The following is a 72,089-nucleotide window of genomic DNA, read 5'->3' as shown; positions in this document are numbered from 1 at the left end:
CAGCCAGCTTCTCAGGCTTAGAACTCTCAAGCAGCCAGCTCCTCAGGCTTGGAGCTCTCAAGCATCCAGCTCTGCAGTGAGTCTACATTAAACGTGTGTTCTAAGCATCGCAGCATGGAAAGCCACAGTTCAGCAGGGAGAGATGCTGAAACAAGTGATTTAACCAATCCAGGACCTCCAATCCTGCCTCAAGAGAACCAAGGGAGTTCAAGGCCCCAAAGAGAAGTCAGGCTGACACAACGGGCCCTGGAAAGCTATGATGCTGAGAAGGGGCATGGTGTTGGATCTATACCCCCTTTTTTAATATTAAGAATTATTCTGCCAACATATATAATACATTTTTTTAATAGACACGCTTACAGTCTCAGTCAAGACTTCTGGGCTCAGGAACAACTCGCGCGGAAAACCAGTTTCCCCACTTACACAGATGCGCGCATTAACCTCACTTCAAATGCCAGAAGGCAGGAAAGAGATAGCAATAAATGTCATAAAAACTCCCCTAATTTCACACAAGAGGAAAAAGGGAAGGGGGAATTGCAAGCGGGAGTTAGGATAACACCCATCCTTTAAAAAGCCCTTTACAATACAAAAAAACCAGGCGCCACGAAGGAATATATAATTATATTCTTACCAAAAAAATAGCATTGACAACAAGAAAGCACAGACGGGTTTTGAACCAAGTTAGATAAACAAAGTTACCAACTTAGCCATGAAGATTAAGCAAACATTATCTATCCTCGCTCCAATTGGAAACCAGACACAGTCTGCACCAGGGTCGCGATTCATCATTTGCTAATTAAATACTGACATTATTTACCTTTAAATAATTTCTACGCGGCCGGGCCGAAGCATCAAAGAATAATTATGGCAGTCAGGGTCGCTCCAATAAAAAAAAACATAAAAACATATTCCCTAGTCCGGGATATCAGATTAAATAATAACAAGAAGTCAAATAATAAGTACGAAATTAAAGTGGATCTCCTAGGAGAGTTAAGGGCGGAGAAGTCTATCATAATTAACCAACACGCAACACTCCAGGGGAAGCGAGCAGCTCACAGCCATCTTTGTCTTCCCGAGAGGAACGACCACGGAGCACACGCACAAAGCCAGGAAATGACCCTCATAAAGTTTGGGGCGAGCGACGGCTCGAGAAAGGAAATTAACAAATAAAACACACGCGCAGTGTGCTCACACGACGGAGCACAGCCGTCTTTGTCTCCCCGCAGCACGGACAGCAAGATTTGCGCACGTGAGCAAATAACATTTCCCCATAGGGAGATCAAACCACGATGAAATACCGTGAACACGGCTACGGCATACCTGGAGTCGCTTGCAATCAAATCACAATGATACTAAGCAGCCAAATGAGTCATTTTAACTTCCAAACCAAAAACAACTTCAGCTGTGTGAGACAAAGGATATAACGCCCAGAGCGAGGGAGGGGATCATTAAGCTCGCTTAACGCGTAGGTTTTCGCGACAAATATTATTCATAATCAAAAACGTGGATTATGATTTTTGTAACCTCGGTACGAACGCGAATCGTCGGTCGGGTTTAATGAATGACTCGTGTGGCGCCGCTCGCGAGGAAGCCCCCACCCCTCCTTCCAGAATGATTACACAGCTGTGTCTTTAAAGCTAATAAACACACACGCGACACACACGGACGAAACGCACACGAACAAAGGAACAAGTTATATGACCCGGCCTTTGAACAACTCGGGAAAACCGAGTGGATTTTCTCAATATAAGCCGAGGCAAAATCCATTTAAATCATCTCGTCTCCGGGGCTGCGGCCCCCACCAGAGATCTCCAGGGTTTCGGCCCCACCACAGATCTCCAAGGGGCTTCAGCCTCCATCTCCTCTCGTCGCCGCCAACGAAGAAGCTCTTTCGTCATCCAGAAGGACAATGTTCGCGGGGTAGCGACGTGCATCGACAAGCCAAGGTGCTCGCCTGCCGCGCACAAGTGAACGAGCTTCAACCCCTTTGTCGTGCCGCCAAGCCGAGGTGCTCGCCGGCCGCACACGAGTGAACGAGCTTCAACCCCTTTGTCGTGCCGCCACGCCGAGGTGCTCGCCTGCCGCGCACGAGTGAACGAGCTTCAACCCTTTTGTCGTGCCGCCAAGTCGAGGTGCTCGCCTGCCGCGCACGAGTGAACAAGCCTCACCCCCTTCATCTTGCCGCCAAGCCGAGGTGCCCGCCTGGCCGCGCCGTCAGTCACCGTACGGGGTCAGCCGACAGAGGAGTCGGAAAGCGAGCCGCTCACCGCAGCCCGCTCAAGCAAGAGGGTCCTTCTCCGAAAGTCGTTCGTACCCACAACTTCCCCCACTCACAGACCCACACACGCACGCATCGACGTCCCGAACTTACCTATGAGACTATCTATCTCACCCATACCATCGTATCAACCCTAGTCAATTATCAGAAGACTAATTATCAAATTACATGAACCATCAGCTGGCCATGAGGAATCGTGGCCCATCGAGTGATTAAGAGTCCGTCGGTTATATGAGTGAGGTTATTTTCCTTGCCTTTTTCGTTTGTTCCGCTCATCGCATAGGCGACCAAGAGATTCGTCGAGGCAAACTCAAACTCTCGAAATCCTCATTACGAATCGACACGTTTACAGAGAGAAAATATCTTGTCAAACCGGTTTCTTTGTCATAGAATTTCGCCGAAGAATTAATCAAAGCAGAGCCGATACTCTCTCTCACAACACACATCCACCCACCCTTGTCTCAAACATTTCGTTAAAAGGATTTTATACTTGCCGATGAATCTATTGACGTATACTTTCGCCTCTGGGGTATAATAAGTTGCTTGTATTGCCTTCATATGAATATCGTCGCATGCCTGTTTTAAAACTCCGCCAGTCGCCGGTTGTGCTCGATACATGGGGGAACTACTGAGATGTCTGGTGGGAAAGTAGAATTACGGTTGTTAGAAGAGTGTTAGCCTTCAGTTTCGTTAATTGCATAATCTCGCCAGTGAATAAGAGTTTAGTCATTCATTTTTGTTAATTGCATAATCTCGCCAATGAATAAGAGTTTTAGTCATTCATTTTCGTTAATTGCATAATCTCGCCAATGAATAAGAGTTTTAGTCATTCATTTTCGTTAATTGCATAATCTCGCCAATGAATAAGAGTTTAGTCATTCATTTTTGTTAATTGCATAATCTCGCCAATGAATAAGAGTTTTAGTCATTCATTTTCGTTAATTGCATAATCTCGCCGATGAATAAGAGTTTTAGTCATTCATTTTCGTTAATTGCATAATCTCGCCAATGAATAAAAGTTTAGTCATTCATTTTTGTTAATTGCATAATCTCGCCAATGAATAAGAGTTTTAGTTATTCATTGTTGTATATTGAATAATCTCGCCAATGAATAAGAGTTTTAGTTATTCATTTTCGTTAATTGCATAATCGCGCCAATGAATAAGAGTTTTAGTCATTCAATTTCGTTAATTGCACATAATCGCAAGCATTTGCATAAATTACTACGATTATCTCCGTGATTATCATAATTTAAGCATATAATTACATACATTAACATAAATTATGCGATTGCATAATATCGCCAATGAATAAGAGGTTAGTCATTCATTTTTGTTAATTGCATAATCTCGCCAATGAATAAGAGTTTTAGTCATTCAATTTCGTTAAAGGCATAATCTTGCTCATGAATTTATTGACGTATGTTGTTGCCTTAGCATGTTAGAATGTCACATGTTTGTTAGAATTAAATTGGTAACACAGAAGTATCTCGAGTGTTTCTTTCCAAATCCATGCAAAACTGTCTTATTCCTAAGAACTGTATCCTGTGATGAGATATGAAAGTGGAGACCTAATATAACATAACACACACTAAGATAATCAGTAAATGTTTAATCAATGATAATCGTGTTATCTTGATTGATACAACTCTGGATAAACGAAACTAAACCTAATTATCATAACGGCTCACATTAACATAATCGCAAGCATTTGCATAAATTACTACGATTATCTCCGTGATTATCATAATTTAAGCATATAATTACATACATTAACATAAATTATGCGATTGCATAATATCGCCAATGAATGAGAGTTTAGTCATTCATTTTTGTTAATTGCATAATCTCGCCAATGAATAAGAGTTTTAGTCATTCAATTTCGTTAAAGGCATAATCTTGCTCATGAATTTATTGACGTATGTTGTTGCCTTAGCATGTTAGAATGTCACATGTTTGTTAGAATTAAATTGGTAACACAGAAGTATCTCGAGTGTTTCTTTCCAAATCCATGCAAAACTGTCTTATTCCTAAGAACTGTATCCTGTGATGAGATATGAAAGTGGAGACCTAATATAACATAACACACACTAAGATAATCAGTAAATGTTTAATCAATGATAATCGTGTTATCTTGATTGATACAACTCTGGATAAACGAAACTAAACCTAATTATCATAACGGCTCACATTAACATAATCGCAAGCATTTGCATAAATTACTACGATTATCTCCGTGATTATCATAATTTAAGCATATAATTACATACATTAACATAAATTATGCGATTGGCGCATTTTTCGGAATTTCATTATTTTTTATTATTTTTTATCAAAATTTAATAATTACAACATATACAACAATGGGACCAGGTTGAAGCAGGTATAACTGAAGTTCACAACGCCTCAGACACAGTGGCCTCAATTCAGCAGGCCATACATCGAATGAAGGTCGGCAGTTCAAGCTACAAGCTGCTGGCAAATAAATACATCTCCCACCTGAAGAAGGTGAAGACAGACGAGGGCATCGAGGGAGTGCGCATTCAAGAGCACTTCTTTGAACTGCTCGATGATAATGTGAAGGCAGTGATACAAGACACAATGGACCGTGTGGAGGGCTTAAGAGAGACACGATCTCAGCACTCCGTCTTATTCAAATCCATCACAAGATCTAAAGGCTCAGCGCACTCACAGTTATCTGCCAGGATGGCAGCAGCTCAGGCATGTGCAGCAGCAGAAGCAGCAAACGGACCGTATCTCCTACATGGCTGAAGAGGAAGCCATGATAATTGAAAAGGCCCGCATTCATGAAAAAGCAAGCGTAACTAAGAGTACATTGGTGGCTACTGCCACACGGAAGAAAGCAGAGCTGGATGCTAGTTAAGCACCCTACAACTCAAAAAAATTAACCCGTAAAAACAAAGTTTTTCACTATAAAGCCTTTATATGCGTGTTCAATGGGCCACAACCCAGCCCACATTGGTCTTTGACACGGGCGGCTAGAGTCCTCTCGTCCTCTGGCTTGAGATGGCTGCCACCTATGGGTCAGATGATTGCCTGCCACCATTAAGCAAATGGTAATTAAATATAAAGCTAATTTACCTAATAAGTGTAAAATTTTGGAAAAAAAATTCACGAAAAGAAATTGTCATGCACAACGAGTCTGTGTGCAAAATTTCAGCTCGATTGGATCACGGGAAGTGGGTTAAAAAACGACCGAAAGATTTGCACGGTCGTAAGCGCGCAAGCAAGCAAGTGAACTTAATATAAAGGATTAAAAAAAGAACAGCTGCTGCAAAGGCCCAGGCAGACGTGCTCGAATCAGCAGCCAATCTGGATAAGGAAGAGAATTGGAGGGAGTTTGGCACTCAGATAGCTGTCAAGGACCGTGATCAACTTACCAGAAAAAATATTTTGGAATGGTCTGAACAACCCACCAATGCTCTACCACCAACCAATACTTAGCAAAAGGCGGATGTTGAGGCATCACCACCTCCATGCCGAGTGAACATGAATGATGTCCACGGGAATGGTGAAAATGCATACCCTGCCCTGGCAGTTAATCACCAACTCAGCATCTTACACGTGGGGTCAGACAAGGATGCATTAAGTCAGACCCACATTACATACAGTCACATAAAGAGATCAAACCAACGTGATCAAAACCTTTTGGACCCATAATCCAATGCCATCGCGAATGATGGCATGCAAGGCAATACAGCCAATAATAGCACCTCACAAGCGCCAGTATGGACACACCCTGGATTAGCAGGCATAGGGGACTTTGCTAGGTACTTGGCTCACCGCGAACTAATCAACACAGGACTCGTAAAGTTCGATGACCACTCTGATAACTATCGAGCCTGGAGATCTACCTTCAGGAACGCAATCAGGAATGCAGATATCTCAGCAAGTGAAGGACTCAACCTGTTGGTGAAATGGTGAAGAAACAAATCTGCAGAGTATGAAAAAAGGATCTGGTCGGCAAACATGGACGACCCTGCCTCAAGCCTGCATGCCGTGTGGGAGAGGCTTGAGGAGTGCTATGGTAGCCCAGAAACCATTAAGAAGGCTCTCTTCAGGAAGTTGCAGAACTTTTCAAAAATCTCTGGTCGAGACAATAAAAGGTTACATTAGCTTAAATATCTTCTGATGGAACTTCAATCAGCCTAGGCTGACACCTACTTACCAGGTCTCATGTTCCTGAATACCTACCATTGAGTGAACCCCATCGTAGAAAAATTGGCATTCGACGTGCAGGAGAAATGGAGAACAAAGGGTTCCAGATACAAGTCAGAGCATCAGGTTGCATTCCCCCCATTCTCGTTTTTCTCAAGGTTTATCCACAACCTGGGTCGGACCAGAAATGAGCCGAGTTTCATGTGAAGCACCACGGGGATCTCCAGTCCAGATCTCCCAAAAATTGAAAGAGCAACGGCTAAACGAGGAACAGCGAGAGTGCCAATCTCTGTACACAAGACTGAGGTCTCTCCTACAATGTTCGCAAATACCGTCCAGGCAACCATCACAAAGAAAAAGATAGAAGAACCAGAAAGGCAATGCCCATTGCATGATGAACCTCACTCTCTCCAGAAATGCCGTGAGTTCAGGAGGAAGCCATTGGAAGAGCATAAGAATATGGGGGAAATCCCGTTAGGGTGTTGGTGGATACAGAAGCATCAGTCACCATAATTTCTGCGCTCATGTTCTATATGTTACAAGTGGATAAACGTCGCCTAGAACCCGTTTCTATAAAATTTGTCACAAACGGCGGTAGCCTGGGATTTGTTGGGAAAGTAAAGATGTAAATCCACATAGGGGAAATGTGTTTATCGGGCCCCATATTTGTCTCTTTGGCCCTAGCAGTACCATGCTGGTTGGAAACTGATTATTTAAGTTGGCTACCCATTAAAATACTAATGGATCAGGGCTGTATTGACACGCTGTCAGGAAGACATATATATATTTTTGCAGCCTGACACAGAGACAGGGAAGGCCGCTAGAGGCACGCCCTGGTGGGAAAGTTGATGTCAATTCTGCTCCTAGTACAGGTGTTGGTTCCCTTGCAACATCGATCGCCACTAATTACCTCGGGTACGGAATACCAATTACAATGTCACCATTGGGACCAAAGATCAGTCGACATTCACTAACGGCAGCGAACACCATTTTTAAATGAAACCAGTGATTATATATGCAAGTTTTGAACACATCAGAGCAAGTGCTAACAGTAATTGCACAGATTTACCTCGCAAGTGAAAAAAAAAAAGATGAAGTAGTGACAGGGATACAGGAAGTTATGGATGGGGTAGGGTTTCCCTGGGCAGGGGAAATCGTTAATCGGAACCCTGAGTTGACTCAAGGTCAAAGAGACCGGCTTAAAAGTCTCCTTCCCGAAATCAATAATATTTTCAGTAAGGGCCCGTATGATTTGGGCTGCACTGACTTGATGCAGCACCACATTGAAACGGGAAATGCTCAACCCGTGAGACAGAACTCATATAGAGTGGGTCCGGCAGAAGAGGAGCAGATCCATCGGGTTATAGACGAGATGTTAAAAGCATGAATCATTTCTCCATCGACCAGCCCTTGGGGAGCACCAGTAGGACTGGTGATAAAAACAGATGGCTCCATGCGGGTTTGCATGGATTTTCGACAACTAAATAAAGAAACGATAGCCGGCAACCTTCCACTGCCACGTGAAGCTTGTACTGTCGGGCCTCCAATGAGAGATATGTTTGATTTGTTTATACAACATCATTGTTTGAGTAGGTCGTTTGAGGAACACCTGGTGAGGTTACGTCAAGTTAACTTGAAAGTGAGAGGTGTTAGACCCTGAGAAAACGTTTGCTGTAAAAAAATGCCCGACACCTACTTCGGTACAGGAAGTGTGACAATTCCTAGAATTTGTTTCCTAATATTGTAGATTTGTACCCCGGTTCACTAACATACACACACCCTTGTTCCGAACTCCATGTTCCGCTATCTTTCTCACTCTATACTCCGATATCTTTCTCACTCTATACTCCAATATCTCTCTCACTCTATACTCCGCCAACCTCCACTCTGTACTCCACTATGCTCTCACTCTATACTCCGCTAACCTCTCACTCCATACTCTACTAACCTGTCCTGCTTCCCTCACACCTCCATCCTTATCTCTTCCCCCAGCAGGGGATCAGCCAACACTGCTGGGAAGGCCGAGGTGAGGAGGGCGAGGTCCCAGGCGTCTTTTCCCCGACTCTTGTGTTCTTCATCCCTTGACATCAAGCCAACAACCACTCGGTGTTGCTCCGCACACTCCCTTATATATCCTTCCTCATTAGGGGTCCTCAATTACCCCACATTAAGCTGGCACCTCTACAGCGCCTCCAGCACACACTTTCTCTCTTATCACCTCCATATCCCGCCTCGCCGGCATCTACCCCGTGTTCCAACGCTTGCACCTGCCTGTCCCCAAATGCACCCGCTTAATTAATGCTTCTCTCCCTAATTGCTGCCGCCTCTCCAGCGCCTAAGCCATGTCTCGATGCTTGCACCTGTTCATCCCCAAATGCACCTGCTCAAATCATTGCTTCTACCCGCTTAGCGCTGCGCGACCTCAGTTGCACCCGCTCCTTGCTATCTCCGCGTGTTATGCCACTACAAATTGATTGATGTCGCCGGTCAGTTTCCACTGTGCCGCTCCCATTGTACACACGCATGTGTCTTTGCACGGTAACCTTGATAATGGGTACTCTTCCTGTGTGTGACATCAATCCACCTCGCCAACTGTCCCAAAGGTTGATCCATTTTGAGCGAGAATTGCAATGCCACATGATTGGTCCGCACGGTAACCAAAACGTGCCAAAATTTTCCACTGCCAGAAGTTATCTATGAGTCACAAAATAGCGCTGTTCAGTGGTGGAAAGCACGTGACTCCCGTACACAATTATCACTTCTGTTTTCCCTTATTTTTGTAACAACACAGAACCTATACCGACATCACTAGCATCTGTATCCAGAATGAATCGTATTGAGAAATCTGGATATGCTAGTGGGGGAGCATCAGTCAACCTCGAGTGAAGCGCTTGGAATGACACCTCTTCTTCCTCCCCCTACTGGAATCACGTCCCTTTTGGTGTGAGAGTTTGCAAGGGTTTCGCTACTATAGTGAACCGGGGTATAAATCTACGATAGTAGGAAACAAATTCTAGGAATCGTCACACTTCCTGTACTGAAGTAGGTGTCGGGCAATTTTTTACGGCAAACGTTTTCTCAGGGTCTGTTGATATCCCCTTCCCGCTGAGGGTTTCAGTTTGAGTCTAGCAGCACTCACTTTCAAGATAACTTGACGTAACCTCACCAAGTGTTCCTCAAACGACCTACTCAAAACAATGACGTTGTAGAAACAAATCAAACATATCTCTCATTGTAGGCCCGACAGTACAAGCTTTATGTGGCATTGGAAGGTTGCAAAACCGCATGGAGCCATCTGGGTTTGTCACCAGTCCTATTGGTTCTCCCGAAGGGCTGGTCGATGGAGAAATGATTCATGCTTTTAACATCTCGTCTATAGCTCGATGGATCTGCTACTTCTCTGTCGGACCCACTCTATATGAGTTCTGTCTCACGGGTTGATCATTCTCCGTTTCAATGTGCTGCTGCATCAAGTCAGTGCAGCCCAAATCATATGGGCACTTACTGAAAATATAATTGATTTCGGGAAGAAGACTTTCAAGCCGGTCTCTTTGACCTTGAGTCAACACAGGGTTCCGATGAACGATTTCTCCTGGCCAGGGAGACCCTACCGCATCCATCACTTCCGGTATCCCCGCCACTACTTCATCTTCTTTTATTTCACTTGTGAGGTAAATCTGTGCAATTACTGTTAGCGCTTGCTGTAATGTGTTCAAAACTTGCATATATAATCGCTGGTTCCATTTAAAAATGGTGTTCGCTGCCATTAGTGAATGTCGACTGATCTTTGGTCCCAATGGTAACACTATAATTGGCATTCCGCACCCGAGGTAATAATTGACGATCGATGTTGCAAGGGAACCAACACCTGTGCTAGGAGTTGAATTGACATCAACTTTCTCACCAGGGCGTGACTCTAGCGGCCTTCCCTATCTCTGTGTCATGCTGCAAAAATATATATCTGTTTTCCTGACAGCGTGTCAATACAGCCCTTATCCATTAGTATTTTAATGGGTAGCCAACTTAAATAATCAGTTTCCAACAAGCATGGTACTGCTAGGGCCAAAGAGACCAATATGGGGCCCGATAAACACATTTCCCATATGTGGATTTCCGTTTTTACTTTCCCAACAATTTTCAAGCTACCGCCGTTTGTGACAAATTGAATAGAAACGGGTTCTAGCCAACGTTGATCCACTGCTAACATATCGAAGTCGAGCGCAGAAATGATGGTGATTGATGCTTCCATGTCCACCAACATACTAACGGGATTTCCCCCTATCGCTCCTGCTCGCATCAATGTCCCCGTAGTTGCTGCTACAACCCATCTCACAAGTTGTTTTCCATTTAGTTTTGGTTGTTGGACAAATTTACCCTGCTGTGCCGCCCTGGGTCGCCGCGATTGAGTGGTATGCCGGTGATAATGGTGACGAGGCGTTTGATAATGGGGTGTGTGTGTGGCCTGGCTGGGTGTCGCGACTAGCCTGTTTCGTTCTTGGGAAATCCTGCCATGTTGTCCAGAGCTGGCTTGCTTGTCTCGGGTCGATTTCCCTCAACATCCTCTTGCGATATGAGCCAGCCTCCCACATCGGTAGCAGTAGATCTCTACATGGTTCCGGGTTCCTCTGCAGTTCTGCCATGGTCGCTGCTGTTGTTATTCGTGCCTTGGGTGGTTGAATTACTACTGCTATCTTCTCTACAGTCGCCTGAAGAGCACCCTCAATGCTAGGCCCAGTGGCGGCCGCCGTTTTCGCTGCTCCCATTGGCTTCGCTTCTTCTCTCGCTCCTCTCCTCTCCGTTGCCCTTGACACCTATTGCTTCTTCAGGTGCATGGAGGCACTTTGCGAACCACATTGAAATTTGATTGCTCTATGATACAATTGATAATGAGGCCTCTCTGATGGATGAGGGCTTGCAGTCGAACCGCCACCAGCGCATCCTGAGCTGCCTCGTCCATCCGTGGTAACTCCACAATTGCGAGCGCCAACAAGGTGCTATGGTATGGCATTGGCAGCTCATTCTCTCCTCTCTGCTGGGCTGAAAATCGCTGCCTTGCGCTAGACGGAGCGCAGAAAAGCTCTGCTATTCCCTCACAAGCCTGTCTTAGCATGGCGTGTTGATTTTCCAGAATTGTGTAGAAGGCCATCAGCACTCCGTCATCCAGCACTGTGGGCAGCACTCAAATCTTCTGACAAACGCCACCCAGCCACCTCCAGAGACCGTAAACGCTTACATAGTATAGTGTAATAATTCAAAGACACGAGTAGGGGGCACTTTCTCTTTTATTATAACCTTCATAGCCATAGGGAATAACTAAATACCGGGTCAGGACAGCCAACATGCTTCCAGACCCACAGCGTCGAGGAGAAGAAGACCACGATGACGGCAGCATGACGAGTTCCACTCCAGATGGCAGCAGTCCCGACTGTGAGTTGAAGTTCGCCTTTTATCCTTCCCAGCGTTTCCAGGCTCCGCCCTTGACCAAGCACCCTTCTGGATCCCCCAGAAGGCCCTGGGCTTTGCCCACGTGTACAACTGGTAGAACGGGCGCTACCCCCACTCCCATTCTCTACCAGTCCCCAGCTCTACGTGCTCCAGTGACTCATTCTATATCACTACACCACCGACCCCCTGTGAAAAAAGAAACAGCCGTCCCAGCTGACCTTCATAGGTCGTGTTGCGGGATGATTAACGCCACAATACCAACGTAACATTTGAAACACAGGCAACAATCCAGCCCCAAAATATATAGAAACCGACCGACGAGTAGGTGCGGTCAATCGAACCGAACCGTCTTGGAATGAGTCCTTGTCGCCGGCCCCTCATATGGGCCCGGAACGAGTCGTTCGTGGACCCCGGGGGTTACTCGATGATGGCCCCGGGACGAAGATGGAGAAAAGGAAGAAGCAGGTGGCAGTCATACCATCCAGCCCCATCCGGCTGTGGGTGGTGCTGCCGGCGGTTCCATGGCCGTCAGGCCTTCGGATCCTGTAGATGGAGGAACAGAGCCTCGCTGAGGCGCAACCAGGATAATGGGAGATCCCCAAGGACTAGTTGACGGGGAGATTATATTGGCGGCCAACATCTCATCGACCGCCTGACGAACATGGTCCTTCTCCTTCGGACTTAACCGAAATGAGTTCTGACGAATGGGAGCGGCGCTGGCTGTATCAATATGGTGATACATCAGGGACGTACGGCCAACATCGAATTTACCTTTACTAAATACGTCGAAAAATTCCCGAAGCAATTCCTGCAACTCGCCCCTCTGCTCCCACGACAAATCTGGATTACCTGCACACGGATCCATCCATGAATCATCCAACACCGCTTCCCGTTCCACCGTGGCCACGACCCGAGCGGTTACATAATCAGTCTCTCCACAACATGCAGCCGTCGCGTGGGCCAACACAGTACACACCTGTATGACCGCGGTACCTGGCCCAGCATTTAACACTTGCAGGAAGGGCTCCTTATCCCCCCTCACTATCGTCTGGGCCCCAATCAAGGCGAGACCACAAACTGCCCTATTTGAAGGGGTCAAAAGAACCCCTCCCCCAGTAATTTTCCAGTCGATCCACTTCCGCAAGCTCAAGGGTACGAGCGTCTTTGCACCCGGGGGAACACTAACAGTTTCACGCACCAGGGCCCGAACCACAGCGTTAGCCATACACAACCCATAGGGTACTCCAAAAATCTCAACCGATGCCCCGACGTTAATTCAACCAAAGTCCTGAGGGGCATCCTCTTCAAAAAATCAGTCCCCAATAAACAAGGCACCACCAATGAACTCGAAAATAACACCGGGCCCGTTCTTTCAATATCTCCAATCTGTATCGATACCACAATTTCGCCTACAATACCTAAACTCCCACCATTGCTGGCCATACAAGTGTAATGCGAGTGTAAATGGGGTTGTTGCTGGCCTCTGGTCCAATCACGCGGCCCGAGGCAGTGGGGGGCGGAGCCTGGTCTGCGGGGCGTGCGGGAGGGGCCACCGTTCACCTCGGCTCCAATGGGAGGCGAGGTGAATGGGGGCGGAGCCAGCGGGGTAGTATTGGAAGGCCGGATCTGATGATCTGGGAGGCGGGAGTCAGGGTCATGTGGGGAATGAATATAAGTGGGAGCCCAGAAGAGATTGGGGCAATCGGGGAAGTTAAGAGGCTGAGCCACGTTGGGTGGTAAGGAAAGATCCGCGCCATCGGCCACGTGGCCGAAGGACCTCAGCACGCCGACGGCCAGTGGTGTGCGGAGTGCGGGAATAGAGGAGCTAACGGAGGAGCGTGCGTAGCACGCGAGAGAGAGAGCGTGCGTGGCACGCAAGAGGGAGCGTGCGCGGGGCACGCGCGAGACTACACTGGTCCGAGAGGATGCTAGTGGGGGTGCGGAGAAGAACCTGAATAAAAGACAAACGGAGACCAGCATCGCCTGACGGAGTCTTTTATTACACTGGTTTCAGAAGTGGAACGAGATGTCAAAACATCTCAAGAAAAAGAATATACCTGCACCATCTTCAGAAGACGAAGAAGACCTTCCTCTGGCGGTGGCGGTCCCGACCATGGAAGGCGTGGGCGAAGTGGCGGCGAGCGACACGACAGGAGTACAATATGTCGTCGGGGCGGCCGGGCCATCTGCGTCGACGGGCGCCGAGGACGGCTGGCGTCACGTGGCAGTCCAGCTTGATTCGGTGCGGGCCATTCTGCTGGATTTAGTCACCCTGGTCGCGCCAGCGATGATGCCAGATCGGCCACGCGGCGGGCTTTCAAGCGGGGAGCCTTCGGGTGGGGCCGAGCCGTCCGCCATTGGGGCCTCTGCGACGCTTCCCGCCCTCTCCGACACGCGGCAGGACGCCGTCATCTTGGGTGTGGTCGCGGACGAACGGCGGGAAGTCGCCATCTTGTCGCCGCCGAGGCGGGAAGCCACCATCTTATCGCTGCCCCGGCGGGAAGACGCCATCTTGTCGCCGCCGCAGGGGACGCCTGCATCGGAAGACAGCAGCTCGGGGACTCGCAGCCATCGCCTGACGACGATTAAAGAATTCTCAATTGGAGGAGATTGGAGCGCATCTGCGTTGCGTTTGAGTCGGCCGTCCAATCCGCCAAGTGGACGGATGCGGAGGCCTTAGAAGTTCTGCCGACGCTCCTGGACGACAAGTCTTTGAAATTCTTCCGCTCCATCAAGGCCACAAAGAAGGCGACGCTGAAAGGGGCGTTCGACGAAATGGCGGAAGCGTACGAGCCTCCGGACGACGCACACCGCAGATTCTTCCAGAGGCAACGGGCACCCGAGGAATCGCCTGTGGCTTTCCGGGACGCTGTGCTTGAGCTGGCCATGGCTGCGTATCCAGAGACGGAGCCCGACTTGTTGGAGCCCTTGATACTGGGTAAGATGTTGGAGCTGTCCAAGGACTTGGGCATTCAGATGCCGATATGCGGCCATGAGCAGCTGACCTCCCGGATGGCAGCCAAGTGCCTCGATGCGCAGTTCAACTTGTGCCGTTGGGCACAGGTGACTGCCTGCATGGGGAGCCCGACTGTGGAGGGAGGCGCTGCCGGGTGGACTCCGTCAAAGGCCGTCTTCGTGCCGAACGAGAGGGCGCTTGCCGATCTCTCTGCAGTGGCGGCCCAGTGGGTTCCTCGAGGGGGAGCAGAGTCGCGCTCCGGCCCACCTCTGAGGGATCGTCGAGACGGGGGCGGGGGGGAGCCGGGTGGCGGGCCGACTCGTCGTGTTACCGCTTCGGGCGTCTTGGACACTTCGCGCGGGACTGTCAGAGTCGCCCTCGCCCGCCTCTTCAGCCGGAGTCCCCGGCCAAGGACGCGACGTCAACGCCGGAGATTCAACCGTTTTCAGGCAAGTCGGTACGCATCAGACACCCGGCAAGGCCTGTCATCTCATGCATCACCGTCGGTATGCGTTCCGGGGGCCTGTTCTAACGGAGGGACTTTAAGGGATCTCCGTCGCTCGCTGACACCGTGGCGGAAATTAGCGTGGAGGGTGGTCGCAGCCGCTACTGGGTCGTCGACCGTACCGGGTTCGATACAGGGGGTCGACGTGCGGATTTTGGTAGATTCGGGCACGTCCGCAACTATCATCTCGGACGTGATATTCCATCTCCTGTCCATTCTGCCGTCACGGGTACGACCGGTTTACGATTCATGTGTTGCGGCGAACGGAGGGAGTATGGGCATAGTTGGTCAGGTGGAGGCGCGTATTTCAGTTGGGGGTGTGTCGGCTTCGGGGACAGTGTTAATCTCTAGGTCCCTCGCTGTGCCGTGTTTGTTGGGGACGAATTTCCTGGCAAAGATGTCCATTCAGATAAGGGTTGATCAGAATTGTATTGAGTTACCGGCGGGCCAGAAGATTTTCTTTTTGCCGTCGCCATGGGGACATTCCGCTCCGGACCGTCAGATGCAGGCGCTATCCGATGTTTCGGTCGACATTCCACCTGGCTCGCAGATGCTTATCCCACTGCGTTATTGGAAGCACATGCCTGGGGTCGAGGGGGCAGCGGGGGTGTTGTTCTCGCCGTCCAACGCGGTTACGGATGGCCTAGCGCTGGTCGCGGCACGAATGATTGCTCGACCGGGTCAGCCTCCGTTTTTGCAAGTGTTGAATGGAGGCGCGGACAATGTCGTCGTGCCGACCGGAACGGTTTTGGCACATGCTACGACCGCCTTTATGGCCCATGACGATCCAACCCACCGGGGCCTCGTAGGGGGGGTTTCGGCCTCGACGGCGCAGGACGATCGATGGATCGCCGGGTTGTGCCAAGAAAATGCATCCTTGACTACGGACCAGCGGTCTGCGCTTCGCGCGCTGTTGGAGAAATATTCTGATGTCTTTAGTGAAGACGATTTCGATCTCGGACGCACCTCGTTGCTCTCCCACCATATTGATACCGGGGATGCTGCTCCCATTCGGATGAATCCACATCGGTTGAGCCCGGCGGAGAGGGATCATGTATGCGGTGCGGTGGATGATATGCTAGCTGCTGACATCATCTCTCCGTCTAACAGCCCGTGGGGCGCTCCGGTGGTCCTGATAAAGAAAAAGGATGGTAATTTACGGTTTTGTGTCGATTTTCAGAAGTTAAACAAGGTGTCGGTTGCGGACGCTTACCCCCTGCCGCGTATGGATGATTCCCTCGACGTCTTGTCTGGGGCGAATTTTTTTTCACTCTTGACCTCTTTTCGGGGTTCTGGCAGCTCCCCCTGGACGAGTCCTCGAGGTAAAAGACGGCTTTCCATACGCCACAGGGCCTGTTTCAGTTTAATTGTCTTCCCATGGGGTTGAACGCCGCCCCTGCTACGTTCCAGAGGTTGATGGAACTCGTGTTGACCGGTCTGCAAGTGGGACACGTGCTTGATATATTTGGATGAAGTTATTCTGTTCAGCCGTATGTTTGAAGAGCATCTTCAGAGATTGGATGCTGTTTTTGCTAGGGTGTGTTCTGCCAATTTGAAATTTAAGCCCAAGAAGTGTCACCTTTTGCAATGATCCGTGCGCTATTTGGGCCACATAGTCAGTTCTGACGGTGTGGCCACGGACCCAGAGAAAACGGCGTGCGTCCAGGACTGGCCGATTCCGGCCACGGTGGGTGACGTGGATCATTTTGTCGGGTTCGCTTCCTATTATCGCAGGTTCGTTCCAAATTTTGCCACGATCGCTAGGCCGTTGCACCTCCTTATGGCAAAGAACTGGAGGTTCAGCTGGGGGCAGCGTTTCATGGCCTACGCGATCGCTTGGCGTCAGCGCCGACGCTGGACTACCTTGATTTCACTCTGCCTTTTATTCTGGATACCGACGCTAGTGACACGGAGATTGGGGCCGTCCTATCGCAGTTTAAGGGTGGCGTCGAGCACGTGGTGGCTTACGGGAGCCGCGTTTTATCTCCGGCGGTGACCCACTACTGCGTTACCCACCGGGAACTGTTGGCTATAGTGCATTTTGTCCGTCAATACCGGCCGTATTTGTATGGCCGCAAATTTATTGTGCGCACGGACCACGCGGCTCTACAATATTCCCTGAAAGTTGACCAACCGTCTGGGCAATTGGCGCGATGGTTGGAAACTTTGCAGGAATTTTCGTTTGAGATTCAATATTGTAAGGGGTCGCGTCATGCAAACGCGGACGCGCTCTCCCGATATTCCCGCAGGGATCACCCTGCACCTGTGCCTCTGGCACGAATAGGTGCACGCGGGTTCCACAGTCCCCACGTCCTGTCGTGTCCGCTGTGGAGATGCCCGGGGCTTCCACGTGTCCGGAACCGGCCGACGGGGTTTTGAATTTGCCGCGTTCCGTGTGGATTCAAGAGCAATTGCTCGATGATTCGTTGGGGGCTTTACGAAGTCGGGCGCCGGGAGCTTGCACGATTGCTGGCATCTTGTTGTGCCGTCGTCGTTGCGATATGAGTTGATTCGGATTCTGCACGCTGAGAAGTTGTTACATCTTGGGGTGCAGAAAACCTTGTTGACGTTACAGCAGGATTATTTTTGGCACGGAATGACGACTGATATCGTCGGGCATATTCGGGCGTGCTCCGACTGTGCCCGGCAGAAGCCGCCAAAGCAACCATATGTTCCCCAGTGCAGTCAATACAAGTGTCGCGGGTTAACGAGTTGGTGGCGTTGGATATTGTGGGGCCCTTTCCCCCGTCCGCTCGGGAACAAATTTTGTTGGTCGGGGTTGAATATCTTTCCCGCTGGCCGATGGCCTGGCCCTTGCACGACAAGTCGGCGGCGTCTATCATGGTGGCATTTCTGTTCAGATATGTGATGGACAAGGAGGCGCCGGAAAGGTTGCTTTCAGACCAAGGGCGAAATTTTTCTTCCAACCTATTGCGGGATGTGAGCTACCATCCACAAACTGATGGGATGGTTGAACGGTTGAACCGGACCCTGTCGGCCATGCTCTGTCATACGGTTAGTGAGAAGCAGGCCGATTGGGATTTGCATATCCCTGGGGTGCTCTCCGCTTACCGGATGGCGCCGCATGCGTCAACAGGGTACTCGCCCTTCTTTTTGATGTACGGCCGCAAGAATGTGCCGCCGGCGGAAGTGCAACTTGGCACGTGGGTGAGGGGTCCTGTTAAGCCCCCCCCCGAGTATATTCGTGATGCCGCTCGACGCGTGGCGGAAGCGCGGGAGGCGGCCCGATTGGCTACGGCCAGGACCCAGGCCCGGAACGAACGTTGTGCCCGGCGCTCTCATTGTGGGTCCCCCTAGCAAGTGGGGGACATGGCCTGGCTCCACTGCCAAAAGGTACCGGTGGGGACCTCCCCTAAGTTGCACAAACCCTGGCAGGGGCCGGTTGTGCTTATTGAGGTCCCTAGCCCGCAGTCCGCGCGCGTTCAGGTCAGATCGCGGCGTCTGTACGTTCACATGTCCCGATTGAAACCCTACGTGGCCCCGCGAGTGGATGCGTCATCTCCTAACGTTGCCTTGCCGGTGTCTGTCACGTCCGATGTGCCACTGACTTTGCCTGTTCAACCTGCAAGCGCGCCTGTCGTGCCTCCTGTAGACGGGCTGGCTGTGATCCTGCCAGACACAGGGATTCCTGCACCAGGTGGGCCTACCACGGCGACGGGGACATTTGGCCCCGCTGCCTCTCCAACCCCGCCGCGGTTGCAGTTGCAGGGGGCCCCGACTACGGACCTCTCTGGGGAACGGGGTGCTGGGACGGACAGGCCTCCACCAGCGGCGGGTGGTTCCGGTTCCGCCGCTCCTAAAACCCTGTCGGGACTGCGACCTTTGAGGGCGCCGCCTCTCGTGAAGGACGGGCCGGCGACCCGCACTCGTTCCAAATCCCTTCTCTTTCGTTAAGTGTGTTGTTGTTATACTCTCCGTGGTGTCTGGTGATTCCTGATTGTGATGCTGTCGCTCGCATTATTTTATCCTATTTAAGCCGGGACGGCTGGATTTTCATCGGGGGGGGGGGGGGGGGGGGGTGGTCATGTAATGCGAGCATAAATGGGGTTGTTGCTAGCCTCTGGTCCAATCACGCGGCCCGGGGCAGTGGGGGGCGGAGCCTGGTCTGCGGGGCGTGTGGGAGGGGCCACCGTTCACCTCGGCTCCAATGGGAGGCGAGGTGAATGGGGGTGGAGCCAGTGGGGTAGTATGGGAAGGCCGGATCTGACGATCCGGGAGGCGGGAGTCAGGTTCACGTGGGGGGAATGGATATAAGTGGGAGCCCGGAAGAGATTGGGGCAGTCGAGGAAGTTAAGAGGCTGAGCCACGTTGGGTGGTGAGGAAAGATCCGCGCCATCGGCCACGTGGCCGAAGGACCTCGGCACACCATTGGCCAGCGGTGTGCGGAGTGCGGGAATAGAGGAGCTAACGGAGGAATGTGTGGGGCACGCGAGAAAGAGAGCGTGCATAGCACGTGAGAGAGAGAGCGTGCTTGGCACGCGAAAGGAAGCGAGACGACACTGGTCCGAGAGGAGGCCAGTGGGGGTGCGGAGAAGAACCTGAATAAAAGACAAATGGAGACCAGCATCGCCTGATGGAGTCTTTTATTACACAAGGACTATCCACAGGACCAAGGCAACCCACCATCGATGGCAAAGTCATGTAAATAAACTCCGAAACAATGATGGCGGATGCCCCCGTGTCTATGAGCACCCGCACCTCAACACCCTGAACAAATCCACTCACCGTGGATGATCTTGTTCCTCCTGCCATGACACACCGATGTACTCTCTCCATTGACTGCAATGGAGATGCATGAGGTGACTGCATCGGCCGGGTATGTGACGTGTCGCGACCTGCTTTCGGCCCCAGAGGAGCGAAGGCTGGTAGGACAGAGGATGGTGAAGCCAGGAAACGCTGCCCAAAATCAGCACGGCAGACCCTGGAGATGTGGCCCGGTAGGCCACATCTGAAGCATGTAACGGGGCCCTTGCATGGTTTAGGTGAAGGTCCCCCCACCCCCCCCCCCCCCCCCCCCCCCCCCGCTTGTCCCATCGTCATCCCGCACCAACCCTCCTGCACGGGCTCCAACCACCCGACACGCAGACCCGAGAAGACTCTCCGTGCTCCTGGTTGCCCTCTTCTAGCGGGAATCCAGGCCAGGCCGCCACCCCGGCATGCCATCGCAGGTTACAGTGGGCCTGGCTGTACCAGGCTACCTAAATCGAGGACAGGTCGTCTTCCTCCGTGGCCGGCAAAAAAACACTCATCTCCTGATGAGTGCCAACAATTTATCCAGCACCAGAGAATCCAGTCCCGCCTGCTCCATCTTTGGGTACGCAACCTGGGCCAGCAACATTAGTGCGCTGCGGAAGGCGATGGGCATCTCGGTCTCCCTGCAAACAGCATACGGTGGGTCAAAAATCGCCGCCAACTGGGAGTATGCTTGCTGCAGCGTCACCCTGTCTGCCGGGAGAATGGCAAAGAACACCTCCAAGGCATCGTCATCCAGCGCAGTGGGAAGAGCACACAGTACCTCAACATTGGACCACCCTGCGAGCTCGCAAGTGGTAGCGCTGGAAGGCCACCCAATCACCCCCCACAGCCGAAAATTCCTTCATAAATGGCAGCCGCTGCACGAGGGAAGGTGCCCCCGGATGAGCTGTCTGTGGCAGGTTAATTTCGGTCAGACCCGATTCCTGCACTACCGTCGGCCGAAACGGCAGAGTCGCCTTCTAGCTGCACCTGAGCTGCATCCCCTTCCTCCAGCTCTTGCCTACGCAACTGCCCCACCAGCAACGTCACCGTGGAGAACAGCTCCAAGATGCACGCCCTGAGCGCCTACCGGGATCACCTCTTCGGAACCCCCCACTGGGGTCCTGGCTGCTGGGGCTGCCCGGGAACCCTCATCACCGTTGCCCTTTTCGCCCATGGACATGCCGGTGAGAGCCTTCCTCTTTGCAAACTTTGACATAGTCTATTTCCCCCCACAAGGATTCGAAATAAACAAATAAAAGAAAATTCCTAACAACCCTACACATTAACACTCCTGACACCAAATGTAGTGTACTATGTCAGCGACACTCGTAGGAGGCACTCTCTCTCTCTTATTCCGGGCCTTTACAGCCATAGGGGATAACTACATACTGGATCAGGACAGCCAACAGACCCACAGCTTCGAAGAGGCAAAGACCACGACGACGGCAGCACGACGAGTTCCACTCCAGATGGCAGCAGCCCCTACTGTGAGTCGGAGCTCGCCTTTTATCCTCCCCAGCGTGGCCAGGCACTGCCCTCGGCCATGCACCCTTCTGGATCCCCTAGGAGGCCACAGGCTTCGACCATTGGTCCAACTGGTAGAACGGGCTGCTACCCTCACTCTTATTCTCTTCCAGTCCCCAGCGCTACGGGCTCCAGTGACTCATTCTATGTCACTACAATAGGACCCAACCTTCGTGTGTGCTCCTGTTTGGACAAGGTGGTCAAGGTTTGTGATGCAGCTTATATCAGTGGCTGAAGCGGTTTATTGGTTCCTGCCTGCTGTTCTGCGAGGGGAAGCAGCGGTTGCTACCTCCCCTGATTTTCAGCTTTCCATGTGACCAATGGTGGCAGCGGCTCTGGCTCGGGCGTCCCTGTTCGCTGCGCTGTGAGGGGAAGCGGCGGTTGGTGCCTCCCCAGTGCTTCGGCTCGCCATGTGGTCAAGGGCGGTGGCTGCTCAAGCCGGGCAGCACCTGCTCCCTCTTCCTCTCTCCTATCCACAATCGCTATCAGCAGTCGATTAATCGCAGAGGTAAGGTGGTCCATTCTTTTAGAAATTAGCCTCTAAATCTCTTGGTATGGCGATTCTTGTTCCTAGGTCTGGGGTGAGGCCTCCACTTCCCTTGGAAATGTGGCTGCCAACGGATTCCAGGTCTCGGTGCTTAGGGTCGATGGTTCTTCTTATAAAGATCTCATCTGTGGGTTTTCTTTATCAATACCGTAGACGGAATCCCACCGCTGCCACCAGTGTAAAGAAGCCCCTTTGCAATATTTTCAGGAGAGTAGAGCTTTAACGTATATATAGTCGGAATGTAATGACTGCCACATTCATAATTGCTATGGCTATCTTCAGCGCCGATGGTTTCCATTAAGTAGGTTCTCGAACAGTCAAACCACGATGGATTCCACTTTGTCGATCTCTGGTCGTCGATTAGTCCCTGAGCAAGCGCCTAAACCGCGTAGCCTCGCTCTCTTTATATACTCACTCGACACCGCCCCTATCGGACAGTGGGCAGCCCATTGAATTATAACACGTGTGTCCTTAATTGAATAATGCTTACAGTGCCTTCTGGCTACCTGTTTTCAATAATTTATTCCAGATTTGAAGCTTTCGTGACTGCAAGGATTCATAATCTTAGGTTTTTTCGGTAAAGTCACGTAGGTAAAACATCAAAATTAATAAAAAACAAAATAAAATAAAGATCACGACGTTTCGGAGGCAACACAAGTCAACACAAGTCTCCGTCAGCACAGTGCATACAATCCGTGATCTGATTCCATCTGTGAAGGATGTCGTTCCTGACTTACAATATCCTGGAGTCTACAAATTGAGTTGCATTTGTGGTGATTGCTACATTGGAGAAACGAAACGTCATGTTTCTGATCGTGTCCGCGAGCACAAGTCAGATCTGAAACACGGCAGAACTGATTCTTCGGCCGTTGCCGATCATTGCTACAACTCGGTGGGCTCTCATGAAATTGTATTTTCTGAGACCAAGGTTCTCTGCAAACCTCCTGGCTACCATCAAAGGTTTGTACACGAAGCCATACAAATATACAAACACAGACATAATTTCAACCGTGATGATGGGTACAAACTTAGTAATCATTGGAAAGATGTTATCAACCACGCAAAAAAGACTTAATTACACTTTTTTGGACCATCTTATCTGACATGCACTATTTTACTTTACTTTACCGAGTGTTAACATCCTCAGTGTTTAACAGTACTCTCTTCATTGTTCAGCCAGCATTGGTATAAACATGGGCATTTTCGTTCTTTTATATCATGTGTATCAGGCCTCCCCTCCCCCCTCTCTGATCCAATGCGTTGGCGTGCGGAGCAGTAGTCGCTTGCGCTCAACCGCGTCCACGCCGTCGCCCATCCTTTTGGCCCCGCCCCCCTCCCCCTCCCGATGCGTTGTACGTGGCACTCCGTGCCATCCTTGAGCCCCGCCCCCCTCCCTCCCGATACGTTCCATTCATTGGCTACCACATTCTGATGAGCCCCCCCCCCTCTCCTCCCCCCTCAACTTGCTTTTAAGGGATTACATTTTGAATCATTGCCTCACTTGATGCAGCTAATCTGGCTGTGACAGTCCCACCTGATGACGGAGACTTGTGTTGCCTCCGAAACGTCGTGATCTTTATTTTATTTTATTTTTTATTAATTTTGATGTTTTACCTACGTGACTTCACCGAAAAAACCTAAGATTATGTTTTCAATCATCTCAACGCGCGCCTTCCAGAATCTTCTCTTAAATAGCAGTGTCGAGGTAAAATGTATGATATACCCCCTCAATCAATTTCGTATTCCTTTAATTCACAACCTCCCACCTGGCTCTCTTGATGCTCACCTATGACTTTCTTGGGCAGCTATTGCTAGGGATGCCTGTTGCTATGCTGATGGTTGGTTGCCGCAAATAGCAGCAAAACATTTGTACACATAGCTTGGAAAATGTGATTTGTTTAAGACATGTAGCGGAAGACTTCACACATGTGTAATGACACCGACACATGGCCTTGCTTTGTTAAGAGCCTTTATTTTGGACCCAATGCTATTCCTAGGCCCGGGCTTCGGTTCTTGATGCTTGAACCCTCTCTTCTCTCCAACCGTCTCTTCCACTTTTATATCCCTCGAGCCCCCTTTCTCGAAGGTTCGCTCAATCCATTTTCTTGAGTCATTCCTCGTCCTTCTTCTCTAATGGTTGTAACCCATTACCTTGACAGTCGACCCTTATTTCCCTGCCTTTTACGTTTGAATTTCTCTCCAATCAGTTAAATTATCTGGTTTTGACTATCCCAAAACCAAGAATTGGAATAGGTGACAAAGCCTTTGACGTTGCCCCCAACGTTTTTGAAAAACCTTGTTTTCTCCCTGAACATCATACATCTTCCTTCAAAGAATATCCTGAAGTAGAAGATTAGTACTGGATACAGCCAAATTTGCCAATATCATGTGGAATTTATATACTTACCCATGTATCGATAGTTACATTTTAATGTGCAATTATATTGAGGGACTACTGTGTGTTGTTTTTCTGTGGTCTGGGACTTGTTGTTTTGCTAACTTGCCCAAGCTTGAATTTATTGTTGAAAATCGGCAGGAATTGATATGTTTTTGCAGTTTATACTTTATACTTCATTGTTCTTATTGATTTTAGTGGATTGCTTACCTTTACTATACTTTACACTCATCGCGTGTTTTTTGTATTGTTCGTTGTTGTAACTTTCTGACCCGTCCCTACTGGATATCCATGAAAAGAGCTTCATACCGCTTACTATTCTTCCAGCAAAAATAAAGATTGTGATCGTCAGTGACAGTTTGTTGTCATCTGATGGTACGACTTTGTTTGCAACACCTAAGTCCAGTCGAGGACTGGCCTTCCTGCAATCAATTAGATCATCTGTCTGTTTGGCCACGTTACAAGAATAGAGGATGACACTGGCGCACCGTACCTACTTTAATCATCCAAAGACCACATCTCGACCATATTCATCATGGCACCGTCCAGGTAGCCGTCCACGATGCTATTTGGGAAGCCTTCAACATCGCGCTTGAATGTAGAGGTTCTCGGTGGTGCAACGGACCTTCATCACCTACGCACTTTTGACATGATTATGAGTGATAAAATAACTGTGACGGTCTTCTTTACCTATACTTTAACGGATAGCACAGGGGCTGGATTTAAAGGTCAGCTTTTTACATATACAAATGAAACATGTTCAAATGAATCCCTTAGATTAACGAAGTAGTTGCTGGCAGTTAAATGGGACTAAAATTCTTAAATGTCTTGAAAAAATTATTGAAGTGCCATTCTTCCTTCGGTTTCACAATCCAAAATGTTTTCAAGCCCTTCAGGCTTAAAATTTAGTTTGTGTGGATAATTGACTATTCTGATTTCCTTAGAAATGCAATACACTCATAAATAGAATTGAATAAGATCTCAATGCAGAACCTTCCTGCAAAAAAGTTTGAGACTTTCCTGGTTGAATACGTGATTTGCATTATTGTCATATATTGAAATGAATTTGGAACGTATGCACTCCTACTTGTTCTAGATGTTCATCCCACTTGCATAACCACTGCACATCCATATTTAGATTTGAAAGCTGTTGTCTTATCACTTCATCAATAGCCATAGGTGTGTATGCTTTCACAAGCTGACGTTTTTGGTCGATACATGTATGTTTGACAAGTGCTGACAACACTGTGAATATTTAACGTTTACAACACCTCATTTAAACTTTTCAAATGGGATTTATTAAATGTTTTTATCTAATGTTTTCAATGTGTAAGTGAATATAACACATTATAAGCCATGCGTGTAAGGCATTGTTGATGAGGTGTAATAATACATGCTTTTGTTATGTTGATAATTGGTGTTCTGATGGTGAATGAGAATCCAAATAATTACTTATCCTGGAGAAATCCTATGAGCCATGAGACTCTTTTTTTCCCAGATGTTCAGTAGGGGGGGGGGGGGCAGAAAGTTACAACAAACAATAAAAAACACGATGTGTGTACAAAGTAGAAATTACTAAATCAAGTATATAATTTCAAATTGCATAAGTACACCAATTCTCAATCTTGAGCAAGGCAGAGTGGCTTGGTGGGAAGACTGCATGGTTCAGGGGATGGACAGGGTGGATTCAGTTGTCACTCACCACTTATAGCAGCAATAACTGGAAATTTAACTCAGGTCACTAGCTGTGTGTATAAAAACCCACAAATTATGATGAGCTATACGTCTTAAAAATGATTTTAATTGTACGATTCAGTTTCATTACTGGTGATAAAGTACAAATGTGTTATATTAATGTAATGCGAGCAAGGACAGGGTGGGCGCTGCCTCCGCACCACTCACGCGGGCCGGAGTATAGGGGAGGCGTTGCCTGGTCGTCGGGGTGAGTGGGGGCGGAGTCAGAGTCACGTGAGGAGGAGGAGGAGTCAGGGTCACGTGAGGAGGCGGATATAGGGTGAGAGCCGGAAGGGGATCGGGAGTCGAGAGAGAGTGAAAATAGGAGAAGCCACGCGGGGTGCTGGCGGAGGAGTGGCACCATTTGCCACGTGGTTGGAGTCATGGCACCGTCGGCCAGCGGTGGACGTGGAGCAGCGGAGTGGCTGCAGAGTGTGCGGGAGCACACGGAGCAGCGGAGGGGCTGCAGAGGGTGCGGGGGCACACGGAGCAGTGGAGTGGCTGCAGAGTGTGCGGAGTCACACGGAGCAGCGGGGTGGCTGCAGAGTGTGCGGGGCACACGGGCAGCGGTGTGGCTGCAGAAAGAGCGGAGGACTCGAACGGCGTGCGAGGCACGCGAGGGAAGAGGTGCGGGTCCGACCGGGGACATCGTGGGGTGCGAGACAAGAACCCAATAAAGGACAGATGGAAACCTACATCGCCTAAGAGTCCTTTATTACACTGGAGTCAGAAATGAGACGGCATGTCGAAACAGCTCAGGAAAACCAATATACCTGCACCATCTTCTGCACCATCTTCTGAAGACGACGACGATCCTTCTCCGGCGGTGGCCCTACCGACGATGGAAGGCGGAGGCGACGCAGGGACGGGCGACGCGCCGGGAGTGCAAGATGTTACCGGCTCAGCAGGACCGTCTGTGTTGGTGGGCACTGAGGAGGGATGGCGACATGTGGCGGGCCAACTTGATTCACTGAGGGCTATTTTGATGCAGTTGTGCACCCTGTTGATGCCGACGACGAGTCCGGGGAGGCCAAGCGGGGAGCATCCGAGTGGGGCCTTGCCGACGCTTCCCGCCCTCTCCAACACACAGCACGAAGACGCCATCTTGGGCGTGGTCGGGGACGAACGGCGGGAAGCCGCCATCTTGCTGCCTCCACAGTGGGAAGCCGCCATCGTGGGCGTGGTCGTGGACGAACGACGGGGAGCCGCCATTTTGACCACGTTGCAGAGTGGATCACCATCGGCTGATGACGGCGGCGTGGGGACCCGCAGCCATCGTCTAACGACTGTGAAAGAGTTCTCCATTGGCGGAGATTGGAGAGCATTCGCCTGCCATTTTCAAGCGGCGGTTTGATCTGCCAAATGGACGGATTCGGAAGCCGTGGAGGTCTTGCCAACGCTCCTTGACGACGAGTCCGTCAGGTTCTTCCACTCCATCAAGGCCGCGAAGAAGACGACGCTAAAGGGGGTCATCTTCTTGGTTCTTTCGGTAAAGTCACGTAGAAAGGGGGTGTTTGAAGAAATGAGGGAGGCTTATGAGCCCCCGGACGATGCACATCGCAGGTTCGTGCAGCGGCAACGGGCACCTGAAGAATCGCCGGTGGCATTCCGGGGCACTGTGATGGAGCTAGCTATGGCCGAATATCCGGAGATGGAGCCCAACTTGCTGGAGCCCCTGATATTGGGTAAAATGTTGGAGTTATCCAGGGATTTGGGCATCCCCATGCCGGTGTGCGGCCACGATTTGTTGACGTCCCGGATGGCGGCTAAGTGCCTGGATGCCCAATTCAACCTTCGCCGGTGGAAACAGGTGGCAGCTTGGACGGGGAGCCCCACCATCAAAGGCGGTGCAACAGGGTGGGACCCGATGAAGGCCGTCTATGTTCGGGACGAGAGGGGTCCTGAGGAGCTGACGGCAGCATCGACCCAGTGGCATGCTTGAGGGGGAGCGTGGTTGCGCTCCAGACCGCCGGCGCAGGAGCGCCAAGACAGAGGGGGTGCTGCACGCCGACTTGCCGTGTTTCCGCTGCGGCCGTAAGGGCCACTTCGCCAGAGAATGTTGGGCTCGCATTCGGCAGCCGCCCCAGCAGGAGGCCTCGGTCACGGACGCGACGCGGCAGGACCACCCACGACAGGCAAGTCGGTACGCATCAGACACCCGGCAAGGCCTATCATCTCATGCATCACCATCGCTATGCGGGCCGGGTGCCATTGCTAACAGGGGGGCGTTCAGTAATCCACGTCGCTCTCTGACACAGTGGCGGAAATTGGCACGACGGGTGGTTGCGGCCGCAACTGGGTCGTCGACCGTGCCGGGTTCGATCCAAGGGCTCGACGTACGCATTTTGGTGGACTCGGGTGCGTCCGCGACTATTATCTCCGACGTAATATTCCATTTCTTGTCCATTCCGCCGGGGCGGATGCGGCCGGTTTACGACTCTTGCATAGCGGCGAACGGGGGTAGTATGGGCATTGTGGGTCAGGTGGACGCCAGTATATCGGTTGGGGGTGTTTCGGCTTCAGGGACCGTGTTGATTTCCAGGTCCCTCGCTGTGCCGTGTTTGTTGGGGACTGATTTCCTGGCCAAGATGCCCATTCAAATAAGGGTGGATCACAATTGTTTTGAATTGCCGGGGGGTCGGCAAATTTCATTCTTGCCGTCATCCTGGGGCCAGTTAGCTCCTGACCGTCAGGTACAGGCGCTGTCCGAGGTATCGGTGGATATTCCGCCTGGCTCGCAGATGCTTATTCCGCTGTGGTATTGGAAACCGGTGCCTGGAATCGAGGGTGCGGCGGGTGTTTAGTTATCACCGTCCACTGCTATAACGGGTGGCTTGACGCTGGTCGGGGCACGGACGATTGTCCGGCCGGGTCAACCTCCGTTTTTTCAAGTGTTGAATGGGAGCGCGGATAATGTTGTTGTACCGGCCGGAACGGTTTTGGCTCACGCTACAACTGCTTTCACGAGCCATGACGATCAGGGCCGCCGGGGCCTTGTAGGGGGGGTATCGGCCTCCACGTCACAGGACGATCAATGGATTGCCGAGTTGTGCTGGGAAAATGCGTCTTTGACTGGGGACCAGCGGTCCGCGCTTCGCGCTTTGCGCGCTGTTGGGGAGGTATTCCAACGTCTTTAGTGCAGACGATTTCGATTTCGGTCGCACCTCCTTGCTTTCCCACCACATTGATACGGGGAATGCCGCTCTGATTTGGATGAACCCGCATCGGTTGAGTCCGCCGGAGCGGGATCACATTCGCGGCGCAGTGGAGGAGATGCTGGCCGCTGACATCATTTCCCCGTCCAACAGTCCGTGGGGCGCGCCGGTGGTCCTTGTGAAAAAAAAGGATGGGAAGTTGCGTTTTTGTGTTGATTTTCGCAAATTAAATAAGGTGTCGGTTGCGGACGCGTACCCCCTGCCGCGTATGGATGATTTCCTCGATGCCTTGTCTGGGGCGAATTTTTTTTCTACTCTTGATCTCTCATCGGGATTCTGGCAACTTCCCCTGGACGAGTCCTCGAGGGAAAAGACGGCTTTCTGGACTCCGCAGGGATTGTTTTAGTTTAATTGTCTTCCCATGGGCTTGAACGCCGCCCCTGCGACATTCCAGCGGTTGATGGAGCTCGTGTTAATGGGTCTGCAGTGGGAGACGTGCTTGATATACTTAGACGATGTTATCATCTTCAGCAGCACGTTTGAGGAACATCTGCGGAGGTTGGACACGGTGTTTGCTAGAATGCGTTCCGCCAATTTGAAATTTAAGCCCAAAAAGTGTCACCTGTTGTAATGATCCGTGCGCTATTTGGGCCACATTGTCAGTTCGGAAGGGGTTACCATGGACCCGGAGAAGATGGCGTGCGTCCGTAACTGGCCGACTCCGGCCTCAGTGGGGGACGTGCATCGGTTCGTTGGGTTCGCTTCATATTACCGCAGGTTCGTTCCAAACTTTGCCACGATCGCTAAAGGCCGGAGATTCAGCTGGGGACCGGATTAACGAGTTGGTGGCGTTGGATATTTTGGGGCCCTTCCCGCCGTCCGCTCGGGGGAATACATTTTTGTTGGTCGGGGTGGAATATCTTTCTCGCTGGGCGATGGCCTGGCCCTTACCCGACCAGTCAGCAGCCTCTATCACGTACGTGTTCCTGTTCGGATATGTAATGGACAAAGGGGCGCCGGAAAGGTTGCTCACGGACCAAGGGCGAAATTTTTCTTCAAAATTATTGGCCGAGGTGTGTGCTGCACTGGGGACCAAGAAGGTTCGGACGTCTCCCTACCACCCGCAAATGGATGGGATGGTGGAACGGCTTAATCGGACCCTGTCAGCCATGCTCTGTCACACGGTTAGCGAAAAGCAGGCTGATTGGGATTTGCATATCCCTGGGGTGCTCTCCGCATACCGGATGACGCCTCATGCGTCGACGGGGTTCTCACCTTTTTTTTAAATGTACCGCCGCGAGAATGTGCCGCCGGTGGACGTTCAGCTGGGTACGGGGGCGAAGGGTCCTGTTAAGCCTCTCCTGGAGTACATTCGGGACGCTGTTCGTCGCGTGGCAGAGGCACGGGAGGGGGCCCAATTGGCTACGGCCAAGACCCAGGCCCGGAACGAACGTTGCGCTCGGTGCTCGGATGGTGAATCCCCCTGGCGAGTGGGGGACATGGCCTGGCTGCACTGCCCGCAGGTGCAGGTGGGGACCTCCCCTAAGTTGCACAAATCATGGCAGGGGCCGGTTGTGCTTATTGAGGTTCCTAGTCCGCACGTGTTCGTTTCGGATCGCGGCGCTGGTACGTCCATACGTCTCGATTGAAACCCTACGTGGCCCCGCAGACGGATGCGTCATCCCCTAATGTTGCCTTGCCGGTGTCTGTTGCATCCGACGTGCCACTGACTTTGCCTGTTCAACCTGCAAGCGCGCCTTGTCGTGCCTTCTACAGACGGACCGGCCGTGACCTAGACGGATACAGTGATTCCTGCTCCGGGTGGGCCTACCACGGCGACGGGGACACTTGACCCCGCTGCCCCTCCAACCCCGCCGCGGACGCATTTGCAGGAGACCCCGGCGACGGGTCTCTCTGGGGAACGGAACTCTGGAATTGACAGGTCTCTAACAGTGGCGGACGGTTCCGATCCCGCCGCTCCTAAAACCCTGTCGCGGTCGCGGTCTGTGCGGGGGCCGCCCTCCGTTCGGGACGGGCCAGCGACCCGCACGCGTTCCAAGTCCCTTTCCTTTCGTTAATTGTTGTTGTTATAATCTCCGTTTGTATTGTGATGCCTGATTGTTGTGTTGTTGCTCGCATTATTTTGTTCTGTTGCAGCCGGGGACGCCTGGGTTTTTAATCAGAGGGGGGGGGGGGTCATGTAATGCGAGCAAGGACAGGGTGGGCGCTGCCTCCGCACCACTCACGCGGGCCGGAGTATAGGGGAGGCGGAGCCTGGTCGTCGGGGTGAGTGGGGGCGGAGTCAGGGTCACGTGAGGAGGAGGAGGAGTCAGGGTCACGTGAGGAGGAGGATATAGGGTGAGAGCCGGAAGGGGATCGGGAGTCGAGAGAGAGTGAAAATAGGAGAAGCCACGCGGGGTGCTGGCGGAGGAGTAGCACCATTTGCCACGTGGTTGGAGTCACGGCACCGTCGGCCAGCGGTGGACGTGGAGCAGCGGAGTGGCTGCAGAGTGTGCGGGAGCACACGGAGCAGCGGAGGGGCTGCAGAGGGTGCGGGGGCACACGGAGCAGCGGAGTGGCTGCAGAGTGTGCGGAGTCACACGGAGCAGCGGGGTGGCTGCAGAGTGTGCGGGGCACACGGGCAGCGGTGTGGTTGCAGAAAGAGCGGAGGACTCGAACAGGGTGCGAGGCACGCGAGGGAAGAGGTGTGGGTCCGACCGGGGACATCGCGGGGTGCGAGACAAGAACCCAATTAAGGACAGACGGAGACCTACATCGCCTAAGAGTCCTTTATTACATTAAATACATTATTCCTCAAAATGTTGATTCATCTGTTCCCATTAGTGTAAATTCTGGCCTTCACAAAACAACTGTCTTGAACTCCTGAGTTTGATCTTCATTGAACACCAATTTCCAAAGTGGCATGTTTTAACCAAATGGTGTGAAAGAAAATGTGTTGCTCCATATTCTTACGTGTGTTTTTCAGCTGGCCTTTACAATATAGTTTGTTCATGGGAAGATATAGATTAGTGGCATGTGGCACCAGTACTCCACTGCTCATCCAAGAGCAAAGAGAATCGCTAGAATTCGAAATAAAGGTTTAAACTCGATGCCAAGCGGTAGATTTTCTGTATAAAAGGGGCTGCCCAACATCAGAGGTCCAGCACCGTCTACCAAAGGAGCAATGTCTCTCTTCTGGCTCGTCTCCTGCTTCCCCTTCATCGGCGCCGCCTTCGGTGAGGATTCTACTGCCATCACACACCTGTTGAACTTAAACACTCACAAAGTAAAATGGGAGTCGCGCGCAGCGTGGTAAGAAGTGGACATTTACACTTTAAAACTTCAATTGTATTTGTTAGGACTTCATAAGAACAAGCATATTTTCAGGCAATTCTAATGTGAGAGAATAATCATAAAATGTATAATAAAAGACTCGGACGCTTCTCTCTGTCCTGTGTCCTTTATTTGGGTTCGATCTCTTTTCCTCACGGTACTCCCCTATAACCTCTCCACTCTGCAGCCCCAGGCTGCTGTCGCTCACGTAGCCCCCACTCTGCAGCCCCAGGCTGCTGTCGCTCACGTAGCCCAAACTTCCTCCTAGCAGCCCCGCCGCTGTCACGTCGTGCAGACCCCTGCTGCCGACTCCTCCCTTGCAGACCCGCTGCTCTCTGCAGCCTCCTCGCTGCTCCTCCTGCCCCGGAGTCGGTCACCGTTGGCCGACGGTGCCGATCCTCGTGGCTCAGGTGTGTGGCGACCTCGCCACTCTCTCTCACCCTTCGCCCTGCGTGGCCTCTCACTTTTCCCAGTCCCCGATCACTCCCGACTGCTTCCGGTTACCCCCCTTATAGACCCTTACCCTCTCCCCCACGTGACGTAACTCCTCCCCCCATGACGTCACTTTCGGAAGGTCGTTTACGCCCGCATTACAAATGTATATCATGGTCAGGGATTTAGTTGACAACCATGGGTAATTTCCTGTCAATCATTTTAGAATGAAAATAATGTGAAGGTACAGACATGGTGTACTCACAATTGGCTACAAAACGTATTAAATGCTTTGATAAATCTCCCAATTCACATGACAGATAGGGAATTTGTACATCTTTAACTTTCTTTCTTCAAAAGGCTCATCATGCAGGCAAACTATTGTTAGAACTGGCAGAACTTACTGCCAGTGAAATTACATTAGATACTTTTTGTAGATGCTTTCTTAACAGGGGTAATGTAAAACAATATAATGTGTTTTCCAATGTAAAAATAAATTGACATTTTTTAAAACGAGGGGCACTCGTCTTAGGAGGTATCTCAAACTAAAGGTCTCAATGGTGGTGCGATGTTATCTCACTTGCCTGGTATACAGTCGATCGTGATTTCGATCCTGACCCTGACGCCTGCTTTATATCTGGAGTCTGCGTGTTTTCTCTCTCTCTCCCCATGCTGGTGTGGATTTTTGTCCAGGTCGTTCCACATTAGAAACATGAGTTTTGAGTATTTGGCTGCTATAAATTTCCACGTGATAAGCGGCTTCGTTGAGCTATCATTCGTGTCCAGCTGATTTCTGAAAAAGAACTAACAGCTCAGTGAACCTTACCTGGTAAAATAAAAATTTCTAGTTTTTATAGTTTAACTAGCGGGAAGTACCCGGCATTGCCCTGGCAAAAAATATATTTTAAAACTTCTCTAAAAAACATTCAATATACATACACAAACACTCAGCTATTTTGAAAGCCCGGTGGGCCGTTTGTCTATTTCTCCACCAACAAAATTATAAGTCTTGCAGAAGTCGAAAAAGTCATAGAAAGTGGGGGGTAAATAGTTGATATTTAAGATTTCTGAAAATTGTCGACTTCCTCCCTCGAAAAATATTTTTACCCCCGCGTAGGTAGATATACCTGCACACCCTACATACAACAGAGTAAGTAGTATCTATTGACTCTGTAGTTGTATCTACTGACTGTACAGTAGTATCTACTGAGCCAATAGTAGCTACTGACTGTTTAGTAGTATTTACTGACTGTTGTAACTACTGACCAAAGTAGTATCTACTGGCCCTACAGTAGTTTTTACCGACTCTCTAATAGTAACTACTAACTCTATAGCAGTATCTGCTGACACTACAGTAGTATCCACTGACTATAGTAGTAACTACTAACTCTATAGCAGTATCTACTGATTCTAAAGTAGTATCTACTGACTCTATAGCAGTAGCCACTGACTGTAGTAGTATCTACCGACTCGATAGCAGTATCTGCTATAACTACAACAGTGCATACCGACTGTGCTTTTCTAGGAACAACCCCTGGTCAGATTTGTTGCGCATGCGAAAATGCGTGCTTTGGCGAGCGCTCATCGGCGTAAGGAAATAAATAATAATAAATGGTACTAAATGGTTAAGTAAACTACTTTAAAGTTGACAGATGCAACATCAGAATAGCGCTGGTACCTGGCTACTTTTTAAATACATATACCCTATGGTTCGCGAGCCAAATCATTCGCAAATTTTATCAACACACAGACAGACACACAGAGAGACACACAGACAGACAGAAAAAAATTACGTTTATAGGTAAGATTTTGGATATTACAAATAAGGAATACCTATCGTGTATAGCATTGCAGTCCTCAATATTAGTAGTTTAACATAATTCAGTTATCTTAATTCTTAGAAGGCCAACGTACAGCATGCAGTTGCAAAAGTATAACTAGTACATGCGATAAAGGCATGCATACTACGTTTAGCATTTGTAAAATTTAACGCTTATGACAATTAATTTTAATTAAAGCTTCCTTCGTGCGCTTGGAATTACCAATCTGTCTTTAGTTTCCCAACTTTCAGTAAATAACACTGCGCACTTGATGCATTCATTTAAAGATGAGGATGCATCTGAAAAGTAATTTTTTTTAACCATCAAGTCCGTGTACACTGCAGTTTATATCCACCTTGCTAACAGTACTAAGTATAATTCCGTAATTGTGTATACATGGACACCCTGTAATCATTATTTGCCATAATCTATCCACTGCCGGATGAAATGCCCCACCAAGCCGTTGCTTTACCGAGCTCCTCCACACTCTGTATATTACCTTCACTATATAAAGTGTTAACCTTGTAGGAAATTCATGCAAGGAGCATTCTGTAATGTTAACGACCAATCATCGTGTTCTTTACACATGTAATACCGTTGAGGACTCTTGGACACCCGGGGTTGAGGCACACGTATTTATTCCGCAACAGTTGTCACAACCGCGGACATACAATACTGGAGGGGGTATCGGCCCCCTCACCCGGCTAGCTGGGAATACACTGCTAGCTATCTCTGACCTACCTCCTAGTCCTCCACTAACGGGCTAGGGGAGGCTGTCTGGCCCGACACTGGTAAGTCGGGCTACGGTACCCAGAGTCCCAGAGCACTAGCTCTGGTTCTCGGGACCACGCCGCTGGCTCGGTCCTGCGCGGCCCTGACAAGGGCGGCGTCCCAGGGGAGTCCAGGGCTCTAGCTAGACGATCTTTGGTCTTCACTGGTTTAGCTTTAACATTCTGCCCTGAGCCCTCTGACACATCCCCCTTTATACTCAACCCCCGCTGAGGGGTGGGGCCCCGGGCTCCACCCCTCACCCCCCCTGGTGCGGACGTCGTTGAGAGCACCCCCCCCGTGCACTCACGTAGCCCGCCCACTGTGTTTGTTTCCCATAAGCTGCCATGCATAACGGCTCTCTCTCTAACACCCCTACACACATCACAGGGTGCGATGTCCCGGCCATCAAGCCGGTCATCACTGGCTACTCCCGCATCGTCAATGGCGAGGATGCGGTGTCGGGCTCCTGGCCCTGGCAGGTGTCCCTGCAGGTGAGTGCTCAATGTTAGAACATTGTGAGTCGACATTGACATGAACCGTATCGCAGTGTCCACAACACAAGTGAAAGTCGGCCCGAATGAACTGCTGTTTGGTATGTGAAGTGTGCTATGCGTGTCCCAGAGTGCGACACATCACCAATTCTGTCGCGTTTTGCTACTACAGGATTCCACCAGGAGGCACTATTGCGGTGGCTCCCTCATCGACCCCTCGTGGGTGGTGACCGCTGCCCACTGCGAGTTCAAGTAAGCGCATGCAGGAGTCACTGCGCTAGCGTAGCACCGCTCATTTTTAACTCCTTTAAAGCGAAGCAGAATCTCGTTTTCAATCAATAAATGTTGGGCTTTCTTAAATGTATTCACGGCCCGTCCACTGACCGCGTCGTCCTGGGCGAGCACGACAGGAACTCCAACACCGAGAACATCCAGTCTCTTGTCGTCTCTAAGGTAAACTCACGAGCTATGAAGTAACCTCATGAACAATCCCTGCAACTTGCTAGACATAGAAATGGATGACTTTCAACCAGGGGCGGTTTCTTCATTATGGCGATTGGGCGACGCACCACCAATCTCAGCCGTTACTTTGCCTCTGGATATAGTCCAGTCAGCGTCATGTCACGTTCTGTGGAGTACAGCCTCTTTTTGGGCGATTTCACTCTGGCTGAGAATCGCCCCGTGTGGTCCCATATACTTACATTCAAAGATGTTTTTTTTCGAAAGGCGGGCGCTGCAATGCATTCTCTATGGCTTCCGGGAGGGCTCGCACTTACGTGCTTACGTCATCATACGTAAGCACGTTTCAGTCAACAATGTTATTTGTCGCCACCTAGTGGAATCTTTAATAAAATAAACTAAGTGGATTGTAATAATAGTGAGATAGAAACAAACAAGATGTATTTTAAGAGTCACTTTATTTTTCATTAATATTAAAGAAGTGAAGTTGCCTTTACATGCTTAAGCTGTTAATTTATCCATTGCATGGGTGGACCTTATCCTTAGCAATCATCCAGACATTTGCCCCCCCTGAGAGATTTTGCAGGAGCTGCCACTGCTTTCAACAGATATTGAGTGTATTTATCAAGTACCCTGAATTAAACAAATGTAGTGAATCTAAGGTATTCAAACTTCTCGTTCTCTTTGCGCACACATGCCATTACTCACCAGCAGTGGGACTAATCCAAGATCAACAACGACATCATCTTGCTGAAGCTGGCTCAGCCCGCTCATATCGTGGACCGTGTCTCCCCCACCTGCCTGCCTGCCTCCTCGGATGTCTTTGATGATAACATGCAGTGTGTCACCTCTGGCTGGGGCAGGGTCCGCTCTTTCGGTGAGCATCGATGACCAATAATTAATACAATTTACTTTGCGCAGGGTATTCATTTGGACTTCCAACAGCTAGTAGGTCTGTACCACTTTGAGATGAATTTGTGCCAAATAGAGTTATTAATAAATAGTATCAACGATATGATCTGTAACCTCAAAAGATATGATCTAACCATTATTCTATGTTATTTGCCATTCTTCTATGTGTGCGTTCACAGCCTTCAACACGCCTCCCATCCTGCAGCAGACCGCTCTGCCCATTGTGCCTACCGCCACCTGTCAGCAGAAGTGGGGCACCGTGAACGTCATCACCAGCGTCATGATCTGCGCTGGTGGTGCTGGAGCCAGCTCCTGCATGGTAAACGTTAACGGCCTTTCATTACGTAGCTAAAGTTGTTGTATCTGAAGTTAGCATTTATTGCCTACACCAGAAGGTTGGAGGTTTGAGGAGTGGTGGGGTTTATGGGCCTATCTTGTAAAGAATAAAAGTGTTTGAAAGTAAACTATAGCTTTAGAAAGTAGTTTCTTACAGTTTCATAGGGCTGAACTTTGAAACATACTTTGGTACTTCATATTTTTTTGACAAGAGTCTGATTTAAAAAAACACGAAGCTTAACATAGTGTAATGCGGGCGTAAGCGACCTTCCGGATGTGACGTCACGGGGGGTGGAGTCATGTGACGTGGGGGGAAGGTTCGGGTCCTTAAGCGGGTAAACCGGAAGGGGAAGGCAGTCGGGGTGTGAGCGGAAAAGAGTGAGGCCACGCGGGCGAGTGTGGAGAGGGGGGGGCGCCGACGGCCATCGGGAGCCAACCCCGAAGATAAGAGGAAGCTGCGGAGTGGTGTGCAGCTGCAGAGGAGACAGCCAGAAGGGCTGCGTGTTAGAGGCAGCGGTGTGGCTGCCAGGAGGAGCTGCGGAGAAAGAGAGAGAGAGGGCTGCGTGTTAGAGGCAGCGGTGTGGCTGCCAGGAGGAGCTGCGGAGAGAGAGAGAGACAGCAAGAGGCTGTCAGAGCTGCGGAGGGAGAGGAGTTGCAGCGAGTACAGCCAAGGGGGGCTGTGTGAGAGAAACAGCAGCGGAGCTGCTGTTGTGGATCGGGCCGACATTGGAGTCAGCACCGTGGAGAAGCTACAGAGTAAAGACAGCCGTGTGGGTGTACAGCACGAACCGAATAAAGGACACTGAGCCAGACATCGTGGTCCAGTCGTTTATTACACTGGTGTCGGAAGTGCAACGGCATGTCGAAACAAGTGAGGAAGAAAGTTAATCCGGCGCCTGCATCGGCTTCTTCGTCCGACGACGACGAACTCCCTCCAACCACGGATCCTGTTGGGGTGGTGGAGGAGAGCCCGGCTGAGGCGACCACGGGAACGGGAGTGGAGGATGTTGGCGCGGTGGCGGGTCCGTCGACATCATCAGACGCGGATCAACGATGGCAAGCGATGGCGGTACAACTGGAGGCACTTAAGGACGTCCTGGCGCATCTATGCCATCTCGTCGCGCCAGGGACGATGGATGATGCAAGTGGTGCTCCGCGGGCCGCCACGTTGCCTGTCCTGCCGCCGCCATTGCCCACGCGGCAAGAGGCCGCCATTTTGCGCGCTCCGTGGCGCCAAACCGCCATCTTGGCCACGCCGCGGGCCGACGCCATTTTGAATTTGCCATCACAACCACCACCATTGGAAGACGGCGGGAAGAGGAGTCGGAGTCGCCACCTTACAATGGTTAAAGAATTTTCCGTCGGTGGGGACTGGAGCGCGTTCGCCTGCCGCTTCTTGGCGGCGGTACGCACAGCAAGATGGACCGATGCGGAGGCTTTGGAGGTGTTGCCGACTCTCCTGGACGACGAATCTGTCCGATTCTTCCGTTCCATAACGACCGATAAGAAGGCAACTTTATGTGGTGTTTTTCAAGAAATGGCCGATGCTTATGAGCCACCAGATGATGCGCATCGGCGATTCGCTCAACGACAACGAGCACCAGAGGAGTCGCCCGTGGCGTTCAGGGGTGCGGTGCTGGAGCTGGCCATGGCAGCTTATCCTGAGACGCCACAGGACCTGCTCGAGCCTCTCATATTAGGGAAAATGTTGGAGCTGTCTCGGGATCTAGGGATCCCCATGCCTGTGTGTGGGCATGAGAAGCTAACTTCCCGGACGGCTGCTAAGTGTCTCGATGCGCAATTCAACCTCCGTCGCTGGAAACAAGTGACGGCGTGGACGGGGGGGCCCGTCAAAGAAGGGGATGCGCTGGGGTGGAACCCTGCGCAGGCTGTCTATGTTCCGGATGACCGGGGCCCTCAACAACTGACGGCCGCCTCCGCTCCATGGACGGGACGCGGCGGGCCGAGACCGCGCGCGGCGCTACCAGAACGGGGCCGTCAGGAGGCGAGGCCTGCGCTTCGGCGCAACGAGGCCGAATGTTTCCGCTGCGGGCGTAGGGGCCACTACGCCAGAGACTGCTGGGCCCGCTTCCCGGCTCCGCCGCAGCAGGAGGCCTCGGCACCGGTCAAGTCGGCTAAAGATCCTCCGAAACAGGCATGTCGGCACGCACCAGACACTCGGCAAGGCTTTACACCTCACCCATCACCGTCGTTGCGCCATCCTAACGTTGTGGTTAAAGCATGCCCTTCGACGGGGCCTTGTCGCTCGGTCACGCAATGGCGCAAGTTGGCACGGAGAGTCGTCGCGGCCGCTACGGGCTCGTCCACTGTACCGGGGTCTATACAAGGGGTGGACGTACGCATTTTGGTCGACTCCGGCGCGTCGGCGACTATTATTTCGGATGTCATTTTTCATCTGTTGGGCATCCCGCCGGGGGCTGTGCGTCCGGTTTATGGGTCGTGCGTCGCTGCGAACGGGGGTAGCATGGGTATCGTGGGTCAGGTGGATGCTAAGATATCTATTGGGGATGTGTCGGCCTCGGGTGTTGTGTTGATATCGAGATCTTTGGCGGTTCCTTGTTTGTTAGGCACCGATTTTTTGGCTAAGATGCCCATTTTGATCAAAATCAATGAGAATTGTATTGAACTGCCGGGGGGCCGTCAAATCTCGTTTCTGCCGTCGCCCTGGGGGCGACCTGCTTCGGCCGTACAAGTGCAGGCGCTGTCCGTCGCATCTGTGGACATCCCACCTGGTACACAGATGCTTATACCCTTGCGGTATCGGAAGCCCCTGCCTGATCGGCTAGGAGCAGTAGGGGTCTTGTTGTCACCGTCCGCCGCGATAACAACCGGGTTGGCGTTAGTGGGGGCACAGACCATCGTCCGGCCGGATCAATTACCGTTTTTACAGGTGCTTAATGCGGGGGGAGAAAACGTCCGTGTCCCGGCCGGTACGGTTGTGGCACATGCCACTACGGCGTTTGCGACCCATGATTGTCCACATAGCCGGGGAGTTGTTGCTGGGGTTTCCGAGCCAAGGAGTTCGGATGATCGTTGGGTTGCTCATTTATGTGACGAAAATTCTTCCCTGTCCATGGAGCAACGTGGTGCGCTGCGTAAATTGTTGTTGACATATTCCGATGTGTTCAGCTCCGATGATTTGGATTTGGGCCGCACTTCGTTGCTTTACCATCACATTGAGACGGGCGATGCTGCCCCTATTCGATTAAATTCGCATCGGATGAGTCCTGCGGAGCGAGAACACGTACGGGGGGCAGTGGAAGACATGTTGGCTGCGGACATTATATCGCCATCTAACAGCCCATGGGGCGCTCCAGTCGTCTTGGTTAAGAAGAAGGATGGCAAATTGCGATTTTGTGTTGATTTCCGCAAATTGAATAAGATATCGGTGGCAGATGCGTACCCCCTGCCGCGTATGGATGACTCCCTCGACGCATTGTCGGGGGCTAAGTTCTTTTCCACACTGGACCTCTCTTCGGGATTTTGGCAGCTTCCCCTTGACGAGTCCTCACGGGAGAAAACCGCATTCCGTACGCCGCAGGGGTTATTTCAATTCAACTGTCTCCCGATGGGATTGAATGCGGCCCCTGCTACATTTCAAAGATTGATGGAGCTCGTTTTGACGGGGTTGCAGTGGGAGACATGTCTTATATATTTGGACGATATCATTGTCTTCAGCCGCACATTTGATGAACATTTGACGCGGCTGGAGACAGTGTTCACGAGGATGCGTTCTGCCAAATTGAAATTCAAACCAAAGAAATGTCACCTACTGCAACGGTCCGTCCGCTATTTGGGGCACATTGTGTGTGCTGAGGGAGTGTCCACGGATCCGGAAAAGACGGCGTGCGTCCGGGATTGGCCGACTCCGGCCACCGTGGGGGATGTTCGGCGGTTTTTGGGATTTGCCTCGTATTACCGAAGATTTGTGCCGGGTTTTGCGACGATTGCGAGGCCCTTGCATCTCCTTACGGGTAAAGGACGGAAGTTTGTTTGGGGACAGCCGGAGGAGGCGGCCTTTCGGAGTCTGCGTGATCTATTGGCCACGGCCCCAACATTGGATTATCCCGATTTCGATCACCCATTCATTCTTGATACGGACGCGAGTGACACAGGTATTGGGGCGGTGTTATCACAGTCTAAAGGGGGTGTAGAGCGTGTCGTGGCGTATGGTAGCCGAGTCTTGTCTCCTGCGGAAACCCGCTACTGTGTCACTCGCAGAGAACTATTGGCGGTTGTTTTTTCCTACGGCAATTTCGACCATACCTCTACGGTCGTTCTTTTATTGTGCGTACGGATCATGCGGCCTTGCAATATGCCCTTAAAATTGACCAGCCATCCGGACAGTTGGCACGTTGGTTGGACACGCTACAGGAATTTTCCTTCCAAATTCAACATCGGAAGGGAGTGCGCCATGCGAACGCTGACGCACTTTCCAGATTACCGCGGCGCGCCCCTTGTAAATGTGAGTCGGGGACGCATAGGTGTTCGCCGATTCCAAACCCCCCTCAGCCGCTTACGTTGGCCGTCGAGAAGTCGGACACTCCGATGGAACCGGGACCGGCTGACGGGGTTTTGAATCTGCCGCGGTCTGTCTGGATCCGGGAACAGATGATGGATGAGTCATTGGTGTCCTTGCGGAAGCGGTCTGCTAAGGACAATGGGAGTCCGAGTACGGCTGTGGGGCCGCAAACCGCTCTCCGAGATGGTCTGCTTATGTGGCGGGAGGGGTTCCAGGAACGTTGGCGCCTGGTGGTACCAACGTCCTTGCGATTCGAGTTGATTAGAACCCTCCATTGTGACACTCTCTTACATTTAGGGGTGCAGAAGACCTTGTTGACGTTGCAACGTCATTATTTTTGGCACGGCATGGCGACAGATGTCGTAGGGCACGTGCGCGCGTGCCCTGCGTGTGCACGACGTAAGCCGCCGAAACATCCTTACGTGCCGCCTCTCCAGTCGATTCAGGTGTCTCGAGTCAATGAATTGGTGGCACTGGACATATTGGGACCTTTTCCACCATCGGCGAGGGGTAATAAATATTTGCTGGTAGGGGTTGAGTACCTCTCCCGTTGGCCGATGGCCTGGCCGTTGCCCGATCAGTCGGCCGCGGCCATTACCGACGCCTTTTTGTTTGGGTATATTATGGATAAGGGGGCGCCTGAGAGACTCCTCACGGACCAGGGCAGGAATTTCTCTTCTAAATTATTGGCGGAAGTGTGCGCGGGCCTTGGGACTAAGAAAGTACGGACATCCCCATACCATCCGCAGACGGATGGTATGGTTGAACGGCTGAACAGGACATTGTCTGCCATGCTTTGCCATACCGTGAGTGAACAACAATCAGATTGGGATCTGCACATCCCCGGGGTGCTTTCGGCGTACAGGATGACGCCTCATGCGGCTACAGGATATTCGCCGTTTTACCTTATGTATGGTCGGGAAAACGTGCCGCCGGTGGATGTGCAATTGGGAACTGGGGTGAAGGGACCTCGTAAACCACTTCCTGAATACATTCAGGACACGGTTCGCCGAGTCACGGAGGCGCGGGAGAATGCCCGCGTGGCTACGGCCAAAGCCCAGGCCCGGAACGAGCGATATGCGCGACGGTCTGAGGGGGAGTGCCCTTGGAAGGTTGGGGACCTAGCCTGGCTTCATTGTCCACAGGTACGTCCGGGGACCTCGCCGAAATTGCACAAACCCTGGCATGGTCCCGTACGCCTCATTGCGGTTCCCAACCCACAGTCAGCACGCGTCCAGATTGGGTCTCGTCGCTGGGTTGTGCATACGTCGCGCTTGAAACCATATGTTGCTCCCTTACATGATGCGTCATCCCCCAATGTTGCCTTGCCGGGGTCTGTTGCTGCTGACTCTCCCCTGCCTGCGTCCATTGATCTTGCTAGAGCGCCTGTCGTACCTGTTCCAGACAGGCCGGCCGTGACATTGCGGGGGACGAGGGGCCCTGCTCGGAGGACGCCTGCCAGGTCTGCGGGACCTTCGAGCCCTGCAGCCCTTCCGACCCAGCTGCGGGCACGGTCACAGGACAAGCCCAAGACTAACTCTTTAGAGACACGGGACGGCGGTGGACTTCCAGCTGCGACAGGGGGATTACCCCCTGTCATTCCTCGACTTTCATCGCGTTCCCGTTCTGCGAGTGGGCCGCCGACCGTCCGGGACGGGCCGGCGACCCGCACACGTTCCAAATCGCTTACGTTTCGTTGATTGTTGTTGTCTTGTTATTTTTTTCTTACAGTTGTATTTATTGCATGCTTTTTGTACGTTCGTTGATGTTAATTGCGTTGTTGTTGTTGTTCTTGCTGTTACATTGTATGCTTAGTGTCCTTTAGGGGGGGAAGCTCGGTTCGCCGCATTACGATTTGCTATTGGTCAGCCGAGGTCGGCTGGGATTTTTCTACGGGGGAGGGTGGTGTAATGCGGGCGTAAGCGACCTTCCGGATGTGACGTCACGGGGGGTGGAGTCATGTGACGTGGGGGGAAGGTTCGGGTCCTTAAGCGGGTAAACCGGAAGGGGAAGGCAGTCGGGGTGTGAGCGGAAAAGAATGAGGCCACGCGGGCGAGTGTGGAGAGGGGGGGGCGCCGACGGCCATCGGGAGCCAACCCCGAAGATAAGAGGAAGCTGCGGAGTGGTGTGCAGCTGCAGAGGAGACAGCCAGAAGGGCTGCGTGTTAGAGGCAGCGGTGTGGCTGCCAGGAGGAGCTGCGGAGAGAGAGAGAGAGAGGGCTGCGTGTTAGAGGCAGCGGTGTGGCTGCCAGGAGGAGCTGCGGAGAGAGAGAGAGACAGCAAGAGGCTGTCAGAGCTGCGGAGGGAGAGGAGTTGCAGCGAGTACAGCCAAGGGGGGCTGTGTGAGAGAAACAGCAGCGGAGCTGCTGTTGTGGATCGGGCCGACATTGGAGTCAGCACCGTGGAGAAGCTACAGAGTAAAGACAGCCGTGTGGGTGTACAGCACGAACCGAATAAAGGACACTGAGCCAGACATCGTGGTCCAGTCGTTTATTACAATAGGAAGGAGGGGGGAACATACATTCTGCGGACCAAATCTTGAACTCAGTGCTAACTGGGTTCTGGGAAGCGATGAAGATTGGCTCACTGCTCCGCACACAAATGAAGGGGGGGGGGAAGTTAAATAAAAATGGGGTGGGGGGGAAGTGCCCACAACAAAATTTTGCAAGTAAAGTAACCTACACGCAGCAAGTGAACTTATCATCAGTGTAAGTCCCTTAGAGCAGTGGTTAATTACTGTCTATCCCCGGGGGGCGGGGATGTGATACCCAAACGCCCATCCCCTACCCCTGACATCCCTGCATGCGCAATTCACGTTAGGATTTGTAGGAATAGAGACCATCTGGCTTCGAACTCCCGCTTTCTGCCCTTGAGCTTGTGGCTTAAATGTTAGGTTCCTGTAAGGGCTCGGAACGTGTTTCGTCACTGCTTCCATGACGGGGGTTCGTGGTCTTTCCAATTTACCAGGATGGCCTTCCGAGCAGTACGTTAAAGGTTTGCAGCAGTGCTTGCTAGTGTTTTGACGCACAGCTTGGTTTCAGGCCTTACAGGGTTGTTTTATTGAGTTTAGTGCCACAAGAATTGTTCAAGATGTCTATCATATCCGAGTAAAATTTCCATTTCTCGGTGCATAACAAAAATGCGCAAAGGTACATCTGGAGCATGCGCAGATAGCATTTGGAGAAGTCCAGAGAAAAGTCCATGAATTTGGCTCACTTCTTATTGAGCTTTTAGGTGCCATACATGGATTCGATTTGGATGAGCCTTGATACTTAATTTTAAATGTAAATATAATATTTTTAATCATCAAATGTATTGCTACAGAACGATACTGCATCTATGCTGGACCCAACGAGTGACGAACGTTGCTCGTAGAATAAGACCTGATGCAAAGGACACAGGCACTATCATATTTGGACACATATGTCATTAAAAAAAATGTAAGGAACTGGATAGAGAGGAAGACCTGAAAGAGAATGGCTTGGCGACGACATGAGAGATTGGTGCCAGAAAGATGTGGCACTACTTGAGTATTTTGACACAAGACAGAAGAAAGTCAAAACAAATGACGAAATGTGCAGTGGATACTTCCGAGCTCTCTACGCATGAATCGTGATGATGACAATGAATCATCAAATGTTAATTATTGAGAGCTCAATATGACTATGCATGATGCACAAAAATAGTATATACATTTATTGTAGACCTACGCAACTGTATAAGTGAAGTGTATCTATACATAACTCAATCTTCATTGTCTTAAATGGGTAGGCCGATTTTACTTTATTCCGTCTCGACATCGAAGCTCGTTCTGATACGCTTGTGGCTGTGCACCGTGCGTGTCTTCTCCACAGGACGACTCCGGCGGCCCCCTGGTGTGCGAGAAGAACGGCGTGTGGAACCTCATGGGGATCGTGTCGTGGGGCAGCAGCTCGTGCACCACTTCCATACCTGGCGTGTACGCGCGTGTCACCGCCCTGCGCAGTTGGATCAACCAGACCATGACTGCCAACTAGACAGGAAGAACCTCTGTGTTTGCCTTAATTTCTCAATAAAGTATATCATCTTAAATAATATGTGTGTTATTAAGGTAGTGTGTGTATATATATATATGTACTTGGGTTGTTGTAATCATGGTTTTTCATCAGTGCAACCACTTGGTTTACAGCACATATAAAAACGCCAAGCAACAAGCATTACATTTAAAAACTGATAAACTCGGGGAGCTGCTGTATTGTAATGGTTAGCGCACTTGATTTGCCATGCAGAGGTCACCGGGTTGACTTCATCTCCTGGCACGCCAGCAGAAACAATGTAGCAAATTTCCTTAATCCCCTCGCTTCTGTCAACCAAGCTAAATAAATAAGTATACTACAGTTAATCGGTCGGCAGGTTGTATGTGGTGGGGTAAAGTGAGAGTACGTCCATCTCCCCCAAATATCAGCGTGCAAGAGTAGTCAAAATATCTTCAAGAGCACATTCTGTTGGAGGTCATTTCGCCAGCATTGGAGGGAGCAAGGAAGCAATAGCAGGTTTGCACCTTAACCTTTAAAATTCTTCTTCTTGTGTATGGAAATTCAAAAGCAACGATTGATTACTGTTCTATTTATAGTAAGGTGAGATAGTCAGTTGATAGCTTCTGGGGCACCAAGATGGTTTGCTCCAGTTCCTACGGGAAGTGCGCATATTGGCGATGTGGCTCATTAACGGCACTTTGCCACATCCGTAGATCGGTACCTCCTTAATTATCTACTTATGTAGTCGTTGACCAAATCTGCCATGTAATGTACAGATAAGGTTTGATGTGATCCAGTATCTCCACTGAAGATATAATCCAGAAAGGTTATGTTATTGCATCTGTGGCACATTAGGAATGGATCACTCTTTTAAGTATGTCCTTGTGCAGCAAGGGAGTAAAGTGTGGTTCTGTGAATGTCCTGATGTGCTGTGCAGTGCATCAATGCATGTGTGTACAGCAGCATGTGATGACTGAGTCGGGCCTGTAGGTGGCTGGCAGGGTTATTGAATGACCACGCGGATATACCAGTCACATGGTTAATGGAGGCTCGGGAGCAAGGTTGGTTGTAACACACGTGTTGTTGCATTTTACAGAGTGACGGTGCTGTTCTTCCCAAGATTAATATTAACCACAATAAATACATGTGCTTGCCCTCGATTTGGATCACCTGCCCACGTCCTTCATTTCGAGTGTGCAACACATCATCGATCAGGTTTTTGGAAAGTACAGTTGAGGTGTACTAATGTTCATGCCAACTACTTTTAGCGTCCATTCAGCTTGATGACAGTGCAGAGGCATGGTTCCAGGATGAAATTGTGGACTTTAAGGCATAGATTTTGCGTTTGACAATATCCTAGTGTAGCAAGAGTTCAGGATCAGCCATGATCTTCTCATATTCTCAAAATATTGCTGAATGTCTTCTGATGACAGAAAGGGCACTGTTTGACAACACTGGCAGCCATGAGAGTGGGTGGATTTTAGGGCACCACTTATCACTCTAAGAGTGTAAGGGGATAAATAATGTGCCGATAGCTTGGAACGAGGTATGGGTTCGAAGGGTTCGAGCACGCCTTCAACCATGATGTTCCCGCAAGCTTCTGGATTGTTGACCCTCGAACCCATGTTCATTTCCGGTGTTTTGGAGGTGTTGATGGTAGCTGAGGATCCGATCTAAGATGGTCCCCAGGCAGGGCCAGATTAAGGTTCTTATAGGCCCGACACACTTCTGCTTCGTAGGCCTTCAGTGATAACTTTCTAAGTTGGTACTGCTGCCTATCTTACTTGTTTCAGGCTTACTTTGTCCAGCCGCTGGACAAATGTTATTGATACGCTCATTATTGTCTGTGCCCTAATTTGACAGGAGCGTGCTGCATCTACAGATACGCAGATTTTATTAAATATTATTTAAAAAAAGAAGGTAAGCCTAAAAAATAAGCAAAAATGTCTTCAATAAGCAGTGTCCACAGTGTCTCCTGCACATATTGGATAATATGGCCCTGTCCCCAGGCACCAGGATTTGTTTTTATTATCATGCTTCAGTAAGGTTTCACTGAATCTTGATGGTTATTGAGGTGACAGGTGCATTTCACTTGAGGTGCCAGGTGCAGAAATATTGCTCCAAGGGTCAGCTCTGTCACTTTGAGCGACTTCACTTGTGTGATAAACCCCGTTGAGACAATGTCGGGAATTCAGAATTCTTTATTAAGTTTCGTCCACAGCTCTCACTACATCCGTTCCTCTACTTATCTTGCTCCCTCACGCTGTTGGCAGACAGCGTGAGAGGAAGAGAGAGAGAAAGAGACTGCCGCGGCCCGCCACATGGCAGGCTCCGGACCACGGCACCAGCGTGGCTTCCCCCTTCGTCCCTCCGTACACTGACCACGTGCTGTCCTTCTCTGCCCCTTTTAATCCCTGGCCCACGTGATGCCCCGCAGCCAATCCTCACCCACACCCTGGAACTTTCCAGAAGCCACTGTACAGCTTCAGGGCCACCCCCTGGCTCCACTCCCCATTGATTGTGGGCTGAGGCCGGCAGAGCCCATCATTATCATCCAGGTGTAACCTCACATTACATCACCCCCCCCCCCCCCCGGTGTAAAAAGTCAGCCGTCTCGGCTGACGCATAACGAGGTAAGGTTGTTAGGGCGCCGAACAACGCGCGGTCGAAGGTGAAACATTAGGGCACGGAACAATGTGCAATACAGAAGCAACGCAACATTAGGGTGCCAACCGAACCGCGGCATAATAGAAGGGTTACAGGCACAACATGGCAACGGCGTTAACGAAATGGGAGTGATTTCGAATGCGTGCGCGACGCTGGTACCTCTCCTCCCATGGAGTGTGGTCGTCTCGCCGACTGTTCAGCAGGAGGGGGCAGCGGAGAAGGAGCGGGTTCAGCATCCTCCGTGGATAGAACAGGTCTCGTCAGAGGCTGCTCGTCAGGGGACTCGACGCTCTTCAAGGCCTGTGTGTCTGCAGGGGGTAGAACACGTCCCCGCTGGGGATCAATTGGCGAGGCAAGTGGCACGTCAGGCACATCAAACCCCGGCAGGTCAGCGAGTAGGGATGAAAAGTCAGTGCGTGGTTCGAAATAAGGTTTCAGACGCGACGAGTGCACATACCAACGACCCAGCCCGTACTGGATGCAAACACTTTGGGGATTCCAGATTTCTATGAGTCTAACGGGCCCTTGCCAAGGCCTGTGCAGTTTAGGGGACGTGTCCACAGGCACCTGAGGGCAATGGAGCCACGCTGCGTCGCCCACCGTCCAAGGCATGTCACGTCGTGACCGACGTGCGTATCTCTCATTCCGTGCCTGTGTACGGGCCGTTGCACTCCTGGCGGCTTCCCGCGCCTCCGTAACATGCCGAAGTGAGTCACAGACGTGTTCAGACAAGGTAGGGGTGGGTTCCTTTACAGCTGTACCCAGTTGCATATCAATCGGAGGCACGTTTTCCTGCCCATACATAAGAAAAAATGGCGAAAACCCCGTGGACGCGTGCGGGACCATGCGGTACGCAGACAAAACGCCAGATATGTGCAAGTCCCAGTCAGTCTGCTTTTCACTCACCGTGTGACAAAGCATGGCCGAAAGGGTACGGTTGAATTGTTCCACCATTCCATCTGTCTGCGGATGATAAGGGGAAGTGCGGATTTTCTTCGTACCCAAAGCAGCGCATACGTCCCGGAGTAATTTAGAGGAGAAGTTACGTCCTTGATCCGTTAGTAATTTCTCAGGAGCCCCCTTATCCATCACGTATCCATTCAAGAAAGCATCAGTGATGGACGAAGCCGATTGGTCGAGTAGGGGCCAGGCCATAGGCCAACGAGAAAAATATTCCACCCCGACCAAGAGGTACTTATTACCCCTAGCCGATGGGGGAAACGGGCTGAGGATATCCAGAGCAACCAGCTCATTAATACGAGATACCTCGATCGATTGCAAGGGCAAAACGTAATTTTGACGTGGCGGTTTCTGCTTCGCACAATCTTGGCATGCCCGGACAGTCCCGGTGATATCAGCCGTCATACCCGGCCAAAAGAAATCTTGCTGCATCGTGAACAATATTTTCTGCACGCCAAGATGCATCAACTTGTCGGCGTGCAGTGCGCGAATAAGATCATGGCGAAGGGATGTTGGCACAACAAGGCGTGAACGGTCCGACAATCTGTCTGTGCACATGAGCCACCCTTCCCGGATAGTAAAGAGATGCGATTTCCCGCCCGACAAGTGAGATCTCGGCCATCCGACCAGATTTCGCAGTGGAGCCAACGAGGCATCTGCCATTTGTTCACGCAGCCACACCGAGTGCGGCAAGTGCAGCGTGCCATCGGCTCCAACAGGCATACTCCGGCCGTCATCTTTAGGCATCGCACCCATAACCGGACAGGGCGGGGTGGGTGGCACTGCGCAGCGATATGTACCCGTCAAACCGGCGCAGGGAGGGTACAAGGGCAATCTGGAAAGAGCGTCTGCATTGCCATGGCGGGTACCTTTACGGAATGTAATATCAAAAGAAATTTCTTGCAACAATTGTCCGGACGGTTGTTCCAATTTTAGTGAGTATTGCAGGGCAGCATGGTCAGTGCGCATGAGGAATTTTCTACCATACAGGTACGACCGGTACTGGCGAACAAAATGGACAATCACCAGCAACTCCCGATGAGTGACGCAATAGTGCGTTTCGGAGGGAGACAAAACCCTGCTGCCATATGCCACCACTCGTTCAACACCGTCCTTCCGTTGAGACAAAATAGCACCGATGCCGGTGTCGCAAGCATCTGTGTCCAGGATGAACGATTGCGAAAAATCGGGGTAATCGAGTGTTGGCGCGGTGGCCAATCGATCTCGGAGAGATTGGAAAGCCAGTTCCTCTTCCGGACCCCATTTGAATCTCCGATTCTTTCCCATCAGGACATGCAGAGGCTTTGCCAACGTCGCAAAATTCTTAACAAACCGGCGATAATAGGATGCAAAGCCTATGAACCGTCGCACGTCACCTACGGAAGAGGGCGTCGGCACTCACGAACACATGACGTCTTGTGAAGGTCAGTGGACACACCACTAGAGCTGACATTGTGCCCGAGCTAACGAACAGAACGTTGCAACAAATGACATTTTTTCGGTTTAAATTTGAGGTCGGCCGATCGCATTCTTTGAAAGACAGCCTCCAGCCGTTGAAAGTGTTCTTCGAAAGTGCGACTGAAAACAATAATGTCGTTCAAATATATGAGGCACGTCTCCCACTGTAGCCCAGCCAGTACCAACTCCATCAGGCGCTGGAACGTCGCCGGCACGGCATTCAAGCCCATGGGAAGGCGGTTAAATTCAAACAAGCCTTGCGGCGTGCGAAACACCGTTTTCGGCTTCAACGCATCATCGAGGGGGAGTTGCCAAACACCCGACGAGAGGTCGAGAGTAGAAAAAAAATTGGCCCCCGACAAGGCGTCCAACGAATCGTCCATCTGTGTCAGGGGGTACTCATCCGCCACGGATATTTTATTCAACCGGCGAAAGTCAACACAGAACCTCAATCCGCCATCCTTCTTTTTAACCAACACCACTGGCGCACCCCAAGGACTGTTGGACGGCGAAATTATGTCAGCCAACATGTCAACCACCACGCCACGCACGTGCTCCCTTTCCACAGGGCTCATGCGGTGCGGGTGCATACATATCGGTCCTGCCGCACCGGTGTCAATATGGTGTGACAAGAGTGAGGTATGGCCCAAATCAAAGTCATCTTTACTGAAGACGTCGGCGTATTTTGACAGTAGTGAGCGCAATGCATTCCGCTGCGTGGAGGACAAAGACGTATTCTCACGGCACAATTCGGCAATCCATCGATCGTCCGAATAAGTGGCCCGAGACACGCCGGCAGCCATTACTCTTGGTTGGTCCCCATCAAGGCTAGTGAAGTCGGTAGTGGCATGGGCCAATACCGCACCCGCCGGAACGACTACTCTTTCCGGGCCCCCATTCAACACTTGTAAGAACGGGGCTTGTCCAGCCCGAACAATAGTTTGAGCCGCGACAAGAGAGAAGGCCTTAGCCACGGAGTTCGACTGGGACAGTAACACACCCACCGCCCCCTCCGCGGCCACCAACTGCTTACGGTAACACAGCGGGATGAGCATCTGTGTACCAGGGAGTATCTCTACAGTGACATCGGCAAGCGCGTGACCGGCGTTCCCTGAAGGTGGCCGGCCCCACAGGGACGGCAAGAAGGACATCCTACAGCCCCCTGGCATTTCTAAACAACCCTGATCAACAAGGATTTTAACAGGCATTCGACGAAGAAAATCGGTGCTCAACAAACATGGAACTGCCAACGATCGTGAAATAAGAACCGAACCCGACGTGGCAACATTCCCTATGGCAATGTGGACACCAATGCCACCCCCATTAGCGGCAATGCATGAGTCATTAGACGGTTGGACCCGCGACGCAGGGATGGATAACAAATTAAAAATTACATCTGAAATGATGGTTGCCGACACACCGGTATCTACCAAAACATGCACGTCTACCCCTTGAATAGTGCCCGGCACCGTGGAGGACCCCGATGCGGCTGCAACCACCCTTCGAGCCAATTTTCTCCACTGAGTAACCGTGTGCGGTACCGAATCAGCATGCCGACAATTAACATCTGATAAGCCTACGGGGATACGAGTGGATGCCTCAGGTGTTTGGACCTGCCGGGTGCCCGATGTGTGCTGACTTGCCCGAGAATGATGTCGATCCGGGTCCGGTAGAGGAGATGGAGGAAGGCCCGACGGGAGCTGTGGAGGTCGGAAAGGGCGCCGACGATCACGGGCAAAGTGGCCCAGTCGGCCACACTTGAAGCATGTGGCGGCCGCCCGACGGTCGGTCGCCTCGGCCTCCGCTCGTGACCGTCCGGCCCCGTCGCGCTGCGTGTCTTGCCGGCGTTGCGGGGTCCGGCGAGGAACAGCAGCCACCAAGTCGTCGTTGCTGGACTCCGGAATATGCACGACGCGACGCGGGGCCCATCCCAGCGGTTCACCATCCTTTTTGGGGTCCCCCGTCCATGCCGCCATTTGGCCCTAACGTCGCAAATTGAATTTGGCGTCTAAACATTGCGCCGCCCAACAAGACGTTAGCGGCTCATGGCCACACACCGGCAGCGAGATGTTCAACTCTCGCGATAGTTCAATCATTCTTGCAAGAATGAGAGGGTCCAGAAGGTCGGCAGAGGACTCGGGGTAAGCGGCCATAGCGAGCGCTAATAGCGCACCATGGTAAGCCAGAGGCGTTTCTTCCGGCCCCCGACGTCAATGCATACATTTTCTGTGGGCAGCAGATGGTGGCACGTAAAATTCTGCCATTTCAGCGAAGGCGTCCTTTAGCGTCTTCTTCCGACTCGTCAGGATTGAGCGGAAAACGGCCAAGGACATGTCATCCAACAGCGTAGGTAGAGCCTCCAGTGCCTCGGACTCTGTCCACCGCACCGATTAAAAGGTGGATTCAAATCTCCACGTTAATGCGCTCCAGTCGCCTCCGGCAACGAATTATTTAATATTAGGGAGTCGATGGCTGCGGCCCCCGTCAGAGTCCTTGGGCGTGCTCGTTCCCACCACCTGCGCAGCACGCGGCTCAGTCAAGATGGCGGCCGCAGGCAACGTGGCAGCAACCCCGCCCAAGATGGCGGTCTCCTCCTCCGCAGCAGGTGTAATGGCGATCACAGCCCCCGTTGGAGGTCAAGGTCGTCCACACTTGGACGCGTCTCACGAGGCCGACCCAGGGCGGCAGACGACGCGACCACCGTGACGAGATTGAGCATCACTGCACGGAGAGACTCAATTTGTTCCGCCACACGTCGCCACCCTTCGTCCGTAGCTGCAGACGCCTCCGCACTGGCATGTCTTTTTGGCGCGGCGTCGGGGAGAGCAGCAGTTGGCGGCAGCCGTCCCATTGCGCCCAGAAGCTCTTCCTCATCGGCATCGTCGTCGTCGTCCGATGGCGGGTCTGGTGGGTTCCTCTTTTTGAGGTGCTTGGACACCATGGATGATGGTCCAAGCGGTCTCAAAATTTACTTCTGACTCCAATGTAATAAACCCCGTTGAGACAACGTCGGGAATTCAGAATTCTTTATTAAGTTTCGTCCACAGCTCTCACTACATCCGTTCTTCTACTTCTCTTGCTCCCTCACGCTGTAGGCAGACAGTGTGAGAGGAAGAGAGAGAGAGACTGCCGCGGCCCGCCACGTGGCAGGCTCCGGACCACGGTACCAGCGTGGCTTCCCCCTTTGTTCCTCCGCACACTGACCATGTGCTGTCCTTCTTCGCCCCTTTTAATCCCTGGCCCACGTGATGCCCCGCAGCCAATCCTCATCCACACCCCTGGAACTTTCCAGAAGCCACTGTACAGCTCCATTGTTGGTGGGATGTCGCTGGTGTACAGATTAAATAGCACTGGTTCAAGGAAAGGAGCCATTGTTGAGCTTTAGATCATGGCTGCATTTCTCACCAATATGCGTGTAAAAGTTATGGTTGCTCCGTAACACGGGGATAAAGGTGATAGTCGGTTATCAGTTTATGACCTTCACCAGCCTCAGCAGAAGACCCTTCCACTAGATAGTGTTACGTGGAAAAGAGGTAACTTTATGCTGCAATAGTTAAATTTTTTTCATGAAAGCTGGGTTCAATATTAACATGTCAGGGCCTAAACCTGGACACAGCAGTTTCGGTCAGCCTGAACCTTGGGGGTGAGTGCTTTTGGTGCTCTAAAAACATGCGTTCTATTATCTTGTACACTATGTTGAGTATGTGATAATCTTCGCTGCTTTTTACGCCTCTGGGACTTGTCCAGTTTGATGAATATTGGTAAGGATTATCACTTGCCATGTCCATGCAATGAGTCCCAGGTTCTTCAGGAAGTCAAGGAAAACTCAATCCGGGCTGGCCGTGTTTCCAGACTTCATGTTTCCTAGGCCTTTTTTTACCTTCTCCAGGGAGTAGGGGGCAGACGGGGGAATGTTGGCTGGAATTGTGAAGTAATGCAGTTCAGTTCCTGGGAAATGTACTGTCTGATCCAACTGGCACCATTGATTTGGCAACCGAAGTGGAGAAAATAGCATCTGGGTTTATTTGTGGTGGTTGTTAAGTGACCACCCAGACAGTGGAATAGTTTCCAGACTTCATGGTTTGACTGTGCAAAGTTGAGGCTATTCATTAACTTATGTAGTTTTTTTGCTGGTTTTGAATTTAATAACTCAAGATGGGTTGTTGTGGTGGCCTAGCTTGTGGCTCGTTGGTTGTGCTGATGTAGCGCCTCACTTTGCGGTGACCAGCACTTTGCGGTGACCAGGAGCATAATCCCTACATAAACCAGAGATGACCTTCTTTGTGGATGCCTTAACTAGGACTACAAAACAAACTAAAATTGGATGCTGTAGCTAGAATGCGGTTTCCATTCACCTGCGCGATCACAGAATAATCCACTCAATTGGCATTTAATAAGTTCCAGTGTACTTTTAGGTTGACACGAATTAGCATAAATCAAAGCCCAATATGCAGCACCATTAGTCTATGCTGGTTGTAAGGAAAATAGTCCAAGATGACCTTTTATAATGGCAGTGTAAGGTTATTCTTATCACGTAAGCTATAACAAAGTTGTCGGACTTTTTCCAATGTCGATATGAATGTATTACATTTTAAATACAATTTTAAAAACTAAGCCCATTTAGCTATTAGATATTTTTCAGAAGCGACATGTCCAATAATGATAGTTTAACTAAGTGGCATATCAAAAATGGGGAAATTTTTAGTAGCTAAATCATCTTAATGGACCACAGGGAGAACATGCAAACTACAAATATACAGGCATCAGGGTGATGATCGAACCCATGACCTCCTGCATACTAGGTGAGGGAAATAGGATATCACCACTGCAGCACATCATAGAGCAGGTGTCAGCTTTCAGACAATGACCATGACAGCAGATTGACCCCATTCATGTCAGTCTTTCCGTAATCCACATGGTGCATTGGATGTTGAAATCCCAATGTGCACTGATGGAAGGGCTGGTCCTGGTAAGATAGGGACTGACCACTTAATAATCGGAGGCTTGTACATGTAATAAAGGTCGTGGAAGTGACTTCTGGAATCCGGTCTTTATTTGTCTTTCGTTCACAACACTCCTATCTTACTCCTTCACGCTGCTGACAAACAGCGTGAGAGGGAGAGAGAGAGACACACGCGGCCACGTGGCAGCCTGGATCCTGCTCCAGCGTGGCCTCACCCTCCGTTCGTTCCAGATCTGACCACGTGTTGTCCGTCTCCACCCCTTTTAATACCCGGGTCACGTGGTACCTTTCCACCAATCCTGGTTAACCTCTATGGAATCTTCTAGACTCCATCGTACATTCCCAGGACCGCGCCCCTGACTCTTCCCTCCATTAGCTGTGGCTAAAGCCAGCATATCCGATCCTCTACTTACAGATGTCACCTTCCCATTACGTCAGGGCCACGCCCCTAGACTTCCCCCCATTGGTTATGGGCCAGGACCGGTAGAGCCAATCATCGTAACGAGGTGTGATCCATCAGCAACCCGGATATATCCTCACATTACATCACCCCCCCCCCCCCCCCCCCTGGTGTAAAAAGTCAGCCGCCTCAGCTGGGAAAAGAGTGACAGCCCGAATTTCTTTGAATAACATCTTAGGGCATCCATGACGCATTAACAAGGTAAGGGGAGTAGGCGCCAACACGCAGAGGAGTTAAAACATTAAAAACAACCGACATACATTAGGGCGCCCCTGTAGCGCAGTAACACCAGGGCGACAGACCGCAAGGACAACAGTATTAGCGAAATTGTAGAGACTTCGACCGCGTACGCGACACCGGACCCTCTCCTCCCCTCGCACGTGGTTGCCTCGCCGACTGTTCAGCAGGAGGTGGTTGCAGTGGAGAAGAAGATTTTCGGTTTCCGTTGTGTCTGGGACAGGCCCCATTGGAGGTGGAACGTCCGGGGTCTCGTCGTCATTCAAAACCTGTGCGTCTGCGGGGGGTAGAACACAGCCCCGCTGGGGATCAATCGGCGAGGCAAGTGGCACATGCGGCACGCCAGACCCCGGCAGGTCAACAAGTGGGGATGAAGGGCCAGCACGCGGGTCAACATAGGGCTTGAGCCGCGAAGAATGAACATACCAACGACGTTGGCTGTACTGGATGCGAACACTCTGGGGATTCCAAATGTCCACCAGCCTCACAGGCCCCCGCCAAGGCCTGTGCAGTTTAGGGGACGTACCCACTAGCACCTGAGGGCAATGGAGCCATGCCATATCACCCACCGACCAAGGCATGTCAGTTCGCGATCAACGCGCACACCTCTCGTTCCTTGCCTGCGTACGGGCCGTCGCACATCTGGCGGCCTCTTGCACCTCCGTAACCAATTTAAGCGAGTCAGGCAAGGAAGGGGACGGTTGTTTCCCTGCTGCACCAAGTTGCACATCAATCGGGGGTACATTCTCACGGCCATACATCAGGAAAAATGGTGAATATCTTGTGGACGCGTGCGGAACCATGCGGTATGCCGCCAGGACGCCCGGTATGTGCAAGTCCCAATCGGTTTGTTTTTCACTCAACGTGTGACAAAGCATGGCCGAAAGGGTGCGGTTAAATTGTTCCACCATGCCATCCGTTTGCGGATGGTAAGGGGAAGTGCGGATTTTCTTTGTACCCAAGGCAGAGCACACGTCTTTGAGCAATTTAGAGGAGAAGTTACGTCCTTGATCCGTGAGCAGCCCTTCAGGTGCTCCCTTATCCATGACGTACCCATTCCAGAATGCCTCGGTGATGGATGAGGCCGTTTGGTCAGGTAGAGGCCAGGCCATAGGCCAGCGAGAAAAGTATTCGACCCCGACCAAAAGGTATTTATTTTCCCTAGCCGATGGAGGGAACGGGCCCAGGATATCCAGAGCAACCAGCTCATTAATACAGGACACCTCGATCGACCGTAGGGGCGGGACATTATTTTGATGTGGCGGTTTCCGCTTCGCACAATCATGGCATGACCGGATAAAGTTAGTGACATCCACTGTCATGCCTGGCCAAAAGAAATCCTGCTGAATCGCGGCCAATGTTTTCTGCACGCCAAGGTGCATCAGCTTGTCGGCGTGCAGAGCGCGGAGCAGGTCGTGGCGAAGGGAAGTCGGCATGACCAGGCGTGAACGGTCCGACAACCCATCCGTACACATCAGTAATCCCGCCTGGCCCCGAAACAACTGCCATTTCCATCCTGCCAAATGAGATCTCGGTTTCCAAACCAATTCCCGCAGTGGAGCCAAAGAGGCATCAGCCTCTTGCTTGCGTAGCCACACCGAGTGCGGCAAATGCAGCGTATTGTCGGCACGAAGGGGTACATCCTGGCCTTCATCCTTTGACATCACGCCCATGACCGGACAGGGCGGGGTAGGCAGCGCCGCACAGCGGTGCGTACCCGTCAAACAGGCGCAGGGAGGAGTCGCGGGCAACCTAGAGAAAGCGTCCGCGTTGCAATGGCGAGTACCCTTGCGGTACGTGATATTGAAAGAAAACTCCCGGAGCGATTCTAACCACCGAGCCAATTGACCGGTCGGTTGTTCCAATTTCAAAGAATATTGCAAGGCAGCATGGTCAGTGCGCACGAGGAATTTCCTTCCATACAGGTACGGCCGGTACTGGTGAACAAAATGGACGATTGCCAGCAATTCCCATCGCGTCACGCAATAGCGCGTCTCGGCAGTAGACAGAACCCTGCTGCCGTATGCCACCACTCGCTCGACCCCGTCTTTCCGTTGCGACAAAACGGCCCCTATGCCGATGTCGCTAGCATCCGTGTCAAGAATGAACGGCTGGGAAAAGTCTGGGTAGTCGAGTGTCGGAGCGGTGGCCAGGCGATCCCGAAGAGATTGAAAAGAGTGCTCCTTTTCCGGGCCCCATTTAAATCTCTGATTCTTCCCTGTTAGAACATGCAGCGGCTTAGCTAGCGTCGCGAAATTCTTAACAAATCGGCGATAGTAGGATACGAACCCTATAAACCGCCGTACGTCGCCCACTGAAGTGGGCGTGGGCCACTCTCGGACACACGACGTTTTCTGAGGGTCCGTGGACACACCGTCAGAGCTGACGATGTGTCCCAGGTAGCGGACAGATCGTTGCAAAAGGTGGCACTTCTTTGGTTTAAATTTAAGGTCAGCCGACCGCATCCTCTGAAAGACAGTCTCCAGTCGTTAGAGGTGTTCTTCGAAGGTGCGACTGAATACGATGATATCGTCCAAATATATGAGGCACGTTTCCCACTGCAGCCCTGCTAGCACCAGTTCCATCAGGCGTTGGAACGTCGTCGGTGCTGCATTCAAGCCCATAGGTAGGCGGTTAAAATCAAAGAGGCCCTGCGGCGTGCGGAACGCCGTTTTCGGTCTGGACGCGTCATCGAGGGGAAGCTGCCAAAACCCAGACAACAGGTCGAGGGTAGAGAAGAAATTTGCCCCTGACAAAGCGTCCAACGAGTCATCCGTGGCAAGGGGTATGCGTCCGCCACGGATATCTTATTCAATCGGCGGAAGTCTACACAAAACCTCGTTTCCCCATCCTTCTTTTTAACCAACACCACCGGCGCGCCCTAAGGACTGTTGGACGGCGAAATTATATCGGCCGCCAACATGTCGTCCACCGCGCCACGCACGTGTTCCCTTTCTGCAGGGCTCATGCGATGCGGCTGCATACAAATCGGTCCCGCCGCACCGGTGTCGATATGGTTCGACGAGAGCGAGGTATGGCCCAAATCCAAATCGTTTTTACTGAGAACGTCAGCGAACTTCCAACAATAGTGAATGCAAGGCGCTCCGCTGCGTGGCCGACAAGGACGTATTTTCCCCGCACAATTTTGCGATGCATCGATCGTCCGAACGATCGGATCGTGGCACGCCAGTGGCCATTTTTGTGGGTTGGTCGCTTTCAAAGCTGGTGAAATCGGTAGTAGCGTGAGCCAACACCTAGCCAGCCGGGACGATGACCCGGTCCGGGCCCCCATTTAACACTTGTATAAACGGGGCCTGACCAGGCTGAACGATAGTTTGAGCCGCCACTAGGGAAAAGGATTTTGCCACAGAGGTCGACGGGGACAACAACACACCCGTTGCATCGTCCGCGGCTTCCAACCGCTTTCAGTAATGCAGCGGAATAAGCATTTGTGAGCCTGATGGTACTTCTACCGTGATAACAACAATCGCGTTAACAGCGTTTCCTGGGGGCGAACGGCCCAGCAGGGATGGCAGGAAGGACATTCTACGGCCCCCTGGCATTTCCAAGCAACCTTGATCGACGAGTATTTTAACGGGCATCCGACAAAGGAAATCGGTGCCCAATAAGCATGGGACGGCCAATGAACGCGAGATCAAAACTGGTCCCACCGCGGTGATATTCCCTATAGCAATGCGCACATCTACTCGCCCCAAAATACCCATGCTACCCCCATTTGCAGCAACGCATGCATCGTTAGCCGGTCGGATCTGCGACGTAGGAATGGACAGGAGATGAAAAATAACATGGGAAATGATGGTTGTAGACGCGCCAGTGTCCACCAAAATACGGACATCGATCCCATCGATAGTACCCCGTACCGTCGAGGACCCGACGCGGCTGCCACCACCCTTCGAGCCAATTTTTTCCATTGTGTAACCGAGTATGGCATCGACCCAGGTGACCCACAATTCCCTTCAGGAGTGCAAACATGGGTGCGAGTGGATGCGTGATGTGTCAAGACCTGCCGGGTGTCCGATATGTGCCGACTTGCCCGAGGGTGCCGTGGATCCGCAATGGCGATGCTGTGACTTCTGCTTCAGCTGCTACTGCTGCCCGACTGCTTGCGGTTGGGCCCTACTCTCGTGGGACTCCGGCTGAGCGAGCCAAGCAGTCTGGTCAAGCAAGGACTCCCCTCTTCCCTGGAGAGTGGGGGGGGGGCATTCTGATAATCTTCACTTGGCTTGGTTTGACAAATCAATTCCATCTCACCCAAACGTCACCGATACTGCGGTGGGACTCGCTAGCAGATTCGGCCCAGCATCCAACGTGCAGAAGGGAGTGCTGATCGGCCGACTCTCTGGTTCAAACTGTGATAGTCCAGGTGGTATGCGGGGTCGTGAGAAGTGATGGGGTGGTAGAGGTGTAATGCAGGGATTGGTTATAATAAGGGACATGCAAATGTTTTATTATACAGCCTCCTACTGATAAACCATCTTTGTCTTTGACAATGTCCCTTGCATTTCACTATTCGAATATTACTTTAATTCTAAGCTGTATATCTATATTTCCCATCCTTATATCGGTATCTTACACCCATTACCTGTACTGTATGTGTACAGTATATGCACTGTACTTGTCACCATTATACAACTTACTACTATTCATGTTTTCTATTCTCAATAGCATTGTAAGCAGTCATACTCTGGGTACATGGGCATGGTTATAGAATAAACAGTATTAAGATTAGATAATTACAATTACAGTACGTAATGACAGTACGTCATCCTTTGCAGTGCACAGTGCTAAAACCCCTTCTATTGAATATATCACAAACTAACAATTTAAAGCCAAGCTTGAAGTCTAGAACAAGTCGAGAACAAGTCTAGAACATTTCTATAAGGATCACAAACAACCTTTGGGTCCTTTACCTGTAAAATGCAACGGCACGTGTGTCACACACAGCAATCTTTAACCGAGTCGCCATTAACCATGTGACTGATGTACCAGTGCGGTTAATCAATGACCCTGCCAGCCCCCTACATGCCCAACTCCGTTATCGCATGCTGGTGGACACACAAGCAATCGTCCTCTCCCACCTGAGGACAATTGCTTGTGTGGCGATCGAAACGTCGTGATTTATTATTTCTTCTACCTACGTGACTTTACCTAAAGAACCAACGAGTATTACAACACGAAGCAATACACAACCAACAGTGCTCTCCCATCTATTGCAATCCATCAATGTGTCTGTTTGTGGTTGAATGGCACGTTCGTCCCGGCGACGCTCCTTCCGGGCGCTTTCTTGGATGATTCTTTTGGCCTCCCCTATCCTGCCATTCCTCATTTTGGTCTTTCCTGAGAAAAGGGGAAGAGAGTGCGGGGCAGTATTTTCCCGAGGAGGATACCTTTTCCCCAGCTTTCATCACAAAACCCCTGGACCCGGCCTCTCTGAACCTGAATAACATCTTCTGTCGGTAATTCATTATAAAATTTTAGACGGCTTGAAAGGACCACCCATCGCTGGTGTCCCATCTGGATGTGTACACTTTATGGGCGAAGAATTTGGACAATCTTTACGGGGCCATGCCAGGGATGGTTCAGCTTATCTGATGTGCCCACCCAGACCTGGGGACAATATAACCAGGCCTGATCTCCCTGCTTGAAAGGCACTGGCGTTTCTGCCCTTTTTCACAAGCATTCATTCGCTGATTCTGATCTGCTCGACTCCGCTATCGTGGTTTCGCGAGCTTCTCGCAGCTTTTTTTGTGGCAGCCTGAGGGAGTCCGGTCACAAAACCAATTTGGCAAGGTGAGCCACCAGTTGGTTTTCATTAGATGGCTCAGGGTCCCTTCCATACATCAAAAAGGGGGAGAGCCCGGTCGATGCATGTGGCGCTCTACGGTATGCCCATAGTACTCCTGGGATGTGTAAGTCCCAGTCTGTCTGATCATCCGTGAGAACATGGCACAACATTGTGGACAGTGTGCTGTTAAGCCTCTCTACTTGTCCATCACACTGAGGGTGGTCCGGTTGAGTTCAGATTTTGTTAGTGCCCATGATATCACAGACATTGCGCAACAGTTTAAAATAAACATTTCGACCCTGGTTTGTGAGCAGTTTTTCAGAGGCCTTTTTACAATACATAGCCGTGAAGAAAGGCCACTGTACTCTTTGGTTATTTCGGTAAAGTCACGTAGGTATAAAATCAAATAATTTAAATCACGACGTTTTGGGCGCAACAAAAGGGTCGGTCATCAGGTGGGACAACCACAGCAAAAAACAATTGCTGAAGTGGGCAAAAGGGCTGCTGTAACAAGAGGCTATATAGTTAAGAGAGAAGGGAGAAGCCACGGAGGAAGATAGAGAGGGGGGTGCGGGGTAGGGAGAAAAGGGCGAGGGGTAGGGAGAAAAGGGCGAGTACGGCAAAATACCGGGTGGGGGGGGAGGAAGTTAGCGGGGCTGGGAGTAGGAGGCTAAATAAACTGTAGATGCAGATATGAAGGCAACAGCATAAATTAGTGAAGGTTTAACCTGGTTAATAACATCCTTCCAATGATTGCTCAATTTGTATCCATCTTCTCGGTTGAAGTTATGTCTATGTTCATATATCTGGATGGCTTATGAACAAACCTTTGATAGTAGCCCGAAGGTTTGCAGAGTACCTTGGTCTCGGAAAAAACAATATAATCAGAGCCCACAGCATTATAGGAATGGTCAGCCACGGCGGAGGTATTGATTCCATCTGGTCTGGTAGTGGCCATGCAACGGGCCAACGATTGCAATACTCTATCCCAATGAGAAAATATATATTTCCTCTTGATGCCACCTGCTCGTTTATCCTTGACACTGTGATCGACTGAAGGAGGGGCTGTATGGGTTGGGAACTTTTGTTTTTGCACAATCTTGACAACGATTAACCCAATCTAGCACATCCTTCAATATCCCTGGCCAAAAATTTCGAGATGGTAGCGTGAGCAATGTTTTACAGTGGCCAAAGTGCATAAGTTGTTTGGCGTGCACTTCTAATAACAACTGTTGTCCTAGGGGGGTCGGTACCACCAGGCACCGATGCTGCATTCTAGTGTCTCACCTCATTAAAAGGCCCGCCATTTGACAAATGGTGCCCCCACTTGACCATTTTGATCAGATTCGCCTGCTTGTGAAACAAAGGACTACAGTAAGTCATCGTATTTCTGTAGTCAGATCCATTCGATCCTTATCAGCCCGAGATCATGATCTCAGGCATGTAATTTTCTTGCATTGCTGCATTTGTAATGACTCCAACACGTTGATTGTAGAAAATGTGTGAGCATATTTTATTATCTTCTGCAGCCTGCATTTATGTCAACTTCCACCCTCAAAAGTGCCTGAGCCTTCCGCAATCCTCTTCTCCTCTTTCTTTCCTGCTCTTTCTCTCCCATTTCTCTCCATCGAATCACTTATATCCTCCCGTCGCTGGTCACACCTCTTCTTATCTCCCATTTGATGCGCGGACTTTCCGACCTCTCACGTTTCACGTCGGGAGGTACGTCTGACGTTATTCATCTCCCTCCACCAATGGTAAGTGAGCTTATTTGTAGGTGGGCTCTTTCAGCCAATAGAGAGCCATGTTGCTCGTCGGCTCTGCAGTCCAAATAATGCTCAAGAATGTGTTTGACTGCCTCTCCATTTGTTCAGGTAAGTACTCTATACATTTGTAGTGAAGTACTCACACGGACACTCTTAGTTTTTCTCCTGTGTCACTTAATTTACCTTGCATCCATTGTGGATGTTCCTCACTTACACTAACATACACGCACCCTTGTTTGGAACTCCCCACTCCGCTATCTCTCTCACTCCATACTCCGATATCTCTCTCACTCTATACTCCGCCAACCTCTCACTCGGTAGTATGCTAATCTCTCACTCTATACTCTGCTAACCTCTCACTCTATACTCCGCAAACTTGTCCTGCTTCCCTCACACCTCCACCCTCGTCCCTGCTCCCAGCAAGGGATCAGCCAACACTGCTGGGGAGGACGAGGTGAGGAGGGCGAGGTCCCAGGCGTCTTCACCCAGACTCTTGTGTTCTTCATCCCTTGAGCTCCAACCAACAACCACCCCGTGTTGCTCTGCACACTCCCTTATATATCCCTCCTCGTTAGGGGTCCTCAATTACCCCCCATTAAGCTGGCGCCTCTACTGCACCTCCAGCACGCGCTCTCGCTCTCTCTCTCTTATCGCCTCCATCTCCCGTCTCTCCGGCGTCTACCCCGTGTTCCAACGCTCGTACCTGCCCATCTCCAAATGCACCCGCTTAATGGTTCTCACCCCTAATTGCTGCTGCCTTCTCTTCAGGCGCCTAAGCCATGTCTCAACACTTGCACCTGTTCATCCCCAAATACATTCAATCACTGCTTCTCCCCACTTACCTCTGCGCGACCTCAGTTGCATCCTCTCTTTGCCAACCCCGCGCATTATATCACTACATTACCCCCGTGATAAAAAACCCAGCTCGAGTAATGCCCGAAACCATGACACAGGTAACAACAATAAAAACAATATGTGGGAGTGTAAGAGTGCAGTCTGTTCCACTGAGGATAGAACGGCGCAGCGGTCCTTGGCATCATTGCTCCCACATTCCTTAATGGAACATAATTCTCCGGGAGCGGGTTCTTGCGGCAGGCCCGTCCCCGCGAACTGGGTCCAGCACGGCCAGAGGAGGAGAAGGGTCAGCACTAGACGAGGATCGATGTCCCTTCCATGACGAACGGTGTCCCGACGGCGGGTTACGTGGGAATGTAAGTGTCGTGACTTACAGGTTGAACGTAACCCTCCGGGAGCGGGTTCCCATGGTCGGACCGTCACTGTGCACATGTCTTTTTAATGACAAGCAACGTGCTCGCGGCGGGTCTGGCGGCCCAGACTCAGGCGGCCGCCCGGTTGGCTTGACCTGGGGTGTCAGTCATCGCGATCCTGTAGGTGGAAGAGGACAATACTCCTGACGCGGATCCACTTGGGGCGGTGTGACCAGCTCGTCGGACGCATCCAACACAGGCCGTTTTGGGATGGGAGATGATGCATGGAGACGTGGCGCTAAAAAATGTTTGATGCATGACGGGTGTACGAACCAACGACGTCGCCCGACTTGAATGCGAACACACTGGGGTCGTTGAACATCTACGACCTCAATGGGACCCTGCCACGGGCAATGCAGCTTTGGCAACGTGCCCACGGGCACTTGAGGGCAATGAAGCCATGCCCTGTCTCCTACCCATTATGGGTCACGTGGCGGTTGTGTACCTCGTAGCCGTTTGTTGGCCGCCTGATGCTGGGCTGAGTTATTTATGGCGGCCTTTCGAGCCTCTCATAGCCCGTCGGGGGTCACCTGCATGGGAACTGGCACAGTGGATGCCTTGCCCGGTGGACGCACGACCAATTGTACCAACGTGGGGGTTTCGAGTTCCCTGTCATACATTAAATAAAAGGGCAAAACCCCTATCGAGGCATCGGGGGCCAGTCTATAGGCTGCAAGTACATCTGGGATATGTAAGTCCCAATCGAATTGAGCCGCGTTTACCTGCTGACACAATATGGATATCAAGGTCCGGTGCAATCGCTCAACCATTCCGTCTGTTTGTGGGTGGTAGGGGGAAGTCCGAATCTTTTTAATGCCCAGGGAGTCATACACCTCCTTCAGTAGCTTGGAGGAAAAATGGTTATCCTAGTCAGTGAGCAGATTTTCTGGGGCACCTTTATCAAGCACATACCCCTGCAAAAAGGCCCGACTGGTCAGACAAAGGCCAAGCCATTGGCCAACGGGTGAGATATTTAACCCCAACCAGCAAATATTTGTGACCCCTCTGGGTAACGGGAAAGTCCCAAAATGTCCAATGCCACCAATTCGTTCACGGGAGACACCATTATCATTGATTGCAGCGGCACCCTGTGCGGTTGTGGAGGTGACTTCTGACGCGCGCACTTTGGACAAGTTTTAATGAACAGATACACATTGTTGTCCATCCCTGGCCAATAGAAATCCATCTTTAAAGTTGAGAGAATTTTCTTGACACCCAAATGTATAAATTTTTCATGCACCGCTTGCGTAAGTCTGCCTCGTAGGCTCGTAGGCACTACTAGACAAAGCCGTTGGAGCTCTACCTCCCAGCATAGGAGGAGCCCCTCACTGAGCTGCAGGAAAGGGCGCCCCACAGCACTCGGTTGTCAGGAGGCACGGCGTCTCAATTTCAGCAGGGAGGGATCCTCAACCTGGAGCCGTCCCGCTCGCTGTGGATCGGGCCTAATATGCGGTCGGCCGGAGCTCGCACATCGCTGGCCGGGACCAAGTCAACTGTGGCGACCATCTCGAGCGATTTCTACAGCGGCGGTCTGCACCAAGTCGAACCAATCACGAACTTGCACGAGCCAGGCATCGGCAGCTGGGACAGCGCATCTGCATTCACATGGCGTGCCCCCTTCCTATACAGTACAGTAAAGGAGAATCCCTAGAGGATTTCAATCCAACGAGCCATTTGGACTGAGGGTTGGTCCACGCGCAGGGAGTATTGGAGTGTTGCGTGGACGGTACAGACAAGGAAGTCCCTGACATATAAGTATGGGTGGTACAACTGCATGAAATGGACCATGGCAAGCAGCTCCCTGCGTGACGCAATACTGCTGGTCAGCGGGAGACAAAACATGGCTGCCATATGCACAACCCTCTCTACCCATCGTCGACCTGGGAGCAGCTATGCCTATATCACTGGTATCAGTGTCCAGGATAAAGGACTTGTCGAAATCTGGATAAATGAGCGGTGGTGCACTGGCCAGAGCTGTACAGTATTCGGATGAGAGCATACACTGTGCGAACTCAACTTTGGCTTTTCATCCTTATTTAAATTTATTGAACGTTAAGTTTGTACTGGCTACCATCAAAGGTTTGTACACGATGCCATCCAAATATACAAACACAGACATAATTTCAACCGTGATGATGGGTACAAACTTAGTAATCATTGGAAAGATGTTATTAACCATGCAAAAAAGATTTAACTACACATATTTGGACCATCTTATTTGACAGGCACTATTCTTCAGTTACCGTATAGTTTATTCTTCTTTTTTCACACACTGGTTTTCCTACTTTAAGTTTTACCACACATATTTGGCAAATCTAGAATTAATCCCAGCAACTTAGCAAAAGTGCTGTTTAATCTACATAACAAAGGCACAGTCCCATTCACAGCATCCGCACCTTTACATCAGCCGCACCTTAACACCTCTTAGAACCTCCCAGTTCAACCAGTCTACACAACAAAGACTCATTCCTGGCAGCGGTTTCAGCCTCACCACCTCTACATAACAAAAGGCTCAGTCCCATTTACACGCACCTTTACATCAGCCTCACCTTAACTCTTTTCAACCAGTCTACACTAGGCCTCGGCAAGGTAAGGTAAGGTAAAAGTTAAAAGGTAAAAACAACGAGCCTACCTTTACCCTACCTTTTACCTTACCACAATACAATCACTCTACCCTACCTTTTACCCTTTAGCAGGTAAGGTAAAAGGTAAAAAGCAACGAGCTTACCTTTACCCTACCTTTTACCCTTACCCCATACAAATTACCCGATTACAGGATAATTACTAGGGAACTACTACACATGAACAAGGTTTATAACGGTAAATGCTAGGTAAAGCGCTTTAATCATATAGAATACTCTCGATGATTCCAATTTTACACGCTTTCTGTTAACTCACTCTGTTGTTGTCGTTATTGTTGTTGTATCAAATCTTGAAACTCAATTTTTACCCACTTCCTAATGTGGTATCGACTGCAAACTTGGTATACTTAGGTCATACTGATGACAATACTATATCCTATCATAAAAAAATATATGTTTTTAAACATTATTTATAATATGTTATGTTTCGGCTTGGGTCTAATTGTCCACGCTCAACTGACGTTGGCTGTAAATCACCACGGTCTCTGACGTTATGGCAAGCTTCGGGCCACTTTCTGGAGTCGTGGAGTTCTGCCATTACTAGTACGTTTCATAAAAGCGTGTTTTTTATAAAGTTTGTTTTAATATTACTTATTAAATGTAGGCCACGGACTGCGCCACGGAGCTTTTAGTGGTAAACAAGGCACCGTATTTACCGGGTAATACTTTGCGCTACCTTTACCCTACCGGGTAATTCTTCCGAACTACCTTTACCCTACCCTTTACCTTACCCCTTGGCATGTCAACACTTTTACCCTTTACCTTTACCCGGTAAAAAGGGTGAATTACCTTACCTTGCCGAGGCCTAGTCTACACAACAAAGGCTCATTCCTAACAGCGTGCTTCAGCCGCACCGAACCTCACAATTGGCTCCTCCCACCCTCAACCAATATATATACGAGGACTGTTTTCTTGGAATTTCTCTTACTTGATACAGCTATCGTGCTGTGATGGTTCCACCTGAAGACGGAGGATTGTATTGCCTCCGAAACGTCGTGATTTTTATTTTACTTTCATTAATTTTAATTTTTTACCTACGTGACTTTACCGAACAAAATCTAAGAATATAGAAAAATGTACTGTATTCATATTCTTAGTTTTTTTCGGTAAAGTCACGTAGGTAAAACATTAAAATTAATAAAATTAAAATAAAATAAAAATCACGACGTTTCGGAGGCAACACAAGCTTCCATCTTCAGGTGGAACCGTCACAGCCACGACAGCTGTATCAAGTAAATGTGAGATTACAAGAGCTACCACTCCGTATATATAATGGTTGGAGAGGGGGAAGGGCCAAGTACAGCACACTTTTTATTAATATGGTAAGGTGAGGCTTAAGAGGCTGAGCCTTTGTTATGGAGAGGTACGGTTTGTGACTAAGCCTGGCCTACATAACAATAGTGTGAAAAAAGAAACAACTAAACATGGTAAAACAAGCCTGGCTGTCTATCAATAACCTGTAATAGTTGTCTGTCAAATAAGATGGTCCAAATAAGTGTAGTTAAATCTTTTTTGCATGGTTAATCACATCTTTCCAATGATTACTCAGTTTGTAACCATCATCACGGTTGAAATTATGTCTGTGTTGTATATTTGTATGGCTTCGTGTACAAACCTTTGATGGTAGCCAGGAGGTTTGCAGAGCACCTTGGTCTCAGAAAAGACAATTTCATGAGAGCCCACCGAGTTGTAGCAATGATCGGCAACGGCCGAAGAATCAGTTCTGCCGTGTTTCAGATCTGACTTGTGCTCGCGGACACAATCAGAAACATGACGTTTCGTTTCTCCAATGTAGCAATCACCGCAACTGCAACTCAATTTGTAGACTCCAGGATACTGTAAGTCAGGAACGACATCCTTCACAGATGGAATCAGATCACGGATTTTATGCACTGTACTGAATCGGACTTGGATCTTATGTTTGTTTAGAATTTTGGAGATCTTTTTGGTCACGCCTGCTCTGTATGGTAACGTGATAGTTTTGGTCGGAGTTTCATGTGGCTGTTTCTGTGTGGTGGGAGAAACAGCTTGGCGGATAGTGCGGTCAGAGTATCCGTTCATCCTGAGGGCCCGATGTACATGTCTTAATTCACCGGCCAGGTGGTGTTGGTCAGAAATGCCATGGGCTCTGTGGTATAGCGTTTTGATGAGAGAATTCTTTTGAGATGGGTGGTGGTGGGAATCCGGTTTCAAGTAGGAATCTGTGTGGGTGGCTTTCCTATAGATAGAATGTCCCAAGGATCCGTCAGGCCTCCTCTCAAACAGAATATCCAAGAATGGTAGTTTACCATATTTCTCCACTTCCATGGTGAATCTGATGGATGGGTGTCTGGAATTGATGTCGTCCAAGAAGTGGTTCAATGCTGGGAGGCCATGTGGCCAGATGACGAAAGTGTCATCTACATACCTCTTCCACAGGGAAGTACGCAGGGTGGATGTCTGGATGGCGTCTGATTCAAACATTTCCATGATCATGTTGGCTATAACTGGTGACAAGGGGGAGCCCATAGGGGTACCCTCATTCTGTTTGTAGAAGGTGCCATTCCAGGTAAAATAGGTGTTGGTGAGGCAATGCCTAACCAGCGCAGGTACATCAGAATTCAATCCATGTTGGACTAAGTCCTCAATTATTGTTAGGGTGTCCGGTACTGGGACTTTGGTAAACAAAGATACTACATCAAAACTGACGAGGATGTCATCAGTAGAGAGTACCATGTCCTTAACCATAGAGACTAATTGGGTTGAGTTGAGTACTGCCGAAGAGGTCTTGCCTGTGAAGGGAAGCAGAGTATCTGATAGAAAACGGGCTAGTTTGTACGTAGGAGAGTTTATCGTCGACACGATGGGTCGTAGCAGGGTGCCTTCTTTATGGATCTTGGGAAGACCATAGAGTCTGGGAGGTCTAGCCGCCGATGAATGTACTGTATTCATTTTGTATAAATACTGTACGTATAGAAAAATAAAAATTTTCCCCAGAACACACAGCTCTATAACGAATTAGCACTGAAACGGGGTAGTGCTAAACGTGGTATGCCTGTACAATATAACAGATAGGCTGGCCTCCATTAGCTGAGGCGGAGTGAGGTGGAACTCAGCCACTGAGGGCGAAGGTGTGATTTGGTGAGAAGGCTGGGGGAGGTGCCCCAGGGAGGGATTAAAATAGCGCAGCCCCACCCAAATCCTTGGTTATCTGGAACAGTGGTTTCAGAAAATTGGTGAGGCGGGAAAGACGGGCAGAGGAATTTGAATTTTATTTCCGCCCCCACCTTTTTATT

The 72,089-nt window shown here is 50.6% G+C and overlaps 1 pseudogene; it reads left to right on the top strand.

Moving 5' to 3' along the window:
- The first annotated feature begins 32,659 nt into the window (after nucleotides 1–32,659).
- On the top strand, nucleotides 32,660–46,587 carry LOC144936747 (chymotrypsinogen B-like; annotated as a pseudogene).
- The last annotated feature ends 25,502 nt before the right edge of the window (nucleotides 46,588–72,089 follow it).

The sequence above is a fragment of the Lampetra fluviatilis genome, chromosome 17, assembly GCF_964198595.1.
Source record: "Lampetra fluviatilis chromosome 17, kcLamFluv1.1, whole genome shotgun sequence".
NCBI classification, from domain to species: domain Eukaryota; kingdom Metazoa; phylum Chordata; class Hyperoartia; order Petromyzontiformes; family Petromyzontidae; genus Lampetra; species Lampetra fluviatilis.
Note: the sequence above shows the minus strand (reverse complement) of the source record. Positions and strands in the feature narration are given on the sequence as shown.